Source organism: Camellia sinensis, chromosome 5 (assembly GCF_055761805.1).
Source record: "Camellia sinensis isolate YWXY chromosome 5, ASM5576180v1, whole genome shotgun sequence".
Taxonomy (NCBI): domain Eukaryota; kingdom Viridiplantae; phylum Streptophyta; class Magnoliopsida; order Ericales; family Theaceae; genus Camellia; species Camellia sinensis.
Window position 1 is genome coordinate 209,033,409 of NC_138965.1, and position 72,089 is coordinate 209,105,497.

Consider the following 72,089-nt stretch of genomic DNA (forward strand, 5'->3'; position numbering starts at 1 on the left):
ATTACCACACCTATACTTCACCAGCCATATTTAGGAGTTCTAACATATATTGGTATATTGTTATCTCTTTTATATGCAGGTACCTGGAGCAGCAGCAGTTTAGTGTTTTCGAGTGTTGTAAGGTTCTAACAAGTGGGTTGAGTGTTGTGAGCTCATATAATGTGTGTTGTAGCAATGTGCTGGATGTCACTATGGTTAGCTACATAATGTACAGGCTATGCTCATCTTTCTTTTATTTCTGGACAAGGTTTGCTAATGCTTGCACTACATGTTGGAATATCCTGCTGGAACAGACTAGTATTGGAAAGCTTAATATTTTGGTTGAATGGCTGCTGTTTCGACTTGGCTGCTGCAATTGGCTCACTGCGATTGGGAGGCCGTGTACAGTAGTTTCTTGTTTGGTTCTGGAGTCTTACAATCGCACAGTTTCGGTTGCTATTGTCATAGTGTCGAGGGCTGCTTGTAGCGCCGATGGAGTGAAGAAATTTTTATTTATGTGTATTTTGTTTATAAAATTGTGTAATCCTTCTTGTTTTTATACCTACCTTTGCGGGGTGTGCAAAGATTATGTCTTGTTTTACCAATTTTGCTGTGATGGATGTTCATGGTCCACATTTTCAATGGGGCCCATGAACATTTTCTCGCTGATTATTAGTCTCTCTGCTTGTTTAGTTGTTGGGCAGTTGTTTGTTGTCCGGTTCATGTTGGACATTTGTTTTTGATTTTTTGTTTACATGCCTGTTTCCTTTTCTTGTTTGGATATGCATGGTTGCTGTCCGTTTTTTTTTTTTTTTTTTTTCCTTTTGTATAGTTCTGGGTAGGGCCTGGGGCACGCCCTTTGTATTCTTGTGTTAGTTTTTTGTTTTTATTTTATGACTTACTTACCAAAAAAAAAAAAAAAATAGCAATATTAAACATATATTTAATATTTTAATTATTTTTAGCTAGATTAAATAAAAAATTATTTTATTTTATTTTATTTTTTACACAATTAAATAAATTTATTTTTTTAAATAAATAAATAAATAAATTATCAATAAAAATATATGTTATTTTTAATTAAAATTTTAAATAAATTTATTTAAAAAATAATAATAATTAAATAATAAAATTAAATAAAACATCTATTAAAATTTAAATAATGAAATTAAATAAAATATAAACAAAATTTTAAAATAAAACATCAATAAAATATTTATAAAAAATTATTTTCAAAAATTAAATAAATAATAATCAATAAAAAGTTAAATAAAATTATTTTATTTTTAAATTGAGACATTTAAATTTTATTAAATTTTACTAAATATAATACATAATTAAATAATAGAATGTCAAAACGGTCATTTCATCACTTAATCCCAACAGTAAATAATCCCATGAAAATTGTCTTACACCCCCCTCTGGATAGTGTAATCCCTCATATGGAGGATAAGGAGTTCGGCCGGACTCTATGTCCGGCGGACTAAAAAAAAACAAACGTCGAATTTGATGCTTCCAATAGATTATAATTCGTATAGTAAATAGTCCCCCTTTATCCCTCTAATCAAACACACCCTAAGTGTATTTGTAATTTAAAAAAAAAGAAAAATTACAAAAAAAAAATCTCTAGGGTTTGACAATTTTAACGAATTAAATAATGAAATTTTAATTTTGCCAAGTTTTTTTGATCAGATAATTTTGTCAATTTAAATCCCTAAATTTTTTATTTGTTTTCAGAATAAATTATTTGCTTTTTTTTGTTAAGTAAAATCAACAGAAAATAGTATTTTAGTCATTAAACTCAATAAAAATTGATATTTTAAATATTTTATATATACTTAAATTACAAATACATTATCTGAGGTTTGTTCAAAATACAATTTACTAATTGTGGTTTTAAAAATTACATCCCGTTCCTTAAAATTTATAATTTCATAAAAAAGGACAATTTTATTAATAAAATATCAAGTCAATTAATAGTTTTTAATACTGTTAAAAATTTATTTTAGTTAATAATTCAGATAATTTTATCATTGTATATGAGAATAATTAAGAATTTCATTTTCTTCCAGTTAATTATGTTAAATAAAAATTTGACAAGGAATATTTGTAGTTTTTTAAATTATATGGGACAATCTATTTTTTAAGCAAACCTTTAAGTGTATTTGTAATTTAAAAAAAAAGGAAAAATTACAAAAAAAATCTCTAGGGTTTGACAATTTTAACAAACTAAATGCTGAATTTTTAATTTTGTCAATTTTTTTGATCAGATAATTTTGTTAATTTAAATCCTTGGTTTTTCTTTTTTTTCAATATAAACTATTTGCTTATTTTTGTTAAGTGAAATCAATAGAAAAATTTTATTTTAGTCATTAAATTCAATGAAAATTGATATTTTAAATATTTTATATATACCTACATTGACTTTGATAACTAAAATATTTTTTTTTTGTCGATTTTACTTAATAAAAATAGATGAATATTTGAGATTAAAAGCAAATTAAAATATTAAAATTTTAATTAACTAAATTAAAAAAATAAAATATATTTTATTATAAGTCTCAATTATTTATTTATTTATTTATTTATTATTATTATTATTATTTTTTTTTGTATTTGTCCCAAAATATTAAAAAACCAAAAAGACCACCGAACTGTCACTATGTTTGGATTGAGTGATTTGGAGAGAAAAAAAAAGAAATGGAGAGATATGTATTTCTCTTACTTGTTTGGATAACCTAAGTGGAGAGAAATAGGAACAAATGGAGAGAAACTTATTTCTCTTATAAGTCTCATTTTTAATCTTCCCAAAAGTAGAGAGATTATGAGAAAAAAAAAATCACTATTTTTATAATACCTATTTTGTCCCTATAAAAATAAAAGAAATAAGATGATTAAAAATATAAAAAAGTTATTTTAGTAATATAACATAAAATAATTTCTTTTTTTTTCTCTTAATGAAATCTAACTAAAAAAAAATGAAAAAAATTAAAATCATTTATTTTCTTTTATTTCCACATTATCCAAACAAAAAAGAGAAAAATCACAACCATTTATTCTCTTTTCTTTTTTCTTTTTTCTTATAACTTAATAATCATTCCTTCCTTTTCTTTTCTGTTATGGTTCCAAACATAGTGGACAGTAAAACCTAAAACCCAACCCTTTGGAAGCCTCCAAACACAGTGTGAGTGCTCTCAGTTTTGATCAAGCCTCAAACCCTAGAAATTTATCGAAGGTATGAAATCAAATCATCACATTTCACTCTCCTTCTTGTACAAAAACATGGTTTTTGTTGATTGTTAGTATCAGTGTATAGTGGATTTCCCGAGGTTGCGTTATTTTCCATGGAAAATCTTGCTGGGATTTTTTTTTTTGTTTTTTTTAAATTTTGATTTTCTTGAGAAAAAAAAATTGAACCTTGTTGGGGTGTTTTTGTTGTATGATGATTAGGTAACGACAATGTCTCGAGTTTACGTTGGGAACTTGGACCCGCGAGTTACAGAAGGGGAAATCGAAGACGAATTCCGGATCTACGGTGTTCTCAGAAGGTAATTTCATCGAATGTTTGTGTTATGATATGATTGAATACGCTACGTGAACATTTTGTTTTTACTGGTTTGTGAGTTGTGTGACTTGGGTCTAACTATCTGATTAGGACAAGCTAAGACTCTGTTTGGATCTTGGATTTGAAAAAATATTTGTGGAAGGAAAAAGAAAGGGGAAGGAGAAAGAGAGAAAGTGAATGAAATATAAATTTAGGGTTTAGGGTTTATTTCAGATTTCACTTCCCTTTTCCTTTTCCTAAACAAATCCAAGTTTCACAAATTTGTTGACTTGTTTCTTTTTGTGGATATAAATATTGCTTATATTTAGCAAATTGGAAAGTGAGTGAAATATAAATTTAAGGTTTAGGGTTTAGTGATTAGTGATTAGGGTTTGGGGTTTAAGGGGGTTTGTTTCAGTTTTCATTTCCCTTTTCCTTTTTCCTTAAACAATCCAAGTTTCACAAATTTATTGATATGTAATGCCACTTTTTATGGATATGTTATATTTAGCATATTTTATTTTCCCAAAAATCAAAGAAAATTGTTACTTTTAACTTTTACAAAATGTTAAAACCAGTGTTGCTATTCTTTGTTGGTTATGATCAGCCAATGTTGTTAAGGGTATCACTAACCTTTGTACAATTACAAACCAATAGATTAATTTGGATTGAAACCTAAGGTTGTATCGGCCCTTACAAATTCTCTGTCGATCTAACTCTTCTTTTGTTCCCCCCTACACTGTCTAACATTTGAAAGTTGGGATACTTTGCTTCTAAATGTGATGAGCACCTAAGAAGTATGGACACAGGAGACAAATGCAAAAAACATAATTTTATATATTTATTATATGTCATATATAAGTTCTTATCTTTTTACTTTAGTTATGGATGAGTTGATGAGAAAAATTCAGGATAATGTGCCATGGTATGTGCTTTTTGTAGATGATAAAGTGTTAGTGGATGAGACTAGAAAATGAGTTAACACTAAGTTGGAGACTTGAAGAGAAGCGCTTGAATCTAAAAAATTTAGGATAAGCAGAATTAAGACAGAGTACATGGAGTGTAATTTTAGTAACAGTAACAATGGAAGCAGAGGATAAGTGAAGATTGAGAGCGAAGAACTACCTAAAAGTGAACATTTTTGTTATTTAGGATCGATTATCACAACAGCTGGGGAGATTGGAGCGGATGTGGTCCATAGAATTAAGGTGATGTGGCTTAAATGGCGGAGTGTGTTTGGGATACAGTGCAATAAACGAGTTCACTAGACTAAAAGGAGAGTTCTATAGAATGGTTATTAGACCAGCGATATTGTATGGGTCGAAATGTTGGGCAACTAAGAAACAATATGTAGATAAGATGAGTGTTACTGAGATAAGGATACTAAGGTGGATGTGTGGCAAGAGTAGAAAAGATAGAGTTAAGAATGAGTATATTCGAGAATGGGTAGAAGTAGTACTGATAGAAGATAAGTTGAGAGAGAATAGATTGAGATGGTTTGCTCATATACAATGGAGACCAACAGAGGCAGTAATGAATAGATGCGATTCAATGACGGCATATAGAAGTGTTAGGGAAAAGGGTAGTAGGAATGGCAACGGGCCGGGGATTACACTCCCCGTCCGTGATTCCCGAAGGTATAAAATTCCCTGTCCTTGCCCCTGCCCCTGCCCCCGATCCTTGACGGGGAACCCATCACCCCTTCCGCCCTTGCCCCCGTCCCCGCCCCCGCCCCCTGCCTAACGGGGATAGGGTTTTCCTGATCCCGAAAAATCCCCGATCCTTTTTTTTTGAATTTTGAATTTTGCATTTTTCATTTTATTTTTTTAATTTTTGAGGCAAATAAAAATAATATATATAAAAGCATAATCCAGCAATGTCCAAACATAAACTTCCAAACAACAACAACATGACAAATAAGATACAAAACAATACTCACACCACAAAAAAAAAAAAAAAAAAAATCCAAACAACACCTATTTTTTGCTTCCAAAAAAAAAATTACTTGTGAATTTTTGCAAAGTAGCATGCACAACCAACATTATATAGAGGGGTATAGTAGTAATTTCAGTTTGGGGCAGAAACGGGGTTGGGGACGGGGATAGGGACGGGGCGGGAGAACTTATCACTATCCTCGGCCCGTTGGAGATATTTTTTGCAAAAAAACCGTTCTAATCGGGGTCGGGGGGAGGGGGGGTGGGTCTCCGTCGGGTAGTGTTCAAATTGTCATCCCTAAAGAGCAGTCTTAGATTGACGTGGGCTAATGTAGTAAATAGAGATATGAACCTCCTTAATTTGATTAACGAAATTGCATTGGATAGAGTCGAGTGGAGAAGAAGGATTCATGTAGCCGATCTCATTTGATGGGGCTTAAGACTTGATTTGGTTTGGTAAGGAGGAGAATAGATATAAATTTACATTATTTATGTGTTTGTCATTGGATTCCATTCCAAATATTTTATTTATACTTGTAATGTATTTCATGTGTTTTAAGTGTTGGAAAGTGCCCATTGAGTGTCGTGTTGGTGTTAGACACGACACGTTACTCTTTTTAAAAGTGTCCGTGCTTCTTCCATGAACTGTTAAATATCATAGTGGTATATAGTTCTAGCATTTCAGTCTCCTGATTGAAGAAGTCCAAATGTCATATTACTTTATCAGGGTTTCACACTGTCTGATATTTAGTGGCACCTTTGATGGACACTTCATTGTAGTTGTTTTTGTTTGTGATTTAGTCAATTTTATTTGCAACCTAGTAATGAAAATATAAGGAATCTATTAAAGAGATCAATGCTATAATATTTACTTAGAAACTAACATAAAATGACACTTTTAATGGGAGGACACCTTGAGATGCACTTCAAGTACAGTGCTGGCCGTGGGCTAGGGGACTTGTCAGTTTAGCATAGTTGGTTCACCGATAGATGACTCGTCAGTTTTGCAACTCATGTTAGGACTCTCTCTCTCTCTCTCTCTCTCTCTCTCTCTCTCTCTCTCTCTACTGCGGGTGCCGGGGGTTATGTTCTTGGAGTTTTATGGCTCCCGTGGTTGGATTTGACTTTTGAAGTTTACTTCTGCAATTTTTTTCTTCTTGTTTTGTTCTGTTTTGAATTTATGGTTGCTGCTCTTTTCTCACATATAAATGAAATTTATGCAGTGTTTGGGTTGCAAGGAGACCACCTGGTTATGCCTTTGTTGAGTTTGATGATCGTAGGGACGCTCTCGATGCAATTCGTGCATTGGATGGTGAATATAATTTGTGGTTACTTTTATTTGAATGTTTTTATTCTTATATATCATCCTGTTGTAACGAATTGCAACATATTAACTGTTGCTAGCTATATTTTGAAGTTAGTCTTCCATTTAAGTACTACTTTGTGTTAGATGAGTCTTTTGAAGCTGTTTCACACTAGTTTTTTTGTTTTTTTTGATCAACAACAAAGAACTTTATTGATAAATCAAAAAGGAAAGTAAATGAGGATGAGGCATCCTCTTACAAAGAAAAGGGAAAAAACACAAAACAAAGGCCTAAACAAGAAAACACAAATGCAAAAATCTACATACCACACACTGCCAGCCAATCTCTAGCTAATAAAACAAGGGGGACCCCCTTAAAAAGAGGATTCCCCGAAGCCCAAAAAGAAGTTACTTGGCAAACACAATCCCACAAACAATCTAACCCTCGAGATTTATCTTCAAACACCCTTGTGTTTCTTTTCAAGCATAGAACCCAAAAGGTTGCACAGACTGCACCAGTGTTTTCAGAGCGCCCGCCTAAGCGCTAAGCGAGGCGAGGCTTCAGCGCTTCATGTGTGCTGAGGCGAGGCGAAATGGTGAGGCGATGGAGAAGCGCCTGAAGCGAGGCTTAGGCGATGAAGCGTGAAGCGTAAAGAAGCGACGCGTCATCGTATTTTTGCCTGATTTAAGTTCGAGTCATCTGGGCCCTTGATCGACTTCGTTAAAATGATCTGGGCCCTTGATCGACAAAGTTAATTACTAAATAAGAAGCCAAACCCTAGATCGACTTGGTTCGTCGATCGTCTGCCGAAGTCGAATCGAATCATCTGGTCTTCTTCTGGTCTTCTTCTGCCAAAGTCGAATCTTCTGGGTCTGCTTCTTCCTTCTTCGGACGTCGTTCCGAGGTGAGTTGCTTCTTCTACCTTCTTCTTTCTTTCTTTCTTCTTCTTCTTCTTCTTCTTCTTCTTCTTCTTCTTCCTTTCTCCTTTGTTCACTGTTCTTCTTTATTCAACTTCACCTGCTGTTCTTCTTTGTTCGACTTCGACTTGAAGAAGAACATTGTCGAACCAATTAATTTTTTTAATTAGGCCTCGTTTGGGAACATGCTAATTTAGTAACTTTTTGGCTATTTGGCTAAAATATGAGCTAAAAAAAACTAGTATGTTTGGGATGACATTTTGGCTTTTTACGAAAAGATGTGCAAAAAGTAGAGAGAATAGAGAATCTTTGACTTTTTGGTATGGACTGTTGGCTTTTTGGCTAATTTAGTAACTTTTTGACTTTTTGGCTAAAAAGGAGGGTTCCCAAACGAGGCCTTAATTCAATTTTTCCTGGTTAATTTTCTTCTTTGTTCGAATCAATTTTTTTTAAAATTAATTTTTAATTCGCAAAAATTAATTTTTAAAGTTAAATCAATTATTTTAAAATTAATTTTTTTTCAATTAATTCAATTATTTTTTTTCTTCTGTGTTAAAATTTCAATTAATTTAATTAATTTCCTGGTTATTCAAATTTGTTTAATTCAATTAATTTGTTTATTTTAATTCAATTAATTTCCTAGTTATTTTAATTTCCTGTTTATTCAATTAATTTATTTAATTCAATTAATTAATTCAATTAATTTGTTTATTTTAATTCAATTAATTTCCTGGTTGTTTTAATTTCATGATTATTCAATTAATTATTTTAATTCAATTAATTTGTTTATTTTAATTCAATTTATGGATATTTAGTATTTAGAATGATAACTGCATGATGGTTCTTGAAAATATTTGTATTTTTGTCTATACCATTTATTTAAAAAAAATATCATTTCTGGTTGCCTCGCTTCGATGAAGCCCTCGCCTCGTCGCCTCGCGCTTAGGCGTTAGGTGACCTTGTCACCTCGGTTCGCTTTTCGCCTTAAAAAACACTAGACCGCACAAGACCAAAGCAATTTGGCTCTCTTCGATCCTCCAAGAACGCGAAGGTCAACTTCGAGCATATGCACACTCCTTTGCGGAGCTACCCACATAACATTCCCCAACAGAAATAACTTATGTCATAGAAACAAAGCTATTGGACAATGCAAAAATAAATGATCCACATATTTTCCATTCTTACAACACATAATGCACCACTGAGGATTTAAATATCGATTAGGTCTCCGTTTCTGCAATGTATCATTTGTCAAAATGTCTCCATGAACCAAGGCCCACATAAACACCTTCACCTTAAGAGGAACACAAGCCTTCTAAATTCTTTTGGAAAAAGGAAATTGAGAAACATGAGGAGAATCGATGAGTTTATAAAAAAAAGACTTACACGGAAATATTCCAGATGAATGGAGAGCCTAAACCCTCTTGTCTTCCAAAAGAGGAGTCAGAAAAATTCTCAATTCTGGACAACAAGGATACCAACTGTGAAGCTTCCCTATCATTAAGATTTCTAGAAAAATCAAAGTTCCATGAAATTGGAGCCAAAAGTGAACAAGCCATAGAAGAGTTATGAGATCGAGCCACTCTATAGAGATGTGGGAAATCAGAAGCAAAAGAAGATTGGCCCATCCACACATCCTTCCAAAAGCGAACAAGTTTCCCCATTTCCCACCCTTACAGAAAGATAACAAGACCAACATGATTATATCTGTGAAATTGATTTCCAAGGAGTGTGACAAGTGCCCCTCAGGACCACCCGTGAATCCCTACCATTGTTTTGAGTCCCATACTTGCTTCTAATAACCAATTGCCATAGTGAATCACACTCAAGTGGAAACCTCCACAACCATTTGCCAAGAAGGGCCATGTTCCTAGCCAAAATGTTACCAATAACCAAACCCCCATTTTCCTTAGGTAACGAAACTAAATCCCAACTCACCAGGTGATCCTTCTTCCTCTTATACTTGGCCTCCCAAAGAAAGTCCCTCATCAACTTTTATAATGCCTTTGCCACCTTAACCGGTATCTTGAACAAAGATAAGAAATAAATAGGAATACTACTCAAAACCGACTTAACCAAAGTTTATCTATCTCCGCGTGATAATAAAGCCTTACTCTACCCTTCCAACCTTTTACCAATCTTCTCCACCACTGGATTCCAAAAAGCTTCACTTCTAGGATTACCCCCCAAAGGAAGACCTAAATACTTAAATGGAAGTGCCTCTATACCACATTCTAAAAGAGTCGCCCTATTCTAAAGCAGGTCTTGCTGTATATTAATGCCCACCATACTACTTTTCTCCAAATTAACCTTAAGGCCAGAGATGACCCCAAACAATCTCAAAATCGAATAAAGATTAACTATCTGACTTTCATCTCTTGTTGAGAAAAAAATTGTGTCATCCACATACTGTAAATACGTGACACAAACTCTATCCCCTTCTACCTCCAATCCCGTAAAAAAACCTACTTCTCTAGCTCTATCAACCATCCTGCCCAATACATCTGTCACCAAAATAAAAACAAGAGGGGATAGTGGGTCCCCTTGTCGTAATCCTCGCGAAGCCCTGAAACACTCTCCTGGTTTACCATTAACTAAAACAGACATATTACATATCGACAAACATCCCCTAATCCAAGATCTCCACCGCTCATCATAACCCTTCTTGTCTATTACCAAATCCAAAAATTGTCAATCCACGTGATTATATGCCTTCTCGAAATCCACCTTAAAGATAATACCCTTCTTTCCTAAACTTCTATATTCCTCCACGATTTCATTTGCCACTAAGGCTACATCTAGGAGTTGCCTACCTTTCAGAAAAGCCCCCTGCGCCATCGACACAGTCTCCCCAAGGAGATTCTTAGTCTTTTTGATAAAACCTTCCCCAAAATATTATAAAGTGATGTGACCAAATTGGTGGGTCTAAAATCTCCAATTCTTACCGCATTCACTTTCTTAGGAATCAAACAAATGAATGTGGCATTTGAGCTCAAATTAACAACCCCCGACTCATGAAATTTCGAAAAAACTCCCAACAAATCCTTTTTCACCACCTCCCAACAGTCCTGAAAGATAGCCATGGAAAAACCATTTGGACCTGGAGCTTTGTCTCTCTCTCACACTCGAAAATTGTCTCCCGAATTTCCGTTTCATCAAATGGCCTTTCAAGCCAAGTTGCAACTGCTTGATCAATAGGTCTCCATTCAAGTCCTTCAATCCCTGGTCTATTCATCTACTCCTTCGAATAAAGTTTAGAATAAAAATCATAAATTCCATTGACAATCTGATTCTCCTGTTCCACTACTATCCCTAGGCTTACTTCTAATCTCTTAATGAACTTCTTCTTTCTTTTCCCATCTGCGATCCTGTGAAAAATCTGGAGTTCACATCCCCTTCCTTCAACCATTTAACCTTCGCTTTTTGAGACCAAGAGATTTGCTTCCTAAGAACCAACTCTTCCAATTTCAATCTCAACGAAGAACGCTCCCTCCTAAAGGACTCAGCAAAAACCCCCCTGCATCTCCAATACATCTAACTTTTCGATTCTGCTCATCACCTCTTTCTTTGAAAGCTCTAAATTCCCCAAAACCTCCTTATTCCAACACTTCACATTCTCCTTGACCATCTTCAACTTTTTCATAAACTTAAAACCCTCCCATCCATAACAAATAGCATTGGTCCACCATTCCTCAAATTTTCTGTGAAAAGATGAATGTTCCAACCACATATTTTCGAATCTAAAAGGCATCGGGCCCTATTTTAAAGGGCAACTTTCTGTCATAATAGGACAATGATCTGACGTTAATCTCGGTAGTGATTCCTGCCTTAAATTGGGAAAAAAACCTTCCAACCCTAAGGAGTATAAAAATCTATCCAGCCTACAGCACACCAAATTTTCTTGCGAATTAGACCAAGTAAATCTAGTGTTGCTCAAAGGAGGATCCACCAACTCACAATCTGCGATAAACAAATCAAAGTCCCTCATGCCCCTAGTAGTTCTGATCCCATTGAGTTTTTCTGAGCTTTTCCTAACCACATTAAAATCTCCCTCTAAGCACCAATTAGGGGAACATAGCCCAGATAACCCATATAACTCCTCCCACAAATCCTTTCTCCTAGACGGTCTGTTAGGACCATAAACCCCTGTTAACCACCACTCTGTATTGTCAAAATTTCTAAACTTAACTGATAGTGAGAATTCCCCCTCTAAAGTTTCACAATGAGAAACAACTCTTTCATCCCACAGCACCAAAATGGCCCTCGCTCTACCTGCTGAAGGCAAACAAACCCAACTCCTATGTCTAACTTCCCAAGGACTCTTCATGAACCTCCTATCACATACTTCTACTTTAGATGCCTGAAAAATAACTATGTCTGGTTGATGACGCTTGAGAAAATCCTTAATAACACCCCCCTTTCTCCGAGCGCTCAACCCCCTCACATTCCAACTGGATCTTCATTGGGAAACATATTCATCCGTAAATACCTCCCGATGCCTCTCATAATTAACCGAACTTACTAAATTCCTAAGTTCCCTTGCCTCTTTTTTGCTGCTCTCACCTACCTTTCTACCAACCTTCTCCCTAATGAACCTACTATCTTTACTAAAAGATCTGGAATTCCCCTCTATTTTAACTAATGACAAGCCCATAACTTGAAGTAACTGCATAAAATGAGGCACCTCCTTGGCCCCAATTGGACAACTCTCATATTTACTTAATTCCTTCAACCAACTCTCTGTTTCTTCATCCCCATTACTAAAAACCTGACCCCTTTTGTCAACATGATTACCTAAGATCCCTCTATGATTGTCATTCACATGGTCTTGAATACCATTAGCTTGTAAGGACTTAGACACAACAATAGACCCATTCACCATGTCCGTTGAGGTAACAGAGGTAACCCCTTGTGCTTGAGCATCACCTGAGGAGATCTGAAGAATAGGACAAATCGACCTAGATGAATGAAACAAAGAATCCCCTTCCTTAGCCCCTTCCCCAGAATTAGAAAAACCTGGAATGGCTTGTACCCCCTTCAGTGCAAATGAAAATGCTAAGACTTGGTTAAATGAAGGACTGACATGATTTGGAGATTCGGAAACCTTCTCGAAATCCTCACCATCTGTAGTACCATCAGCATTGAAAAGATTATTGAGATTCCAATCCTGGTCCCAAGGCTTATCCGCTATACTTTCCCCTTCAAAGTGTGAATCAGAGCTCTCAGATGATCCGTATTCATCTAAAGCTTGCAATACCTCATGTAATTCGAACCGACCCTCTTCCAAGTCCTGAACCAGTTTTTCCGAAGCCAAACTAATCTCCACCAAGTTCTCGTCCGTCACATTTAATCTCAGAAAATTCTTACAGGATCTATCTACAATATCGGACAACCCTAGATGTGCCTCCTCTGTGCTGAGGTCATCACGAAAGATGGACTGCCTAGGCTGAGTGCACTCGACTATAGCCAAGTTTGGCTATCATAAATAATTACACACTTTTTATCTTTTTTCCATCACATCATCTCTCTACTTTTCTGCACATCTTTTCGTAAAAAGACAAAAAATGCACTTATTTAGGTCATCCCAAACAACCCCTATATCTGATGCGACGAAAGAGAGAGATTTGCTCTTTCCCTCAATCTCTGAAAATGTCTAGGCTTTTCGACACCGATAGACTTAGTATCTATAACCCGTGAGACCAAATGGATCGATTTGTCCTGCCCACCCAAACCTAACCCCGAAACCTCCATTGGGTTGGAAGCACAGGCCCTAAGATCTTCCAAAATACTTGGGGGCCTTTGTACTTAAAGAAACAAAACTCATTTGGGCTCTCATGAAGATCTGGGCCACAGTCCTTCAGACTGTGCCCATCATTTGGCACAAACTGATCCTGTACCCCAGTATTTATTTGGTTATTTGTATTAACCAAAACATGGGCTGAGCCCACAGTGTGGCCAGGCCCATCTTTAATCAAACAATGTAACGGCCTGCCCCTTTCGTCTCTTCCTCTACCACCATTGCCACCTTCCACCTCGTTCAGGTCACCAGTCTGACTTCTCACCTCCTTTCGGCCATGTGTCTTGGCTGTCGCTTGAGACCCCTCACCTCCCCCCTCGCCGATACTGAAGTCGCCCAAATCTGGTCGGCACCACCATTGCCGATGAATCTCACGTCTACCAGAAGACTTTGTTAACGCATTTAATCGAACAACAGCAGAACTTCCATCCAATTGAACATCAATAGTTGTCGGTAAGAACCCATTACGAAGACCTTTGACTTTCAATCTTGCCTCAAAAAGATTTCCGAAAGTCATAGTTCTTTTATCCACCTCCAACAGACCTCCACACTTCATCCCAATCCATTCAAAAACCTTGTTATTCTAGAGACTAAAAGGCAGATCACAGACTGAGACCCATCCTCCATTTGAAGCAATCACATTAGCCCTGCTATGTTTTTCAGCCGACCACCTTTCCAAACTTACTGCCATGCTCTTACCAAAGAAACACATTCCCTGACTATCATAATAATCCGCCTCGTCAATGCTTTTTGCAACAAACAGAGCTTTGTTTAAGTGAAAAGGCCTCAGAGAAATATTAGTTTTAAAAGACCAACATAGCTCCTTCTCAATCTATGCCCATTCATCGAAGAATTCATTTCTGGTACAAACCACCACCTTGCGCATCTCCAAAACAGAGTTACTGCCTCCCAAGAGATCTACTTTAGAGCTAAGAACAGCAGCATACGAAGCTCCTCTTTTTGCCCCTGTTTTTTGCTGAACTGACATATCCACACAAGTCCTAACTAAATCATGGTCACTTCGATGCTGTCTTTCCCCCTCTTCTAGAACCCTGGAACTTCCTCGAATAATGCTTTCAAACATCTTGGCCACTGCCAGCCACCCTTGACCATCAACCCCTGCCGGAATAACAATGTTACTTCTTCGAACCCCAGCCGCCCATTTAGATAACTCGACAAAAACACCTCTCTTGTTACTGTACTTCTGAAGACAAAATACAGCTGAACTGCTACTATACTTTCTAAAAAAGGATCGATCCTTGCGCCTTCTCCAAACCTGTCGCAAACCTTGCAATGCCCAAAAAACTCCCCCCAAATCGATCTTGAGAGAATAACTTTTGAAACGATTCCTCTCAATGACTTCCACTAGACTTCCTCTGGATTCACTATCAACCTTAATAATGATAAGTTTCTGCTCTATACGTAACTCTGAAACTCCCCCGTGATAATCCATCAGGGGACTCCACAAGTCTATTTGTCTTGCCCCTTCCTTAAACCTGATACTCAGTCATTCCCATCACACGTGGGCAAGAAAGGTGGAAAGCCAAATTCCTGTTTCACACTAGTGAAAGTGGATTATATTGCTTATTGCTGTTTTTGCCTCTCTCCCCTCCCTCTCTGATGCATTTTTAACCTAATTTACACATGTGACACGAATTATACTGGATGAATTTATCAGAAAGCAGTTTTTGTTGCTTGTTTGAACTTTGAAAAAGGATGGAAGAACAATCCTCAAGATTTTTTGTTCTTTGTTTAGTATTACATGATATAAATCTCTAGTGTTCTGATAAATCCAAAGATGCTGCTCGTCTATATTTGTCTCATGGTAGACTCCCAGTCTGGTTGTTTGAGATTTTCTTTGGGAAGCTGGTTGAGATGAGTTGAGCATGTTGTTGGTGGATTGATTGTCACTTACCACAAAACAATGAATATCTTTCTACCACAATGAATATCTTTCCCTTATATTTGATGTGGAAAATATTTTGACTCTTGCCCGTGGAATTGTTGCCAAAATTTTACATTAGGTGTTTTCATATTTTGAATCTAACATATCTTATCATTATATTGAAGTTTCTCTCTAATTTCATAGTTTGCTAATGCTTAAACTGGTCCACATCTTCCCATAATTTTAACTTATTATTTTCCTTTTTGGTTTCATTGGTTGAAGCCATATCTTCAGACTTCAACAAATGTCATGCTTCAAGGTATCTCATTGAACTCTCTTGGCAATTCATTCATGCTTTGTGTATATTGTGTTCTACACCTTTGGGAAACCATCATTTCCCCCCTCTTTTTGCCTATCTGTCTAGACTTGTTATAAAGATGGCCCAAGGATATTCCATTTATTGGTCCTGGGTAAACAAAAGTCATGTGTCTCAACATTGTCTTATATGGATTTATTGTCTGAAGCATTTCCATGTTTCCATGTGCGATGAAAGGTGGACAGAACTTCCCAGAGTCACTATGTTATTTATTTTCTCAATTTTTTTAGTAATGTCTTCTTTTTAGTTCTCATTTCCGCATGGGTAGTCTTGTTTCATTCTCAAGTATACATCTTATGCAAGAATTAGCGGTTAGCTATTTCAGATGCTTGGAATCTGTAAATGCCATACTCTTACCTGGCTTGTTTGTCAGTCCGTGTTTTTGTTATCCTCGCCCCCTCGTTTTTGACATTAAGATTTCGTTATGGCTGTAGTGTCAAATTGTCAATTGATTTTATATGGTCTGCATTGTGTTTATTGGGTTGTTCAGGTTGTGTTTAGAACCTTGCTAGATGATAATGTTTTGTATCATTTATAAATCTGAAGACTGATGGTTGCTTCTATTCTGCATTGTGAATATTTGAGGTTTTCATTTATGCGTGATTTGATTTAACAGGGAAGAATGGCTGGCGCGTGGAGCTTTCGCATAATTCTAAAGGAGGCAGTGGTGGCAGGCGTGGTGGTGGTGATGACTTGAAGTGTTACGAGTGTGGTGAACCTGGTCATTTTGCACGAGAATGTCGCTTGCGCATTGGTTCACGAGGCTTAGGGAGTGGGCGTCGTCGTAGCCCCAGTCCTCGACGTCGCGGAAGTCCAAGTTATGGGCATAGGTATGTTTCATGTTTGTCTTGTTCTGTTTTGTTTTAGGTCAAGAATTGCATGCGATATATTGTATTGTCAAAAACAAAATAGCCTTTTCTGATTGGAACTGCAAAATTACTGAGCACTTGTTTCCTTTTTGATTCTTTACGAGTTTGCTTGTTATATTCAACATCTTAATGAAGTTTCCATTTTGTGGCAGGAGTTATAGCCCTCGTGGGAGAAGATCTCCACGGCGTCGCAGCATAACACCCCGTCATTCCCCTTATGCCAATGGGTATGTAATTGTCTAAAAAGCACAAACACGTGTCACGACACAAACACAATACAGATATTGTGACAAATTTTTTTTTGGGGTAAAAAATGTAGGGCTTGACACATAGGGACGTACAAAATATTTGGATTTATATATTTATTGTATGCCATATATATGAATATTTCATAGATAATGAGAGGTAAAAAAACATAACAGTAATTTTTGAAGTTTAAAGGAAGAGGGATTAATGTATAAATCTACATTATTTATCTTGTATCATTGGAGCTTAAGTTATGTTGTTCAAACATGTGATGCGTTTCACTTGTCTAAGCAATGGACATGTGTCCCCCTAAATGTGTGTAAGTGTGTCTAGGCTAATTTTTTTGAAAAAAATAGAACTGGTATAGACGTCTGCCTGACACATGTCGGGAAGTGTATGGCAAGTGTTAGTGTCCGAAATAGGTATGGCACCTTCTTAGAAGTGTCAGTACTTCTTAGGTAATCATCCTATGAATGGAAATTTCTAAGACATACATTTTCTAGTATGTGTGGGTGCGCACATGTACATTGTATGTATGTCCCTCTCTCTTCTTCCTACACTTTTTGTTTTTTATTGTACAAACAATAATAATGGTTCTCCCACATGCAGCATGTCACCTGGTCGAGGCCGTAACTACAGCAGGTCACCTCCATATCGCCGTTCTTATCGTGATTAACCTTATGCTAATGGGTATGTGAAGGTAGCCACACAAGGAAAGAAGTAAACAACTCAAAACCTGAAAAAGTGAAAATAAATAGGGAAATCACGTGGTTGGTTTATTGGTCATAGGTCATAGGTCATATATTGCTTTGGAGTCACTTGTCAAAAAATACCATGTTTGTTTCATTTACTCTATTATCTGTCCCAATTTGTTTTCACTAGTTTTTCAATATCTTGAAGTACCTTCAAGCTTACATCATTAGGTATTTTGGCAGAGATTAAAGGCTGGGGGAAGAAGTGAAGCAACATGCAGGTGGACAACAAAAGATGAGTTCTGTACTAATACTGTAGTCCTGATAGGAGGATAGGTTAGCAAACAACAGTAGCGTTATTTGAGTTCATGTCGTGACAGTCGGATGTCTCTTTCATATTTTAACACAATATTATTTCTGTCTACTATATGACATGTCGGATGTCTCTTTCGTATTTTAACACAATATTATTACTGTCTACTATATGTTAGTGTCAGACTTCTGAACTTATATACTTGAAGTAGATGTTTCCAAGAGATTCTGAATTTTGTGTTTTGAGATCGATTTTAGGCTAAATCAGCAACATTTTGCTACTTGCTGCTTAGTGCAAATGGTTTTCCACCTCTGCCTACACACACATCATTTACTCATCACTTCTAGATCCTAGTGCATAATTGGTTTGAATGTGATCTTTACTTTTATGCCTGTTGGTTGAATAAGAAGATGCTGTTCATTGGTCATATCGATTAGTGTGTGTCAAGCTGCGAGAGTACTTTTATGCCTGTTGGTTGAATAAGATGATGCTGTTCATTGGTCATATTGATTAGTGTGTGGCAAGCTGTGAGAGTGAATCGTAATCTTACCATTTGTGGGGATTTCCCCAAAGAGAATGATGCAATAGCTGCTCAAGGAAATGAAAGTAATTGCTACCTGCTACACCACTGTGCCTCTGCTTTGAATCCATGCAAAGTAGCATCTCCAACAAGACTAGGGTTTTGTTGTCAAGGGGAAAGAAAGATGAAAGGGACTTGGAAGTTACCCTTTTTCTGTGTAATCAAATAGATAATTAACATTTTATTTATTTATTAATACCTATTAATGTTATTCTCATTTCCCTAATCCAAACAAATAAAATTAGTTAGATGTTTCTTTTCTATAATTTTCCTTTTCTACCTTCTTCCTTTTCTATTCACTTTCTTTTCGCTTTTTATCCCATGTCATTTCTTTCAATAGTGGGGTTCATGGATTCAGTAGTAGCAATATGCTAGTTTTGCATGTGTTAGGGCATCTCTAACGCTTCATTAAATTTAACAACAATGTTAGGTAGCTCAAAATTTCGTGGCTCAAATGGCTTAAATCACTCAAAACGATGTCGTTTTGAGTGTAAATGAGTGTAAAACGATATCGTTTTGACAGATTTGAGCTATTTGAATCACAAAATTTTGAGCTACCAAACATTTTTCTAAATTTAATGAAAAATTTAATTTGATATGACATACTCTAATGATTTTTGTCAATTTTGTTGGTCGGCTAGTAAAAAGTAAATTTTTATTAAATTCATCTTGAAATCCTATCATTCACCTAGTTTTCTTTCATTTGATTTTAGTTTGTTACAGGGTCAATTTTCGTTTTCAATTTCCAACCTGTAATGGCACTAAGTTGCAGCACTTAGTCTCAGCCAAGCATGCACGAATTACCCACTATAAGTTTTGTAAGCAAGCAAGCATACACAAGTAGATTACAAGAACCGTTCCAAACCTTTATTATTACCAAATAATACAAGGATACATGAGTATTCGTACAGATAACATGATCTGTCTAAATCACACTATGCCTTAACATTCATAGGCATTTTACAAATCAGTTATGAGCAGTTGACACCCCCAACTACTAGGGCAAATTCACACCAACAAAGTTGCTACAGATTGTAACTGCTAGAAATTGCCTGGAACTGTCTTGGACTAGTCCCTTAATTCTAGCAGCCTTTGTCTTGACTTTCTGCAAGAATAACTGCTATAAACTGCCCTGTCTGTCAGCTTTGTATCATGCAAAGGAACTGCTATGAACTGCCTATCCATTTTAGCTAAGGGTGAGCAGCAGATATACCGATCTGCCAAAACCGATCGAACCGAACCGATTCGCCGCATTTTGGACGGATGCGTGATGACGAGCGTACGGTTGTGAATTGATTTTCTCCAATTCGCCAATCTGGCGGACGGATGGCGGATTTGAGATTCGTTTGGCTGCAACCGAACTGCCAAACCGTGAGCACCCCTAGTAATTTATAAGACTTTGTGTTTTCAGTTTGTTTAAATATTCTGTTTGTGTTTTCAATTAAAAAAGAGTTTAAATATTCTGTTGAAAATTTTTTTTTAACTTGAATATCTTTTTTTGAATTGAAAAAATAAACGTATTATTCATCTATATTTTTTTGTTTTTAAATCTATCTCTAAAAATAATAAATAGAAAATATGATATATGCTTGTTGGTTTTTATTTTCAAAAACAGATATAGATGTAATAATACAGAGATATACAATCTCTACTATTGCTCTATTCATGGTTTTGGTGGTTTGAATTTTTTTTATATTTTAAGAACCACAGATTGTAATACTTTATGTGGATGAGGCATGTTGTAATTGTAGTATGTGCATAAGGCATGCAATGATTGTAATATTCTAAAGTTTCAAACTTTCTTACTTTGGATGAGACATGCAGTGATTGTAATATTTTTTTAAATCATTGACTATAATACTTTTTTTTTTTTTGAGGAAGTGCACAAGTTGAATTATGTTGAAAATTTATAAAATTTCAAAATCGCTAAACCGATTCGCATCCATCCGCCAATCCGCTCAATCCACATCTGCCGAATTGGCGGACGGATGCGGATTGATTTTCTCCAATCCGCCAATCTGACGGACGGATGACGGATTGGAGATTCCGTGGCCGCAACCGACCAGCGTCCACCCCTAATTTTAGCCTTTTGAACCTTCCTGAGTTTAACCCATGAAATTATAAGTCTTGGTCTGCCATGTCTTGCCCACTGATCTGTTTGACCCAACAAGTCTATGCTACCAGCAGCATTCGGGCTAAGTATAGCTGTTCATTTGCCCACATGAAACATTACTCGCCTTTGGGTCTGGTGGCATTGCCACTGCCACCTTGTTACCTTGACTTAGGCATGCCTCCCTCATGCCTGACTTGGACCTTGACATAGGTGTAAGGTGCCACCCTATGCCAAGCTGACTTAGACACACAGCTTGGCATAGGGTGGCATCTTACACCTATGTCAAGGTCCAAGTCAGGCATGAGGGAGGCATGCCTAAGTCAAGGTAACAAGGTGGCAGTGGCAATGCCACCAGACCCAAAGGCGAGTAATGTTTCATGTGGGCAAATGAATGGCTATACTTAGCCCGAATGCTGCTGGTAGCATAGACTTGTTGGGGCAAACAGATCAGTGGGCAAGACACGGCAGACCAAGACTTACAATTTCGTGGGTTAAACTCAGGAGGGTTCAAAAGGCTGAAATGGATAGGCAGTTCATAGCAGTTCCTTGGCATGATGCAAAGCTGACAGACAGGGCAGTTTGTAGCAGTTATGCTTGCAGAAAGTCAAGACAAAGGCTGCTAGAATTAAGGGGCTGGTCCAAGACAGTTCCAAGCAGTTTCCAACAGTAACAATCTGTAGCAACCTTGTTGGTTTGAATTTGCCCTAGCAGCTGGGCGTGTCAACTACTCATAATTGATTTGTAAAATGCCTATAAATGTTAAGGCATAGTGGGATTTAGACAGATCATGTTATCTGTACGAATACTCATGTATCCTTGTATTATTTGGTAATAATAAAGGTTGGGAACGGTTCCTGTAATCTACTTGTGTATGCTTGCTTGCTTACAAAACTTATAGTAGGTAATTCTTGCATGCTTGGCTGAGACTAAGTGCTGCAACTTAGTGTCATTACAGGTTGAAAATTGAAAATGAAAATTGACCCTATTACAATTGATGAAATGATTGGAGTATTATTTTTGTCAAATTTGAACTTAATGAAAGATTTGATACAACGGTAGGAATAGTTTTAAAAGGACTTGATTATGTAATTTGGTGAGGAATGGCCATGGCCCATGTGCACATGGTACTTTTGTTCAATGAGGTTGGACGGGAAAAAAAAAATTAAATTATTTGGTGACAAGAAGTTAAAAATTTTGGAGGATTAGGTAGTTTCCTCGGAAAATTACCAATAAAAAAAAAGAAAAAAAAAGAATTAGATTCTTACAATAAATTAAAATTAAAATTTTGTTATGTTAAAACTTAAATTAATTTGTTTTAAATTTAAATTATTTATCTATTTTCATTAAGAAAAATCAACGAAAAAAATAATACTTTAATCATTAAATACAATGAAAAAGAATATTTTAAACATTTTATATATAATAACATTAAATTTAATGATTAAAATATTATTTTTTTATCTGATTTACTTAATAAAAATAAACGAATGATTTATATTAAAAACAAATCAAAATATTGAAATTTAAATTGATAAAATTAAAACTTTTTTATTTCGTTACAATACTCCCCTTTCTTTCGTTGAATATGACAACAATATAAGTTCTGAGATTTTTGAAGAAAAAGAAAAAAATGAAAAAAAATTAGCTACTATTTTTAATAATTAGATGTAAAATGCAAATAGATGCCAACAGCAAAGTCTTTCTGAGGGCAAGAAAGCATTTTATCTATTATATGCTCTGATCAATAATCATACAACTCTCTCTCCAATTAGATACGATGCTCACACTCAGAGCATCAAAATTCAAACCTCAGCTTATTTTAGGTCCTTTGCTAGAAAGGAACTCTTTAGTAAGGACCAATGAAAGCCGGAACTCTACAACAGCTAAATCCTGCTTCCTCAAATTTGCTCCAAAAAGTTGGCTTATTCAGCTATCGAATCAATCACCTTCTTCGCAAAAGATGGCAAACAGAATGATGCGGCATGAATCTGTGAAGGAAAACAGAGAACAGATCGATTAAAAAAAAAAAAAAAACCTTACTTTTGTGTGTGTGTGTGTGTGTGTGTGTGTGTTTGTTTACAAAGGCGGTCCTAGAAAATGTTGAAAAGTAAAATTTCCTGTACAATTTGTCTAAACATAAATTTTTGGTTTCCCACAAAATATGCAGAATTTTTTTCACACTGTTGTGTGTGTGTGTGTGTGTGTGTTTTCACACTTGTTTAAAATGGACCAGGGCAATTAGGTAAAATACAAGAATTTTCCTGCAACTTTCATTCTTTTCAAACTACAAAGCTAAATTATACAATCATTCCCTCGCAAAATTTCATCGTAATTCAAAGCATGCAAGAAAATAAATTGTCCTTTCTTTTACCTTTCTTTCACTTTGTTTTTCTACCATTCCCACTTTCTATCATCACTTTCTTTCTAACCTAACATACCCTAGGGGAACTCTGTGTAATTGAGAAGAGAACAGAACCAGACCTCTGAGTTGTAGAATTTCAAGGGCCCTTTCGATTTGCAATGGCTATCATCGGCGTCTATTGGGTTGACTGGATGCTTGAAATCCACAGGCGGTCCCTCAGTAGAGCAGAGCATGAAACCAATCACCCCACTGAAATCAAAATAATCAATACCATTCACACATGCAGTTAAATTTTCCTCTATTAACGAGAGCAAGAATCAGTGAAAGGACAGCGGAGTTTAATCCTCAGAACCATTCATAATGGAACACCGGCTTAGTAGTAAAGAAGTTTAGAACACAGAAAAAGCAAGAATCAAATCAAGAAGCATACCTTGGGTATGTAGGAACTGTTGTCCATGCATAGTTGACGGAGCCTTTGAATATCTGGCGACAATTTGCAACAATATCTTCAATTATGTGCATGTGAAGCCATATGCTTTCAGCTTGAGTACACACAACCCCTCCAGGACGAAGAGCCTTTGCTACCGACTCAAAGAAGGGCTTCTCAAAAAGTTCCTGTGCAGGACCTGATAAGATAAAAAAGAAGCAATTGGTTGAAAGATAAAAATATATGCCTCTGATGAATGCAAGAAAGAAGCAATTGATCGCACGCAAATACATTATTACCTATTGGGTCGGAAGAGTCTACTATAACTGCATCATAAGTTCCTTCAGGAACAGCTTTCAGAAATGCAACTCCTGCACAGTTGACAAAAAAATCATGGAGGCATGAATTCGAGGAAGAAAGGATGGACGTGTTGAGAAGAAAAATGAAAAAGATGACCATACCATCACCAACATGGAGTTTTACACGGGGATCCTCATATCCAATAGCAACATGAGGAAAAAATTGTTTAGAAACCTAAAAGACAATCAAAACGAGGTTATGTTGCAATTGCTTCCAAACTCAACAAATTCATTAGGGGGGAAAATCCATGGTTGAGTCCAAAGTGGACATAAATAAACAGAAACTTTTGTTCAAGAGAAAACAGCCAATGCTAGTCTGAAAGTAAAAGAACATACCAGTCACTAAAGCCAAAAGGAAAATTAAAGTTAACCAAATCATTATCACTCACATCAATGACCATTTTATCAATTTCACAAATATCTATCTGCTCAACAGAAGAATGGCGAGACACTTCACGTAAGACACCACCATCTCCACCACCAATAACCAAAACCTGTGTATGAAACAAAGGGGTGAGCAGCAAAAAATGTAAGGCACAAAAAGGAAAGAATAAATACAGTGAACTGTTAATTTTATTTAGTGATTTAATAGTTTTCTGTGAAAAACCTTTAATACAACTTAGACAGCTGTCGCAGCATGATAAGGGGGTTGGGGTTGGAGGAGTGATGCAAAACCAGCATCCCATGCTCGATTCACACCATACACTTAACTAATAGACTAGAATTACACAGAATAACTACTCTTCGAATGGCAAAACTAAAACACCAAATGAAATCCCAGGTGTGTGGCTAACTAATCTCATGGACCTCATCAATCAATTTCACGGTTAAACTTCAAATATTAAGATAATATTTTGTCATGAACAAACTTCTCAAACATTCACCCCAGTCCATCTTTCTACATTTCTGCCCAATTAGGAACCTAAATTTAGACTTATGATCCACCAGACACAGCAGAGAATATATGGACTATTTAAATCCACACTAGTTCAGATATAAAAAACTACTCAGTCAAAAAACAACATATTATACATATCATTCCTTCGAGTGCAGTTCATTAATTAGTACTAAAAAGCTGAAAAAACCTTCTTTGGGTTGGGAATTGAGCAAAGTGGGAGGTGAGCAATCATTTCTTGATATGAGCATTCATCCCTCTCTGTGAGTTGAATCACACCATCCAAAACAAGAACCTTTCCATATGTCGCAGACTGTAACAGAGCAATGGGAAGCAATCGTTGAACACAAGTTCAGTATCACATAATATACCAGCCATAATTAGTACAGAAGTGAATGTAAAAATACATTTTAAGTTCCATTCCAAAATATCAAATACCTGAAAAACCATAACGTTCTGGTAGTCAGATTTACCCTGAAACAAGATCTTTTCCACCTTCAAAGAATGCGCTTCTCCTGTATTCATCGATAAATTAATTTCATGTATATGTCAAAAAGACAAATATTCATAATATAAATAAGTACTTTTGAAAAGTAAAACGAAGGGAAATTAAATACCAAGAAAAATCCTGGTAAAGATTTTTTACGATATAAGAATAAAAAAAGCTATAATATTTCTTATAGCTTCAAAAAAAAAAAACAGAAAGTACGAATTTGGGAATCTGACCAGATATCATGAATTTAACAATTTCCATGATAATAATCTCCGGAATAAATGGCTATGTAAGTTTGCACATTAGTCAAAACAACAGGCTACTAAGCATTTCGGCTAAAGTGACAATTTTTTTCTTTTTTCTTTTGAAAGGTATGGTAAAGTAAGAAGGCCCGAACATTGAGTCTCTTTATTAGGGGAATGCAGCCTAACCACTGGACATTTTGGCTGAAGTGAACTTATAAAATAAAATAATAACACAAAAATTACTATTATCAAGAAGTTTTGTGGACCTGTGGTAAAAATGTCTTGTCCTACAATAGAATTGGCAACAAAATCCCAATTCCTACGACACGTGACATCTGCATCAGACTTGATATGATAAGCATGGAATGTAATTTACAACACCTCTTCATGAACATGGACCCTTTGGAGTTTTTCAAGAATGGGAAGATGGGAACACATCTATAACTGAAATAATCCAGAGAACATGGACCCTCTGTCCGTTTTGGCATTATCTGTAAATTCAATTCTAAACTGAAGTACTCCTGCTAGCTTTGATGCTTAGAATCTTCATTTACATTTGAACTTTTAGGTGAATAAAAGTCCAATTCTTTTACCAATTTATTCACTAATTACTTCCAACAAATTCACTAACATCAACAAATCCATTTTTAATTAAAAGAAAAGAAAAGAGATTCTTTTTCACAATTGAGTGGAATTTCTTATTCTTCTTTCCTTTCACTCTGTGAATTATTAAAGTGTCAAATTCACTAGCATCAACAAACCTTTTTTTTCTTTTTTTAAAAGATTCTTTTTACTCAGTTGAATGGAATTTTTTAAATTTCCTTTCGCTTTGTGAATTTTAAAAGCGTTACTTTATTGACTTTTCCCACATTTCTCAGCCAGTGGACGATGCATTGAAAAAAAGTAAATTATAAAATTAAACTCCAAAAAAGAAAAGATGAGTAAAGAGTCAGTAGAAAACAAAAGCAACCTGAAAGCCCCAAAGCAAAACAGAAAATGGTAATTTGAACACAAACAAGCAAAATTAACCATAAAACTCAACATTAACAGATAACCGAAAATACAGCGTGAAAGACACAAATGGCAGATTCTAACGCAAACCCATCTGGGCAAATAGAAAAATAAATCAGGAAATCAAATAGTATGAAGACAAAGCCATGAATTGAAATGCATATGAATCCCCAAAAGCAGAGACCTAATATAATAGTAATTGGAGGGCAGGGATAGGGTGTGATAGGATAGGATAGGAGTGAAAACTGACCAGGCCACATGGGGCTAATCTCAGAGAACCAACCAGGTATAACCGAAGATATACACTCCGGCGGTGGCTCCACACCGTTCTCGTTCATCTCTTTCAGCTTCTTCACCGGAAAATCACTGGCCACGCCGCTCTCCTCCGCCGTCGACATTCTCTCTCTCTCCACAGTTTCTCTCTCTAAAACCCTAAAAAACTGGGAGGAGGAGGGATGGTGTGTGTGTGTGTGTGTTGAAGACAGACCACGCAATGTCACTGCTCGAGTCGAGAATGAGAAAGAGAAAGAGAAAGAGAAAGAGAAAGAGATATATATAAATATAGAGAGAGAAAATAAAAGAAAAATTAAAAAAAGAAAGAGAGAGAGAGAGAGACAGGGTATCACGCAGAAAGAATCTGCTTAGGAAAGACGCGTCGGTGTCTTTTTAGGAGAATTCCACAATAGACGCGTTTAACCATTTCAGTTAGGAGTATGTTAAATTTTTTTTATTTATAATTAAATTTTTTTCATATGTTTAGTTATATCTCATTTAATTATTTATTTATAATTATGATTCAAAAAATATATAATTATATCATTTTTTTCCCTTTAATTATAAGGTGCATGAGGATCATTTAGGCTTGGTTTGACATAACTTAAAAAAGTTAAAAAGTCAAAAAGTCACTATCCTATTTAAGTCACATCATCTTGTTTAAATCACAACACCTCTCTAACACATCACATCAAACCCAACTCAAACCCAAACCCAACCCATATAAGCTAATAAATCAAAAAATACACTTTTTTAGAACATTCCAAACCAACCCTTAGTCTTTTCTTATCTTTTAGTACCCTCTTTTTTCCTTTGTTATCATATACACATGACTAACATTATATGCACGTATCAATCCTAAAAACATATTTACGTTGTTTTAAGTTTACGGATTTAAATATGAATTTGAGAAGGAAAAGAAATAAAGCAATAAATAAATTATAATTACATTTCACATATATTCATCTTTCTTTTTTTAATTTATAAACTGAACACAACTTTAGGATTTATTTAGGAATTGACTTTTTAGTAATTTTTTTTAACTTTTTATGATAATACATATAAGAAGTAAAGAAAAAAAAATTAAAAATTTGCGATAGTTTTTTTAACTAAAAATCTTACTTCTCGAACAAAGTTAATTGGGTAAATTACACTTTTGATTCTGTATTTAACACCAAATTTTACTTAAGTTTTTCATTTTTGTTAATTATAACAGTCAATGCTTGTATTTTTACTCAAGTTGTAATATGATCATTTCATTTATCTTGCATTATAATTAACTAAAATTATCATGTGACACATGATGTATTTTGTAAGAACAAATATATGATTTACCTTTTTCTCGTACCTACTATCTATTTCTCCAATATCTATGTATATATATATATATATATTCTCTTAAAAATGATTTATATAATTGATATTTGTAAATAATTCTCTTTTAAAGGCTCATAAATAATGAGTAAATAAGATTTACTTTGTATAACATATCCCAATTTTGGTTCCAAATAAATAAAATTTAATTTATACACTCACAAGCGAACAAAAATTATTTTCTTTACTTCATACTATGATGACTTTATTTATTGTTTTACTCAATTAGAAAAAATTATATTGTTCTGTACCCACCATTTATAATATGAGTTTAATAAAATCATATTATAAACAAAGATAAATGTGATGTTATTAGGAAAAATTATAAATCATGGCACAATAAAAAATACTATTTATATTTTTATGATAATATAAATTTTTGTATATATATAAGTATTTTTTATATTTAATTGCACAAAAAAAATATTAATAATATAATTGTTCTTCTACTGTCTTATTAATACATGTAATAGGACTTGTAGTGAAGTAGTACAATACAAAATGATAGGGCTATCAATTAGGGTTTTGGTTTTTGATGGAGGTTGGAATTCCCAATTTTGTCAGAGCACTTTTCAGATTCAGAATATCTTTGCATGGCCGTAGTGGGTGGCTCGTGGTGGTGTTTGTGCTTTTGCTCTCTTTGAAATAAAAAATTTTATAAAAAAAAAGGAAAATAATTTAATGTAAATTTTTTAAAAAATATTTATAAATAAGTAATAAAATTTATAAATATTAATAATTAAAATCATAATTATTTTTTTTTATAAATTTGTAATAAGTTTTTAAAATTACTACTGAATAGTTGATGGACATAACCAAAATAGGTGGTCGAATGGGTCGTTCAAATAATTCTTAATTCAACTTAAGCCTAGGGGTCAGACAAAAAGAAGAGACAAGCCACCCATTTTTCTTCCGTGATTTGTGTGACATAACGACGCTGTCATGATCGACTACGGATAGTCATAGACTAATGGCTGATAGGACAACGTGAAAAGACAAAGACAGAAGAACAATCATTAGTGGGACGCAGTAAGCCAAGAGGCCAGCAAAGGTGTGAAAGATATTAATAAATACATATTTTTTCTATCTATTTTCTTGACTCCCTCTTCTTTCCAATCTAACTCAATCATCGGAGAGTCCTCAGGAAGGAAACCCACCCCCTGGGACTTTTTTACCGAACTTGGTACAGGTGCTGCTGGGAAGACGAAGTTCAGCCAATCCGTGGAGTATTCAAATCCTATCTGACTTATCTCTCATCCGACCAAACTGCATCATCAATAGTAATTCTCAATTAAAAAAATCTAGTGTTGGGCAAACCTTGGCTTCAAACATGATTAAAAATCTAATAATATTACAATGATTATAATTATATCATAATTGATATACCATGGGAATTATAAATTTTTTTCTTAATTTTTCCTTTTCTTTCATTTGATTGTAAAGAAAACATAAGAAAATATTTATAAAAGAAAAAAAACAAAAACTTTTATCTAAGTATTGCACTTTTTTCATTATCTAGAGAGGTCCTAAGGGGTGGTTTGGAAACATAGATTTTTTTTTTTTTTTTGGCTTTTTAAAAAATGCATTTAAAAATTATTTTTTTATTAACTTTTTTACTTTTTAAAAAGTACTATAATATGGTGTTACATCATTTGAGAAAAAAATTGTGAAATTTTTATAGTACCCTAATGGGAATATGGTTTGCCCTAGTCAATGAAATAAATTGAGGGTATTTTGATAATTTGACATATAATTTATTTATCTTTTGTCAAAAGAAAACATATCTCAAATAAGTTATTTTTTGTTTATTTTGAAAAAGTAACCTAATTCAATTTTTTTTTTTGATACATCAGAAATAAGATAAAATAAAATAAACGGAACTAAGCTCTCTCCCTCCTTATTCCCAACATATATTTGCAACTAACCGCTCCTAATTTAAATTCAAAACTTTATTCTCTACTTTTGTTATGATTTTTTTTTTCCCGGCATTTGGTTGATAAGAAAATGTGAGAAAACATTGAAAAAAGGAAAAAAATAAAAATAAAACCTCTTATCTATTTACTCATGCATTGGGTGTGTTTCATTGCTTTTCTTTTTATGATTTTTTTTTCCCCCGGCATTTGATTGATAAGAAAATGTGAGAAAACATTGAAAAAAGGAAAAAAAATAAAATTAAACCTCTTACCTATTTACTCATGCATTGGGTATGTTTCATTGCTTTTCTTTCTTGTACGGTTAAATAAAATGAAAATGAGACCCTTAAAGTAAAAAATATTATCCACATGGACCTTTTTAATATCACATACGTTGGGCTTTCTAAATTACTTTTGGGTAATCAACATGTGATTAGTATAGCTGACAATTTGGTATGTGAGGCATTGTCAAAGTTTCATATGCTCATCATGTGGCTGATTGTGAACACGTTATAGCTAGCAATTAGGTATGTAAGGTTTTATTAGTTATGGGCATCACGTGGTTTATGTCACAAATCAATTTAAAGATTTGTTTAGAATAATTTAAATAAATATATTTGTGAGGACATAATTTTTAAATGATAACACATGGCTGAGGTGCCACCGAAGTGTCGGCTGAGGTGCCACCGAAGTGCCAGCCGAAGTGCCACGTGTCCTGGTCATGATGCCGAGATGATCTCGATTAAGCCGAGGTTATCAACGAGAATATCGGAATCCGAGATAAGCGGATAAAGAACAAGAGTCCTAGAATGGGAGGAGACTTCAGTTTGGGTAAATATGAGACTCTTAGAGAACTTATCCTGATCCTATTGGGAGTCCAAGATTAGCAGTAATCCTGAGTCCATTGGAGTTAGCTTCTATTGGGGCTAGAATTGAATTGGCTATAAAAGAGAGGCACCCCCATGGGTCTAAGCTATGTCTTTTTATGCTCAAGCTAGTGAGTTTAGCACTATTGATTATCTTTGAGAGATATTGAGTACTGACTTCATCGTCGGAGTACCCCCGGGTGGTGAACCACCACCGGAGTCTTCTCTTTCTGTTGCAGGTTAGTCCGGTGCCATCTATTCTGCCGGTGCTCTCCAGCTGGATACTAAGATTGCAGTGTGGTCAGATTTTCACTCACACAATTTGGCGCCGTCTGTGGGAAAGAAAGGAGAATAGATGGCCATCATCATACAAGATCAACGTAGCAGAAACGACGAGTTTAGCAAAGATGGAGAATGTGTCAACATAAACAGAATGAAGACCCTTCCAAAAGGGACGCAAAGACAGGGGGCATGAGCGCTCCCAAGGAGATGACATTCGAGTATAGAAGAGTTCAGCCTAAGTGAGCAAATCCCGGATCCCAGATCCCAGAAGACATGATCTCGGCCTAGATGAATAGGTCCGAGAAGAGAAGAGCTCAACCTGAGTGAGCAGATCCAAGATTCCAGAAGACAAGAGCTCGGCACTTAAATCCGAGAAGAGAAGAGTTCACTGAGCAAAATCTCAGATCTTAGAAGATAAAAAAGAAACACACAATTAGGGGGCAGAGAGAAGACAAAGATGTTTAACACTTGTTGAAATTTGTGGACAATTTACAAGTTGAAGTTAAACCGAAATCATTGTTTAACACTTGTTGAAATTTGTGGACAATTTACAAGTTGAAATTAAACCGAGATTATTGTTTAACACTTGTTGAAATTTGTAGCAATTTACAAGTTGAAATTAAACCGAGATTATTGTTTAACACTTGTTGAAATTTGTGGCAATTTACAAGTTGAAGTTAAACCGAAATTATTGTTTAACACTTGTTGAAATTTGTAGCAATTTACAAGCTGAAGTTAAACCGAGGTCATTGTTTAACACTTGTAGAAATTTGTAGCAATTTACAAGTTGAAGTTAAATCGAGATTAATGTTTAACACTTGTTGAAATTTGTAGCAATTTACAAGTTGAAGTTAAACCGAGATCATTGTTTAACACTTGTTGAAATTTGTAGCAATTTACAAGTTGAAGTTAAACCGAGTAGCAATTTACAAGTTGAAGTTAAACCGAGATCATTGTTTAAACACTTGTTGAAATTTGTAGCAATTTACAAGTTGAAGTTAAACCGAGATTAATGTTTAACACTTGTTGAAATTTGTAGCAATTTACAAGTTGAAGTTAAACTGAGATCATTGTTTAACACTTGTTGAAATTTGTAGCAATTTACAAGTTGAAGTTAAACTGAGTAGCAATTTACAAGTTGAAGTTAAACCGAAATCATTGTTTAAATACTTGTTGAAATTTGTAGCAATTTACAAGCTGAAGTTAAACCGAGATCATTGTTTAAACACTTGTTGAAATTTGTAGCAATTTACAAGTTGAGTTAAACCGATATAATGTTCAAACACTTGTTGAAACTTGAGAAAAGTTTACAAGCAGAGTTAAACCGAGATGATGTTTAACGCCTGTTGAAACTTGAGAAAAGTTTACAAGCAGAGTTAAACCGAGATGATGTTTAACACTTGTTGAAATTTGAGAAAAATTTACCAATCAAGACAAGGTTGTACTAAAAGAAGTATCTACATACTTGCCGAGATTACCATGTTGCCAGGACTTGGAAGATAATGAAAGACAAAAGTCCTAAGAAGTAAAAGAAAAGTGGTGAATTTTTGAGCAACGCTTGTGAAAACATTTGTTACAATGTTTTCAAATATTAAACCGAGGCTGAGATAAACCGATTAGTGGGTACAACCAAGGTGTTACACCCCGAGGAGATTACACAGTTAAGGTGTAAATTGAAGACATGCAAATTATTTTTCCATACAAGAATAAAAAGATGAACACATCGGCTAGAAAGGATTTGTGACTGCGGCATGAAGCCAACTTCCATAATGTGATCCTAAGTGCAACTTATGTTCACATTAGTGGGCAAGGAGAAGGAATGATAATGTTACCACTTGTTGAAATTTTAAAACAGTTTACAAGTTGAAATAGTTGAAGATTACGAAGTCTTCCACTTGTTGAAATTTTTTAGCAATTTACAAGTTTGTTATAGCCGAGATTACACCGAAAGACGTTTTTGAAATATAATCATCCAAGATGACCAACTAGCTTGTTAAAAACTCAGAAGGTTGGGAAAGGAGAAGCATGTATAAAAGAAGGCAAGTACAAAATGAGGAAGTAACACTTGAATACCTCTATTAAAGAGCACACTTGTAGAAATAAAATACCGAGGTTATGTTGATCCGAGGTGTACACCTGATGATAATTCCGAAGTGATGCTTATCCGAGGTGTACTACCCCGAAGTGATTTGCAGAATATATTCGAAAAAAGTTGAAAAAATTCTAAGTATGGGGAAGTATACAGGCGGTCAGCAGAAGAAAACATTCAACATTCAGAAAAACACAAACGTGCATTAAAAAAGGCACTTTGACCTAGTAAAGTGATTTCTTGTTCAAATACAAAGTAGTGGCGCATCGGCGAACAACAGACATTGTTTAGAAGCAAAGAAGTTACATATGCAAAGACAACAAAAGTACAAAAATGAAGACCCTAAGAACTAGGGACTAAAGCAAGAACGTCGGAATAATCTACTTCAACAGTTGACAGTGGTTCAGCCTCGGCAATCAGTTGGGGGAGCTTCTTTACCATTATCTCGGCATCAATTGAAAAAAAGGGACGTGGTTCTAAGACTATACAGAAAACAGAAACGAAGGCAAGAATCTGAAAATACAACAAGAAAAACAAGAAGAGAAAATTCAGAATCAAGAAGACAACAAAGTTCAAGAATAAAGCCAAGTGCACAGGCACTAAGTAAGTATGTGAAGAACAAGAAAGTAATGACCCAGACACGATGCTAGCAACAGAAAGCGGATATGGCAAGAAAAGTGCCAGGCATTCAAACGATAAACAATTCAAAACTTGAAAACAGACGAAAATAGAAGGCAACAGATGGCAAATAAACAGATTCGAAGTAAAACAGAAGAGTTATGAAAGATTGAGCTTAAAAGCAAGTAAAGAATAGCTGAATTACCAAGTGAAATGAACGCCGATATGAAAATCGTTGGAGTCAAATAGATGACTAGAAATCAGGAGAACATCAGAGAGTGTGAATGGAGCAGTTGCAAAGCTCTTGGAGTTTACAAATTAATGGAACTGGAACCGCAGTTAGGAGGTGCGATCTCAAGCAGCTTGGAAAGCATGAAACTTGATACTTGACACAAGTGGACAGTAAAGTCCAGGGAACTTTGAGATCGGCGAGTTTGATCTCGGACAGGAGGGCACAGATGGACAAACAATGTAGGTTGCATCACCTCAGGATGCCGAGGTAATAGAACCTAGGGGGCAGTTGTGGGGACATAATTTTTGAATGACAACACGTGGCCGAGGTGTCACCAAAGTGCCAGTCGAGGTGCCACGTGTCCTGGTCATGATGCCGAGATGATCTCGGTTAGGCCGAGGTTGTCAACGAGAATACCGAAATCCGAGATAAGCGGATAAAGAACAAGAGTCCTAGAATGGGAGGAGACTTCAGTTTGGGTAAAGATGAGACTCTTAGAGAGCTTATTCTGATCCTATTGGGAGTCCAAGATTAGCAGTAATCCTGAGTCCATTGGAGTTAGGCTTCTATTGGGACTAGAATTGAGTTGGCTATAAAAGAGAGGCACCCCCATGGGTCTAAGGTATGTCTTTTTATGCTCAAGCTAGTGAGTTTAGCACTATTGATTATCTTTGAGAGATATTGAGTACTGACTTGATCGTCGGAGTACCCCTGGGTGGCGAACCACCACCAGAGTCTTCTCTTTCTGTTACAGGTTAGTCAGGTGCCATCTATTCTACCGGTGCTCTCCAGCTAGATACTAAGATTGCAGTGTGGTCAGATTTTCACCCACACAATATTATTTAATTTTTTACGAAAAAAATATTTAGAAAAATAAAAAGGTGATGTGATTTAAAAAAGACAAAAAGTAAACTTCTATAATACACCCCAAACAAGTTCTAAATATGGTAATCTCTTATTGTCTTTTCAATCCCAATAAACTGATAGATCTCATCATCTCACTTCTTAAATTGGGATTGTTTGGAATGATTTAAATAAATGTATTATTTAACTTATTTATGGGCATCACGTGATTTATGTCACAAATCAATTTAAGGATTTGTTTGGAATGATTTAAATAAGTGTATTATTTAACTTTTTACGAAAAAATGTATAGTGATAGTGTTGCTAATCACAAGCCCACGCTTCCAACGTCGTTCCCTGATCACTGAGCCCACCGGGGTACCTGCACAAAAGCCCAACGAGGAACGGGAGTTCCCCAGCAAACCCTCCGACAGTCAAGTTAGAAGAGAGAAGAGTCTATGGCGAATGATAGGAGAATAATGGTAAGGCACCTAACCTTTTTGTGTCTTGGAAGCCTTCTTATATTCTTCGTTCATCATTTCCTTGTCCACTCCGACCTATCACGTTGGCCGAAAGTCTACGCTCTAGTTTGCCTTGTTCATGGTGAGGCTGCCTGCTCCGACGTGAAGGGATTATCGCATTTAATGCTGCGGGGGCTTCATTAATGGCTAATGTGTGGTGCAATAATTTTGCAAAATCTTTGTCTGCTTACGTGGCTGGTTCTCCTCTTGACAAGTGTTTAGATGCCATTGGTTCTTGTTGTAACGTTGGATTCCAGTAATGTTGGGCTTTAGTATTTGAACCGTGTGTTGGGCTCTAAGTGGTGGGCCAAAAACCTCTATGGGCCCACCTACGTCAGTAGTTCCCCATTCCCAAGTGCAGCTTCAGTCCAACGAAGGGAATAAGAAAGAAGATAGGGATTGTGGGTGGCCGAGTGAGAGAAGGCCAACGGCGAAGGGCGATCGAGAAAGAAGGCCGACCGAGAAGAGGGCCGACCGGAAAGGAAAATCGAGGGGTAAGACCGACCGAGAGGAGGCTGACCGCAAAAAGGGATCGAGCGAGAAGACCGATTGTGAAAAGGGCCGACCGCAAAGGGTTTCCGAGCGAGAAGACCGACTGGCTGGGAGGAAGATTGACTGGGAGGAAGGTCGACCGCAAAGAGTTACGGGGAGAGAAGACCGATTGAGAGGGGGGCCAACCGCAAAGGGTCACCGAGCGAGAAGAGGGCCGATCGTAAAGGGAAACCGAGAGAGAAAGTGGTGGCGCGCGGGGCTCGAGGGGCGGCGGGGAACATGGTGATGTGAAGTGGAATAGATAGGGAAGGGGAAGAGGGTAGTGAATCATGGTCGTACACGTGGCATGATCCCGTAATAAGGGAGGTGATGCGTTGGCAGGAAACGAAGGGGTAGGATTAATATGGGGCGTGAAAAAGACGGGGGGGAAGCTTTTGAAAATTTTCAAACTGGTGAAATTTAATCTCGATCCTTGGAATATAGGCAAACCGTGGGCATTTGGAGTTATTCGTTTTACTTATCTTTTCATGAAAAACCAATACATCCTAGAGTTGAACTCATTTGCTTCGTGTGACACGCCTCTGCAATACTTTGTGAACTTCCTTGTGCCAGCTTCCGAAGCGATATGCAGAAACGTAGGAACGATGGCTTGAGATGAAGTGCCAGCCATGAGGCTAGAGGCATTGGGAGAGGATGACGCAATGGAGTTGGCTGAACAATACAGGGCAAAGAGAAGGGAGGAGAGAGAGGTTGGGCAAGCAGCACGGGCTCGCCCGGTGACGATGATCGTAGCCACTAGGCCAATTAGCCAAGTAGAACCAGACCGCTAGCACACCAAGGCCAACAAGTCTACATTCACAGCAGAGGAGTAGGAGGAGGTACGAAGGAAGTACCAAATTCCAGCGGAGATAGAGCAGAAGTTGTCCACGTCTAAAGAGAGGGCGTCGGATGCACGACTATCAGAATTTACGTTGTATGAAGAGGCATTGCAGGGGGGGCTGAGGCTGCCGCTTCCCCAAATAGTGGTGGACGTACTGAATCGACTGGAGGTGGCGCCAGGGCAGTTGATGCCTAACGCCTGGAAAATACTAACGGCCTGCGCGATTGCATAGCTACAGACGACCGGGGGGACGGCTATGACAGTGAAGGAATTTTTCTCTTGCTACAAGGCCTCCGGCCAACAAAAAACGTGGGTGACCTTACAGGCGGTGGTGGGCCGAGGTCTAGTGGCAAGCTTACCATCTTCGGTGAAGGGATGGAGGCCGAGATGGTTCTATGTATCGGTGAACGATGGAAGGGGCGCTCGCACAACGTGGAAAGTCCCCACAAAGTCAGTGGAGCCAAAGCTAGACACGGAGGCTGAAAACAGGGTGAAGCGGGTGAAAGAGTGGAGAGAGAAGGAGGGTGCAAAGTGGGATGACCTGATTCGACCTTTAACTCTGTTTGCCTTGAGTGTGGGGCCGCAGCCAACGGAAGAGGATCCTGCGCGAGAGGAATTGGAGGCAAGGATGAAAGCGGAGGAGGTGGAAGAGCGGAGAGCATTCGCCTAGGCAGACAGGTATAAGGAAACGCAGTTGGGGCCTGCGCCTAAACTGGTGATGAGAGAGCGGGTCTGACCACGGCCCAAACCATTGGGAAACAAAGACCTAACTGACTTTGCCTCACTGCTGCCCCCAGTAGACCCGCTGAAGGAGAGGGGCAAACAGGAGGTGGAGGCGGTGTTAAAGAGGACGAAGAAAAAGAGGGTGGTAACAGAGGGGAGTAAGGGTGCCCCTGTTTTAAAGAAGATGAAGGAGGGGAGGGTGGAGGAAGTTCCAGAAAGGGAGGATGCCCAAGTGGTGAAAAAAGACATGAGCCCAAGTGCCCAAGTGCTGAAAGAAGACATGGGTTCAAGTGCCAAACTGGTGACGACGGTGGGGCTTATGCCAGAAGTATCTCCCAGTCCTGGTGAAGGGAGAGCTGGGGTTAGCAAACAAGAAACGAGTGCCGCGTTGAAGACTGCCATGTATCACGCGCGTGCACTGGCAGGTCGGTCGGTAGAAGAAGGAAGGGAAGCCAAGGTCATTGCCGACCGTATCATTGGAGTAGTGGAGGATGCGGTCGTGAGATCGATGGCGCAATTAACAGAGGCCGACCTCCTAAGAGGGTTCTGCTCAGTGCAGATGGAGGTGATGACCCTGGTGGTTACCCTGATGAATAAGGCAGCGCGCACGAGGATAGAGGAAGAGCCGCTAAGGGCCCAGCTAGAAGAGGTGAAGGCGCAACTGCAAAGTTTAAGGGCGGAGACAGCAGCTAGAGGAAAGCCACATGGAGTGCGTGTGCCAAGGGGCTGGAGTATGCTCAGAGAGCAAGGAGATAGAGGTACTGGCGGTGGTGCAGAAGTACTTAGCAGATCGTACTGCCGCTGAGCTCGTCCAGACCAAATCAGAGCTGGAAGTGGTGCGCCACAAGGCAGTATCGCTGGAGTTTGAGTTGGCGAGCGAGCAGAAGAAGGTAGGCAAAATCCAAGAGGCCTGTACCACCGCTAACGAAATATTGGAGGAAGCCCTGGTTAACAACGAAGAGCTGCGGAACCAGGCGATTAAAGAGAAGGAAGAAGCAGATGAGGGAATTGCAGACTTGGAGAAGGCCTTGGCAGAAGAGAGGGCCAAATTGGCATCTGAGAGAGCAGTGTACCCCGATTTATGTATGGCTGCTGTGGAGCAATTTAAGGGGTCCGCCGAATTACAGATGGCCATTGACGCCGCGGTCGCGCGGAGCTTAGCGAAAGAGGGGAAGGGGGTGTTGGGCCATCGGGGGTGGCCGCTGAAGGTAGGAGTGAAGAAGAAGTTATCCAAAGCTTTCAACGGTCAGACTTCTACAAGCACAAGATGAGCCAGTATTGGGACAGCGGCTGGATGAGCTTCAAGTACAAGGCACAAGAACTGTTCCCAGACGTGGACTTCAGTCGCGTGAAGGTAGGGGAAGATGACGTTGCCCAGACTCCCTTGGATGAGAGGATTGAAGAGGAAGATCTTGCATCCAGCGAGGACAATTAATCGTTGTAATTTTTTTTTTATGCATGTAATTTTTGTAATGAATTGTATAAAAGTGCAAGTGTGTTAATAAAACAACGAGTTCATGTATTGTTGTTATTGCTTAGATTTGTAAAGTTTTAATAGAAAAAATGGCTGAGTAGAATTCGACAAAAATGGGTAAGAAAGATTCTGGAATGTGAAATTTGATAAATTTGGTAAAAATAGGCAAGCAAGCTATTTTGCATAAATAGTACGAATCAGTAAAAATGGATAATTATGGACAGCTTTTAACCAAGTCTAGAAACAACTGATTGTAATTGCATACTTAATCTGGATGAGTTCTTCATGCTTAGTCTGGTTGAGGCTTGAAGAGCTCAGTTGGGCTAAGGCTTTAGTTATCTCAGCCTGGCTGAGTTCGTCATGCTCAGTCTGGCTGAGGTTTGAAGGGCTCAGTCTGGCTGAGGCTTTAGTTATCTCAGTCTAGCTGAGTTCTTCATGCTCAGTCTGGCTGGAGCTTGAAGGGCTCAGTCGGGTTGAGGCTTTAGTTATCTCAGTCTGGCGGAGTTCGTCATGCTCAGTCTGGCTGAGGCTTGAAGGGCTCAATCGGGCTAAAGCTTTAGTTATCTCAGTCTGGCTAAGTTCGTCATGCTCAGTCTGGCTGAGGCTTGAAGGGCTCAGTCGGGCTGAGGCTTTAGTTATCTCAGTCTGGCTAAGTTCTTCATGCTTAGTTTGGCTTAGGCTTGAAGGGCTCAGTTGGGCTGAGGCTTTAGTTATCTCAGTCTGGTTGAGTTCGTCATGCTCACTCTAGCTGAGGCTTGAAGGGCTCAGTCGGGCTGAGGCTTTAGCTATCTCAGTCGGGCTGAGTTCTTCATACCCAGCCTGGCTGAGGCTTGGTCAAAAAGTTGTCATTGAAAGGCAACACAGATAATGAAGATGCCAAATTGTTGTCATTTAAGACACAACCTGTTGATCACAAGTTTACACCATGTGTGGAAATGGTGTAAATGAAGAAGTGTGCAGATCAAGAAAAGAGCACATACAACAATTGAAAAATACAAAAACAGGAGACGTCGTTTCACTGGAAGTAACACTTTAAATGCTCGACATTCCATGCATGTGGGAGGTCTCCGTCTTCCATATCTTGGAGACGGTAAGTGCCCGGGTAGGGTCTGGCGTTAACAACATAAGGTCCTTCCCATTTGGCTGCTAGCTTGCCCTCGGTCGGATTTTTAGTGGCAAGGGTTACTTCGCGCAAGACTAGGTCGCCCACAGCGAACTCTCGAGGTCGGACCTTGCGGTTATAATGTGTTCTCATTTTCTGTTGATATGACGCCCGTTTGACAATAGTTGTCTCTCGAAATTCTTCAATCAGGTCCAGTCAGCCCGACGTAACTCTTCGTTTAGTTCTGGATTCGGGTGTAAAACACGAGGGGTCGGTAGCCGATTTCCATTGGGATAACGGCCTTAGCACTGTATGTTAGGCGGAAAGGAGTCTCCCTAGTAGGGGTTCAAGCGGTTGTCCGATAAGCCGAGAGCACGTTCGGTAGTTTCTCAGCCCAGAACCCTTTAGTGGCTTCTAGCTTAGTTTTGATGATCTTCAGAAGGGAGCGATTGGTGACTTCGACTTGCCCATTAGCTTGGGGATGCCCTGGGGAAAAGAAACATGGCCTGATGTGGAGCTCTGCACAAAATTTCATGAACTTGGCATTGTCGAATTGCTTACCATTGTCCAAAACGATGGCTTAGGAGATTCCAAATCGGCACACGATCGACTGCCAGATGAATCTGGTAGTGTTTCGCTCAGTGATTGTAGCAAGGGGTTTGACTTCTACCTATTTGGTGAAGTAGTCAATAGCAACCACGGCGAACTTAGTTTGGCCCCTCCCAGTGGGTAGAGGACTGACCAAATCAATACCCCACTTGGCGAAGGGGTAAGGACTGCTGAGTGTGATGAGTTCTATTGGTGGAGCATGGAGGATGTTAGCAAAGCGCTGGCATTTATCACACTTGAGCACAAATTCGGCGGCGTCCTGATTGAGAGTAGGCCAGAAGTAACCAGTGCGGAGGATTTTGTGGGCCAGAGACCTTGCACCCGAATGATTACCATAAATGCCTTCATGGACTTCCCTCATCGCATAGATCGCTTGAGCAGGACTGAGACACCTGAGGTATGGACGTGAGAATCCCCGCTTGTACAGTAGACCGTCGATGAGAATGTAATTGGATGACTGGGCTCCGACTTTGGCGGCTCGCTGTTTATCATCTGGCAACTCCCCTCGTGTCAAAAACAGAAGGATGATTGTAGCCCATGGAATAGGTTCGTTTTGGAGGGAGTGAACTTCCTGCTGATTTGGCGAAGTAGCCGGATTGGTCAAGTATTCAATGCGAATACCATGGTCAAGGTCTGACTGGTCGGCCGAGGCTAATTGTGCTATTTTATCTGCCTTGGAGTTTTCTGACCTATGGATGTGTTTGATTTGGAAAGTATTAAAAAGGCGAACAAGAGGGAGTGCAATGTCCTTGTAGGCCCGCATCGTGTCTTCTTTTGCATCGAATTCCCCTGTAATCTGCCCAACGATCAGTTAGGAATCACTGAACACATGAAGATAGCTTACACCAATGTCTCTGGCCAGACGAAGACCCGCTATCAAGGCCTCGTATTCGGCTTCATTATTGCTCGCGTCGAATAGGAAGCGGAGGGCACACTTAAAATACCTGCCCTCGGGGGCGGTGAGGATGATACCGGCCCCACTTCTTTCTTTGCGGGATGACCCATCAACATGAAGGGTCCAAGAATAGGGGTCTTCTGCCTCGGAGTTGAATTGCGTTGGTGGAGAGGGCACGTTCGGTATAAGATTGGTGAATTCCAAGATAAAATCAGCGACGGCCTATCCTTTGATCGCCGTTCGAGGTCAGTAAGAGATTTCAAATTGATTGAGCTCGACGGACCACTGCATCAGTCTGCCTGATAACTCTGGCTATTGCATGACCTTTTTCAAAGGCTGCTCAGTAAGAACCACTATGGAGTGAGCTTGGAAGTAAGGCTGGAGGCACCTTGAGGCTATGGCCAAGGCGAGGGCCGTTTTCTCCAACAAAGGATAATTCTATTCTGCCCCTTGAGAGCGCGGCTGCTATAGTAGACTGGACGTTGTACTGAGCTATCTTCCCCGATGAGGGCGGCGCTGACTGCAGTGTTTAATACGGCTAAGTAGAGGAAGAGTGTTTCGCTTGGGAGTGCTTGAGAGAGGAAGGGGGTTGGCCATGCACTGCTTAAGTTGTTGAAAAGCTTCCTCAGATTTGGTGTTCCACTCAAAAGCCTGTCGGAGGACTTTAAAAAATAGGAGACATTTGTCTGTTGCTCGAGAAATGAAGGGGTTGAGGGCGGCGACTCTGTCTCTGAGCCGTTGAACCTCCTTGACCGTTCTGGGAGATCGCATTTTTATCAGGACCTTGATCTTTTCGGGATTGGCCTCGATGCCCCGTTGGCAAACCATAAAGCCTAAGAATTTTCTAGATCCTACGTCGAAGGTGCACTTCTCCGGATTCAACTTCATCTGATGTTTGCGTAAGGTTTCAAAGGTTTCTCGCAGGTCTCCCAAATGATCAGAGGAGAGTTTACTCTTGACTAGCATGTCGTTAACGTAGACTTCCATGTTCCGGCCTATCTGGTGTTGGAAGACGGCATTGACCAGACGTTGGTAAGTTGCTTTGGCATTTTTCAGTCCGAACGGCATAACACGATAATGATAAGTTCCTCTATCTGTGATGAAAGAGGTGTGTTCCTGATCGGCTGGGTGCATCAGAATTTCATTGTAGCCAAAGAAGGCATCTATGAAACTAAGCATCTGGTGTCCGACAGTGGCATCGACCAACAGATCTATCCGAGGAAGGGGATAATTATCTTTGGGTCAAGCTCGATTAAGATCGAAGTAGTCGACGCAGAGTCACCATTACCGTTGTTTTTGTGAACCAAGACTACATTCGACAACCATCTGGGGTAATCCACATTTTAGATGAACTGTGCCTTCAGTAGTCTGTCTACCTCAGAGGCAATGAGAGCATTGCGTTTCAGGTGAAACATACACTGTCTCTGGCAGAAAGGTCGGAAGTGGGGCTCGATACTGAAATGGTGAGTGATGAAAGAGGGATCGATGCCTGGCATGTCGGAATGGGTCCAAGCGAACACATCATTATGCTTGGTTAAAAGAGCTGTGAGGTCGATCTTGGCCTGCGAGGATAGTTGGCTGCCGATCTTGGTTGTTTTGGCTGAGTTCGTAGGATCGATGGAGACTTCGACAAGTTCTTCTACTGGTTCCCCTCTAACTAACTTTTCTTCGTCTCTGACATTGAGTCCTTCGATGATCATAGCTTCCTTCAGCTTGACTTCTTTTAGTGAGGCGACGTAGGATTCTCTGGCCATCGTTTGCTCGCCCCTCACGGTCCCTACCCCAAGATCGGTGGGGAATTTCATAGCTAAATGGTATGTGGAGGTGACAGCTTAGAAAGTGTTATGGGCTGTTCAGCCGAGGATTATGTTATAGGCAGAAGGACAGTCGACGACAAGGAAAGTGAGTAACTTGGTGGTCTGTCGTGGGTACTCTCCGATGGTGATGGGAAGATTGATGGAACCTATGGAGGTCACCCGATCCCTCATGAAGCCGACCAACAAGGTCTGGAGAAGGGACAATTTTTCTTCGCCGACTTTGAGCTGGCGATAGGCGTTCAGGAAGATAATGTTGGAAGAACTGCCGTTGTCGGCAAGCACCCGTCTGACTTTGTAATTAGAGAGGAGAACAGAGATGACAAGGGGGTCGTTGTGGGGGAAACGGATGCCTGTGCAGTCGGCCTCCGTAAAGGTGATGGGCTCAGTCCACTGCTTGGGGTGTTTGAAGGGGCGATCCAATGTGGCGACTTCCTTATCGGAGTCTTGTCTGATTTTTCTGAGTTCGGCTCGCTGGGCTGAATGTAATAGTCCTCCGCATGCAAGCCCGCCAGCGATGACTTTGATCTCTCCGATCGGGGGAGCAGGGTTGCATTAGGGTCGGGGTCGTAATGGGAGCCGATCATTGTCTCGGTTAGGCTGTGGGGGTTATCGGAGAGGCGTTTGTCAGCGGTGGTGTAACATGCCCGAGGGGTACCCGCGCGCGTTAAACAGTTCGGACCCTCAAAATCTCTTTGATCTATTCTCACGAGTGCAATGTTGTAACAACCCTCATCACTGATCACTGATTGACCATTGATTACTGATACTGTCACTGATTACTGCTAAACTGAGACTGACTGAATTCTGAAACTGATTGATCGACGGTATCCGTTTAAATGCATGTCTATCTGTTTGACTGTTGAACTATCTGTTCATGTTTTAATGTTTAAATTGCGAATTGAAGGCCTTATCGACGGCCGAACCGGAAATCGATTAGTGTTTCATGATCATCATAATTTATGTGATTTTGTAGTGTAATCATCTGAAAACTGATTAGGTATGATTAAAGTAGATTAAACGAGCCAATTTCATAGTTTGACTTATTTACTAACTTGCCACTCTAGTGGCCCACTACATGATCAACCTTTGAGCCTTAGTATACACTTAAGTACACATTTGCTCAGCTCATTCCTTGCCTTTGCCGGCTAGAGAGAGAGAGATAAGGGAGAGAGTTGGATTTCATCTCATTTTGCTTGGTCTTGCTTGGAAGTTAAGGGGATTGAAGTATAGATTTCATATTTAAGCTTCTACACTTGATGTACTAGACTTAGGTAAGGATTTCATCTTCTCATTCTTGTATTCAAGCTAGTTCTTGCTTGTTCCATGTTAATTGAAGAGTTGAGTCAAGAATTGGCCTCTTAATGTTGAATTGAAGCTTAAGGCTTGCATGCATGTATGTATTTTGAAGTTTAGAGGTTGTAGTTCATAATTCCTCACATGCATGTTCATATTATTGTCAAAGTGCATGATTTCATCTTGTTTTAAGAAGAATTGGCTCATTGAGCAAGTGTTTGAAGTGTTGAGGTTGATTGAATTCATGGTTATTGCATGTTCATCATGTTTTTGAAACTTGGTTTGAAATCGTGTTTAATTGAACTACCTTTGGGCTTCGATTTCTTAAATTGATCTTTGAAACATGTTATATTATGAGTTTTGAAGTGTTTTCCAGAAAATTAGCCCAAAAGGATCGAATTTGATGCATTGAAACTTGATTTGAGCATTGGAGTTCAAATCTGGATTTTCCAGATTTTGGTCTCCCGCTCGAGCGGGGAAAGTGGCGCTCGAGCGGGGAATTCGAGCTCCCAGCATCTTGCACTGTTTTACAGTCCGCTCGAGCGGAGTAATGTACGCTCGAGCGGAGACCTTTGTCAGCATGTCCGCTCGAGCGGGGAAATCCACGCTCGAGCGGGACCTCTGACTTTCTGAAAATGTTTTCTGAGTGCATCTTTGCATCCTCATCCCATTCTAGGCATTCTTAGGCCTAGTTTAAGACATCTTAATGAGGATATAGATGTAGAACACACCAAGGCAAATTAGGGGTTAAGTTATTATCTTTCCCAACTGTGTAACTTAGTGTGTGTTCGATCTGTTGACCGTGTAGGGTTGACTTCCGAGGAGACGCTCTAGCTTGCTATAGCCCAGAACTCTGTGAGTAACAACTGTGTAAAGATATGTTCAAAATGATTATCTTCTGAACAATTGAACTGTACTGCTTTCTGAACTGTTACTGTTAATTGAATGAATGTATGTCCTCTATTCTGAACTGTATTGTGGCATCCTTAGCAACTACTGTTACTGACTGTTACTGTTACAGAGATCTCTGTCGGTTCCCATGTTGGAACCACTACTGTTTACTGATATGATGGCCATCATTCACTGTTTGGTCTATTAAGACCTGGTCTGTCAAGACCTACTGTACTGTTTAGCTATTGGATGTACCACATATGACTGTTATAATCTGTGAAACTTGGAGCAAAGTGCTGCACGGAACTAAGTGCTGCAAAGTGAGCCACCTCTAGAATCTGTGCGAGACACCTCTTGAGTCCATAAGAACTGCACTGTTTTCTGAAATGTTACTGTTACTGTTACTGCTACTGTACTGCTACTGTACTGTTACTGTTACTGTTACTGTTACTGCTACTGTACTGCTACTGTACTGTTACTGTTACTGCTACTGTACTGCTACTGTACTGTTACTGTTACTGCTACCGTACGGCTACTGTACTGCTACTGTACTGTTATTGTTACCGTTACTGCTATTGTACTGACACTGCTACTAGTGCTGCTAACGGATGTGCCACGTACGATTACTATGATTTCTAAATGACTGTTACGGCATCAAATATAAGCCACAAACGGACTGACCGATATACTGAATCAATGAACTGTTTTAAATATTGAAAAGGCATTTATCCTAAACCTCTTTACGTATTATGTTATTCACTGGGCTTTAGCTCACTGCTCATATATATATATGTAGGTGTTCAGGCACCGGACCGTTGCTAGGAGCGTCAGGCAAGCTTTTGTTTTGTCAGCCAACCACTGTGCCTCACTGTGAGGTTCCAAGCCGTTCAAGCTTCGGCTTTGGGGTGTTTTAATATTTCCCGTCTGTCTCTGTAACTGTTTTGTTTACTGTATAGACTGTATAGACTGTTACTGTACGTTTTAATAGGGATTAGATCCCTGTTCTGAATGATTGTACACGTATGTGTAGACTGTCACAGCTCATTGGACCGTGTTTATTTACTGTATTGGCTTCCGCCAGGCCCTGTACTCTGTTTTACTGGATTACTGTTAGGCAGGCCTTCGGTAATCTCGGATTACTGGCCGGTTACGGTGCTAAACCCATAGGGCCGGGTTTGGGTCGTGACAGAGTGGTATCAGAGCGACACTTAACCACGAGTTATACTGCACACACGTGTCCAAGTGAGCTATAGGATGTCCTAGAAAAGTAATTAGGGCATTGTATGAACATGAGAAGTATGTGTGGCCATGATTTGAATAAATGTGTTAATGTGTTTAAGTATGCAACTGTCTATGCTTATGATTACCGTACTGTCTATGGTGAAATGAACGCAACCTATATGCATACTTAAAGAAGTTAAGTGGTATAACATGTTATGTTAATACCGAATATGAAATCTATGTAATTATGGACGTGTGGTAGTAAAGGGTCATGTGACCGTACCTGAGTTGAATTGAAAGCATACACACGTCTGATATGAAATAAAACGTGAAGTCAGTAAGAACCTCTCCTAGATTGATAATCACCCTGTTGTGTGTAAACAAGGGAAAGGGCGAGGATTGTGAACGAAACTGAATCTTCTGATCTGAGGATTAATAGGCTAGAATGAATGATTGAAGCCTAAATCGAAAATCTGAGATAATAAAGGCAGACATATGTGCCTGAACCAACTGAATATGAACTGAGGACACTGATAGAGAAACCCAACAAACTGAAACCACCGAAATTTCTGGGAAGTACCGAACCACTGAAACTGAGGCTTGGGTTCAGAAACTGAGAAAATAAGTGAAGTGTTCTTCGAAAAATACTTTCCCCCAACGCATCCAAGATAGGGAAGTATCCGAGTTTGAACAACTTGAGTAAGGTGATAAGACTGTGGTCGAATACGAGGTAAAATTTACCCAGCTAATTCGATAGGCACCCCACATGTTAGACACTGTCTACAAAAGAATAGAAAAAAAAAATTGAAGGTGGGCGTGACCTAGATGTGTTTGACTGAATTGACGTGCTAAAACCCAACAAAGCATGTAGATGTCCTGGATAGAGTATTAATGCCTGAGACAACGTAGCAGCATCGAAATATCCAAATCGACATCGTCAACCGAATCAGAAAGAATGAAACGGAAGTAACAGAAAGTGAAAAGGACCACTGTGAATAGAAAACCTCGGGCAATAGACTTGACTAATGATATACCTATCTGTACCGATTGTGGGAAATAACATTGGGGCGTTGCCACCGCCTGTCTGAAACTCGCTTTAGACGTGGACAGGAAGAACACTTGCCTAAATCTTGCCCACGAACTCAACCGAACGACATTGAGTCTAAATCTAGACCCTAGTCCCAGAGAATGCTCGGAACACTGAAATGACTGACGCGGGTATTACCTTAATTATGTGTAATTGCCTATACGAACATTTGTGTGGGAATCGTACATTCCTTAATCCGATAAAGACTGTGAACATATTGACTGAACCAACTGAATTACTGAAATTATGAACCCTATACTATGAGAATTGTTAGGACTTGGAGTTTACTGAGTTAGGTCCTTGTATCATAATGCAATAACTGAATGTGAACTATTAAGCATGACCTTTTGAACTGTGCTAGAACTGTTGAACGTGGGAACACCTTATGACTGACTGTAATTCGAGAAATCTGTACAGCTATGATTCGGACTGAACTGTTATATATTGACGGACATCATTGAATGAACGGACCCTTGAACTCGAATTATATACGTGAACTGTTGGTGTGTGGGACTTCTGAAATTAAGAACCCATATTAGTTTGTAAAGATGAACTACTGTGTATGAATTTGCGAACGAACGCTCACATGATAATTGATTTTAGACTCACGCCTGTACATATGTTCCCATGCTTGTAATACTATTAGGACTGTCAGGAATGGATTGTGGTTAATGAATCTTTCGAGATTTACTATTTGATGCGGACTATGTACAACACCGTAACGCCTTATGTTAACGATTACCTATGCTATGAAAACTGTTTGGACTCATGTACATGTTCGCATACCCTTGCTTAAGGATGTTACTAGACTGGGTGGACTTATGACTGGCTACCTTAACTATCGTATCTGGGGAAAACTATTTTGTATTGTACATTGAACTTGTGAATCCGTACTGGGAATATTAGTAGACTCTGAAAGTGCACATATATGACTGTACCTTTGCTCGGACTGATTGGTATATAATTTGTTGATAACTTAACCGTTGGGACTATGACCCCAAAATTGTGTGACTGAATAAAGACCCCGACTAATAAACTCTTGACTGTGAATCGTGGTTGTGGAAAATTGACCTGACTGTTTGAATAGACCTGCGAGCCTATGCTCTAGTACTGTATGACTGATTTGGAACCCTCGTAGGGCAACTCCTTATTATGTGTCCGAGAATCTCGCGTAATGTATTACTGTATGCCATATGCCTATATGAAAGATTTATTTGGAAGTTGCTATACTGACTGTGATGTTTACCTCTCGATGTGAATAACTGCATTGCCTGTAAACTTAATGGGAGGAACACGTTGTATATGATCTGTACTGCTTCGATATGAATTATAATGATACCAGACCCTGATGTAAGTTTGACAATAAATGGACTCAGACTAATTGCGAAATTACTGACTATGTACTGAAATGACTGGAGTATGAACTTCTGTACCTCATCTGGAAATGATAAGAATGAAACTGCTACCTGATCTGATCTGATAGAACCGTGGGTTGATGAAACCCTTTGTGTAACTAATAGAACTTTTGTTTGATGCTTGTGCTTCGAACTCTTACTTAGTATGATTGGACAGAACTTGCAACTGAAATGACCTAGTCGAACTTTCATCGACTTAAGAAAACTCTTATTGAGAGTTATTACCTGATTTGCTTCCAATATGGGAAGACTGGGTACATACCATGTGATTAATCACCCGGTATTACCGTATAACTATGAACTTGTTTGATTAGGGAATGATTGTTTTGGCGATTACCGTACTTCAGAACTGATGGGATTTGTTGACAGCAAACTAGTTTTGATTATAAACTCTCACTATCTGGAAGTATATGAAATCAGTATGACTGCTTTCGTATTGATACATAGTTTGATCGAATCTGTGAGAACTGAAACTGATGAATAGTATGTGAATGATTACTTCAGAACCCTGCCTACTGTAATGGGAGTAATGTACAAATTCGCCTTATGTTTCCAATAACTCCCAAATGAACTGGACTGATTGTGGTGGATTACCGAATTAAGGACAAATTGAACAAAGACCAGATGAATGACGCAGAAGTGAATGAATCGAGTCTCTGTAACTTAACGGGGGAAATTACTTATGAAATGAGGCCAGTGCAATTTATAACCCCGATAAGTACTTGATATAAGTAGTGTGATTACTACTACAGTAAAGTTGTGTGCAACTGTATTCACGTTCTGTGTCACGAAATAATTTTTGTTTTCTGAAATGCTATATGTGGTATATGTTAGCTGCCTGGTATTGGAGGTTCCTTATGGAACTTATATTTGTCTGCACTTTGTTACCCGTACCGGAGGCCTCGTCACGAGGGCTCAGCTTCTGTTCTGTATCTGAATCTGTTCTGACTCTGAAACCTGACTAGGTATAATTCGGACCCTAATCTCTGTATGCGATTTATGATTCTGTTTCTGTGCACTGCTAAGATTGAGATGGGGTCATGAAACTGTTATGAATATGATTATGCTCCTGTTAAAGAGTGAAAGCTACTGTTATGTTAGGCATTATCTCTGTTGCCGTATGTTAATTCGAGTTTGGAGGACCAAACTCTTTTTAAGGAGGGAAGAATGTAACAACCCTCATCACTGATCACTGATTGACCATTGATTACTGATACTGTCACTGATTACTGCTAAACTGAGACTGACTGAATTCTGAAACTGATTGATCGACGGTATCCGTTTAAATGCATGTCTATCTGTTTGACTGTTGAACTATCTGTTCATGTTTTAATGTTTAAATTGCGAATTGAAGGCCTTATCGACGGCCGAACCGGAAATCGATTAGTGTTTCATGATCATCATAATTTATGTGATTTTGTAGTGTAATCATCTGAAAACTGATTAGGTATGATTAAAGTAGATTAAACGAGCCAATTTCATAGTTTGACTTATTTACTAACTTGCCACTCTAGTGGCCCACTACATGATCAACCTTTGAGCCTTAGTATACACTTAAGTACACATTTGCTCAGCTCATTCCTTGCCTTTGCCGGCTAGAGAGAGAGAGATAAGGGAGAGAGTTGGATTTCATCTCATTTTGCTTGGTCTTGCTTGGAAGTTAAGGGGATTGAAGTATAGATTTCATATTTAAGCTTCTACACTTGATGTACTAGACTTAGGTAAGGATTTCATCTTCTCATTCTTGTATTCAAGCTAGTTCTTGCTTGTTCCATGTTAATTGAAGAGTTGAGTCAAGAATTGGCCTCTTAATGTTGAATTGAAGCTTAAGGCTTGCATGCATGTATGTATTTTGAAGTTTAGAGGTTGTAGTTCATAATTCCTCACATGCATGTTCATATTATTGTCAAAGTGCATGATTTCATCTTGTTTTAAGAAGAATTGGCTCATTGAGCAAGTGTTTGAAGTGTTGAGGTTGATTGAATTCATGGTTATTGCATGTTCATCATGTTTTTGAAACTTGGTTTGAAATCGTGTTTAATTGAACTACCTTTGGGCTTCGATTTCTTAAATTGATCTTTGAAACATGTTATATTATGAGTTTTGAAGTGTTTTCCAGAAAATTAGCCCAAAAGGATCGAATTTGATGCATTGAAACTTGATTTGAGCATTGGAGTTCAAATCTGGATTTTCCAGATTTTGGTCTCCCGCTCGAGCGGGGAAAGTGGCGCTCGAGCGGGGAATTCGAGCTCCCAGCATCTTGCACTGTTTTACAGTCCGCTCGAGCGGAGTAATGTACGCTCGAGCGGAGACCTTTGTCAGCATGTCCGCTCGAGCGGGGAAATCCACGCTCGAGCGGGACCTCTGACTTTCTGAAAATGTTTTCTGAGTGCATCTTTGCATCCTCATCCCATTCTAGGCATTCTTAGGCCTAGTTTAAGACATCTTAATGAGGATATAGATGTAGAACACACCAAGGCAAATTAGGGGTTAAGTTATTATCTTTCCCAACTGTGTAACTTAGTGTGTGTTCGATCTGTTGACCGTGTAGGGTTGACTTCCGAGGAGACGCTCTAGCTTGCTATAGCCCAGAACTCTGTGAGTAACAACTGTGTAAAGATATGTTCAAAATGATTATCTTCTGAACAATTGAACTGTACTGCTTTCTGAACTGTTACTGTTAATTGAATGAATGTATGTCCTCTATTCTGAACTGTATTGTGGCATCCTTAGCAACTACTGTTACTGACTGTTACTGTTACAGAGATCTCTGTCGGTTCCCATGTTGGAACCACTACTGTTTACTGATATGATGGCCATCATTCACTGTTTGGTCTATTAAGACCTGGTCTGTCAAGACCTACTGTACTGTTTAGCTATTGGATGTACCACATATGACTGTTATAATCTGTGAAACTTGGAGCAAAGTGCTGCACGGAACTAAGTGCTGCAAAGTGAGCCACCTCTAGAATCTGTGCGAGACACCTCTTGAGTCCATAAGAACTGCACTGTTTTCTGAAATGTTACTGTTACTGTTACTGCTACTGTACTGCTACTGTACTGTTACTGTTACTGTTACTGTTACTGCTACTGTACTGCTACTGTACTGTTACTGTTACTGCTACTGTACTGCTACTGTACTGTTACTGTTACTGCTACCGTACGGCTACTGTACTGCTACTGTACTGTTATTGTTACCGTTACTGCTATTGTACTGACACTGCTACTAGTGCTGCTAACGGATGTGCCACGTACGATTACTATGATTTCTAAATGACTGTTACGGCATCAAATATAAGCCACAAACGGACTGACCGATATACTGAATCAATGAACTGTTTTAAATATTGAAAAGGCATTTATCCTAAACCTCTTTACGTATTATGTTATTCACTGGGCTTTAGCTCACTGCTCATATATATATATGTAGGTGTTCAGGCACCGGACCGTTGCTAGGAGCGTCAGGCAAGCTTTTGTTTTGTCAGCCAACCACTGTGCCTCACTGTGAGGTTCCAAGCCGTTCAAGCTTCGGCTTTGGGGTGTTTTAATATTTCCCGTCTGTCTCTGTAACTGTTTTGTTTACTGTATAGACTGTATAGACTGTTACTGTACGTTTTAATAGGGATTAGATCCCTGTTCTGAATGATTGTACACGTATGTGTAGACTGTCACAGCTCATTGGACCGTGTTTATTTACTGTATTGGCTTCCGCCAGGCCCTGTACTCTGTTTTACTGGATTACTGTTAGGCAGGCCTTCGGTAATCTCGGATTACTGGCCGGTTACGGTGCTAAACCCATAGGGCCGGGTTTGGGTCGTAACAAATGTGAAACATAGATGAGAGTCTAGATTTGGCAACTTTTATTGAAAATCCATTTTATTGCAATTTTGTCAAAAATGGACTGCGTCATCAGATCTTAGAGTTGCCACCTAATATTTATTTTGGGAAAATTAGGAAACCCATGACTCGTGCCAAGGCCACTGTTCGTCGTAACCAAGGATGCTTGGCTCGGAACCTTAGGTATGAGAGGGGAAGGTCAATAATGAGCACCCCCGCCCACCCGATCAAAGATCAACCTTTACTAACCATGATATGAATTTTATTTTATTTATATGTTTATGTTTTGATTAGTTAATAAATCCTAAAATTTACTATGTGAAGCATACAAGTATGTACTATGCCATTCATTTTGGAACAATTTGATATCATGCATTTTGAAAGAGTTTTGACGATGTACAACCCAAATAAGTTGAGTTTACAAGCATGAAAAATCAACATCATTCCAAATTAAGCGACATAACCTCCATCCACTGGTATTCATAGAGTTATATCACATAAGCAACTAGCCTCATGGTAGAATGCTAGACATAGTAAGAAAAACACACACACACGGGATGCTAAAGCATAAAAACTCACATGTTTGACGTCCCACGATCAAGCTGCAAAACAAAGTTAGTAAAATATGTATGATCTTATATACAAAATCCTAATGCAATTCACTCATGAGATGCAACTAAAGATTCGGCTTCTAAAATATGATATGTGAATCATCTCAATAACACGAGGTAGCACAAATAATCACATAGGAATTAATTAAATCCACAAATGCAAACTTAGTCGAATCAAGATACATGAAACATGGATGCCAAGCATAACTATGATGAAAAATAAATATGATGTTTATGTACAAATAAAGAAAGCAAGTAAAAGAACGGGATAGAAAGAAGCGGGGCGGGAAATTATTACAACATTTTAAAGAATAATTACAAACCAAATTAGAGAGGGACGAGGAGAATATTACAACAAAATAAAAACCTCACAATACACTCAAAATAAAATAAATAAATAAAATAAAAGCTTCATGTTCTTTAGAACCACCGGCGGAAATTGGTCAATATTGGAAGATTACGCCATCTTGTTCGGAAGAAGCTAACCGACCGGCCAAATAGGCCGGCCGGCGAACTAGGCCAAGCAAAACCTGTCTTATTGCGAAACCAAGAAAAGGAACAAACAAAAAATATGTAGGTGGCTCAACTAACCACTACTGGTTAGATTAAAAAAAAGAAAATAAATATAAAATAAAATAAAAAAAGTGCAAACTCACAACATAAACCTAAAGTAATAAAACAAATATAAGATAGAACATGCAAGATTACAACAAAGCTAATATGAAACTAATACATGAAAAAAAAAAATGAGGTAAAACATGCAAGATTACAACAAAACTAATATGAAATTAAAGTATGCGAATAAAAATAAATAAATAAATAATTATGAGCTAAACAAACCACTAGGATTATAACAACACACTATGAAATATAAAGTAAGAAAATAAATATGAGATAAACAAACCACTTGGATTATAACAAAACACAATGAAATAAAAAGCAAGAAAATAAATATAAGATATAAAATATAAGAAAATGAAAGATTAAAAATTCACCTTCCAAAGAAAGATTGAACTTCTTGATTTCCAAACTTCCTCTTGATCACCCTCAAGTGTAGGAAGTGTGTTTTCAAATCTCAATTCGAAATTATGGAGTTTATGGAGTTTGTGGTATGGAAAGTGGCTAACTCTCTAGTTTTTCTCACTTTCAATCACTAAACATTCTTCCTTATGATCGAGGTAATTGATCTTTGGCTATATCAGAATTTTTGGAGTGGTTTTGGTGTATGGAAATGAGGAATTTCAGCAGCTATGGAAGGTATGGGGTGTATATGGAAGATAGGAATATTTTTGGCTCAAAAACTCAAATTTTCTCTCTTTTTCACTTTTTTCTCACTCATTTCTCTTCAATTTCGTGGTCCTCCCCCTCTCTTACAATATGATCATTCTATATAGGCAATGAGGGAGAGTAAAGGTCAAAAAGAAGGTGGGAGACAAGAATGTGATAGGAGGGCAAATTTTCAAGGTGGTTGCATGGGATACTCCTTTATGGATGCAAACAAAACATCTTTTTGACTATGGAGGATGATTAGGTATAATGGAGGATGAGTGGATGCACTTGAATGGCTCAAAAAATAGGTAAATGGGTTGTCCCAACCGAACCAAAACCAAGAAAAATGGGCTATTGCTGTTTTGGGTCGAATCAATAAAATCTGCATTTAAGCCCAACTTCAAATGGGCATATCTCCCCATATGGACTTGGTTTTAGGCAGTTCTTTGGTCCAAATTGAAGCCCTAGAAGTCTACTTTCCAATGGCAGTGGCCTCACATTTAAATTCCAAGTGTACAAAGAGATATGCCTAATTTAGTGAAGGCTGTCTCGGGCTGGGTCAACAAAATTTGCTCTTAAGCTTAACTTTAAATAGGCATATCTCCTTTATTTAGACTTGGTCTAAGGTGGTTCTTGGGTCTAAATTGAAGCCCCAGAAGTCTACTTTCCAAAGGTGGTGGCCTCACATTTAAATTCCAAGTGTACAAAGAGAAATGCCTAATTTAGTGAAGGCTGCTCATTTCTTTCTTAATGATTTGATACTCATCCTTTTCCTAAACCAGCTTGCTTTCATCCCCTCCTATTTCCTTCAACTCCAAACCTATAAAGAAGATATTTTTAAATATTTTTCAAAAAATTCACCTCCCTTCCATTTATTTCCACTTTGCCCTTACTCGGTTTACTGAAAAGTGCAATATTTTAATCGAAATGGGAGCCTCGGGACATCGTAGAAGCATTTAAAAAAAACCTATTTTGAAAAGAGGGTTTTAAGGTCTAAAATAGTTTGGCCAAAAAATGGGTGAAGGTTGGGATTAAAACTTAAATTCCATCTTTCTTACTGAGAATTTTGTGAGAAACACATTCTAATTGTCATCATCGAGTAATCAAAAGAAAGCGCCCAAGTCTTAGGGCCGGTCAAAATGGGGTGTCTACAGTTGCCCCTCTTTGACAGAGCTCAAAGTCATTTCATGATGTGAGTGAATTTGAAAGCCCAAAGACGACCCTTTTGACAAGGCCGTAAGACTTGGGCAAACAAACAAGATGCAATGCAAGTGGTTGAACCCGAAGGTTGTCTACCTATCCTTTTGCAAGGAATCAAACCAGCGTAGTTCAGGGGCAGAATGTAAGTGACATGCTCAAAATGCAGTTTGAAGGTTAGACTTACACGTTTTGCGAAGCCAGTTGTTTGAAAATTCATGATTATGCATTGCAATACAATGCCATGGAGTGATGACAAAGATATGAAGATGACAACAATGAAGAGGCAAGCTTCGTGCAAATGATATGAAACATAACAGGGGGTGCATTGCATTAAATGTGCCACAAGATCACATACAAATGTGTCACAACATAATTTTAACCGAGTGAAACAACAGCCTAACGCGTCTCACGTGAAAGGAGGAAAGATGGTGTAAACACCAGACGCACCTGATGTTTTTAACTGAGTAAACTTGCAATCCCAACGTGTTTCACGCGATAGAAGGAATGGCGGTATAACCAACAAGCGTACCTAATCGTATCTCATACGGAGAGGAGGAAGGTTTTAACCAAGGAGAACAACAATGGTGTAACCAACAGGCGTATCTCAACGTATTTTATACGAAGAGATGAAAGGTTTTAACCAACGAGAATGATAATGGTGTAACCAACAGGCGTACCTAACCGTATTTTATACAGAGAGGGGGAAGGTTTTAACCAAGTAGAAAATGAAAATGGTGTAACCAACAGGCGTATCTCAACGTATTTTATACGGAGAGAGGGAAGGTTTTAACTAGAGAAAATGACAATGGTGTAACCAACAGGCGTATCTCAACGTATTTTATACGGAGAGAGGGAAGGTTTTAACCAACGAGAATGACAATGGTGTAACCAACAGGCATACCTAACCGTATTTTATACGGAGAGGGGGAAGGTTTTAACCAAGTAGAAAATGACAATGGTGTAACCAACAGACGTATCTTCAACGTATTTTATACGGAGAGAGGGAAGGTTTTAACCAGAGAAAATGACAATGGTGTAACCAACAGGCGTATCTCAACGTATTTTATATGGAGAAAGGGAAGGTTTTAACCAAGGAGAACAACAATGGTGTAACCAACAGGCGTACCTAACCATATTTTATACGGAGAGGGGGAAGGTTTTAACCAGAGAAAATGACAATGGTGTAACCAACAGACGTATCTCAACGTATTTTATACGGAGAGAGGGAAGGTTTTAACCAAGTAAACGTCACATCCTAACACGTTTCACGTGAAAGGAGTAAAGGTGGATTTGAAATCCAAACGCGTCTCACGCAAGTGGAAGAAGGTATGGTAGAATGACAAGGGGTAACCTCTACATGTAGAAGCCACCGATGCCGCTTTTCTTCCTGATCATATTCACAACTTTCCCTATTCTCCAACGGGGTGACAGACTAGGTTGGTTCAGTGTCTAGAATTGAGGCGCATACATGCTACCTCAACCTATGGGGCTGTTATATAGATTTCAAGCCAGGGATACACCCCTGGGTATTTAAACCAGACGTTAGTTTCGAAAATTCCAAACCTTTTGCGTTTTAGGCATTGCCATTCGAACTTTAATTTCCACCGTCGCAGTTGGTCTCATAGGAACTCATTGCAAACACAGGTAGGATAATACACAAATATTTACATATAAATGCACACAGATATTTACAGACAAAATACAGACATATACACAGATGGGGAATATTTTGTTTATAGGCATCAGCGGGAAGATGCCGTTACTGAGAAGCCATATTCCGTTTGCTGACGTCGGCACACGTACTCAAAACACGCAAAAAAAAAAAAAAAAAAAAATGCAAAATGCACAGGCACGGGGTTACAGGGTTTCGAACCCCTGACCTCAGGCCTGGTCATCGAGTCCTCGACCACTGAACCACGCCACTCTTGTGACAAGATATGCAAACAAATATATATATACTATACAAGACATATATATACATAAAACCAAAACAAAACAAAAAATACATTTGTTGTGGGGTTCGAACCCCTGACCTTGGGCTCAGCCTTCCAGCCTTCAACCACTGAGCCAAACTACTAAGCCTAAGCCACTCTTGTGACCAAAACGTTCAAACAAATATATATAATACATAGATATACAATATATATACATATATGTATAAACATACAATTCTCCCGCCTCTCTCTCTGTTTTTGTCTCACTCTCTCTTTCGTCATCTTCTTCGAGCGTTGTGTCTGGCGCGCGATTTCAACAATCGCAGCGCCTGACCGACAGGCTATCCAATCTTGCCCCGATTGTCAATGATCATCTCAGCCTTCTTCCTTCTTTGTCTTCTCCTTCACTCTCTTCTTAAGTTGAGGCCTGCGAGAGAGAAGCAGAGCCAAAGCTTGCAAACTTTCTCTGCCACCACTCTACAACCTCTTTCTTTTGCATTACTCTCATCTGTCATGGCCTGTTCACATGGTTCTCTCTCTCTTTTTCCAGACCTAAACGACTTCACGATAGAGATGACCGATTCCGACTCCCCTGGACCTCAACCACGGGCTCCTCCTCCTTCCCCTGTTTTCAACTTTCCAACGATGTCAGTTGAACAAATCGTGGCGGCACAGTCTGATATCGAAGCAAACTCGTATACGCTGAGGTTATGTGTGGAGACCGTGACTGCGGTCTCCAACTTGTCCCGTCGACTACAGAACAGAACGTGTGAGGTGCATCGATTGAATGCACAACTTTCTTTGCTTCAACATATGTACAAAGATTCTCGAGGGGAAGTTAGCGGCTTGAAGAAAGAAATCAAGGAGTTGAAACGACAGGTGACCGTCGCAACTCGTCATGGGACTACCTTTGACGGCCACCGAGGGATAATCTCCTTCGGAAGCTCTGCCAAGGCCGAGGCAGAGTCTTCAAGAGCTTCGAAGAAGAAAAGATGAAGCGAGGCAGCTGATGGTAAAGTCAGGCAACGAAACTGTGTGCAAATGAAGCTGGTTGTAATCTTCGCCGCCGAGCTACTGCCGGAAAACTGAGAAAATGCTACTCTCTCTTTTTTGTTTTTTTGTTGTTTTTGTTTTTGTTTTTGTTTTTTTTTTTTTTGTTTTGTTTTGTTTTATGTCTCTGTGATCGGGGATGTCCTCCCCTGACTACAATAAAATCAGTTTAGTTTTTGCACATCGATGGCGTGACTGGCATATCACTTTGAACTTGAAAACATTTTTGTTTGATTGAATTTGAGAGTGATTGAATTTTGAACTCTGAATTAAACGTTGATTCTATACTGACCCATACTGACCTAAATCAAAGAATGACTTAACGAAAGAAAAACGAAACAAAACAATCCAAACATACTTATATACACTGACTGGTATGAAAGGAACATAAAAAAAACAAGACTTTGGAACATAACCATTGAGCCTAAGTGATTCTGCAGTTTATCCTGATGGGTTGAAATTGAAACTGATGGGCCGACCAAAACGTTGGCTGACGAACTCATGATCTAGCTAAAGAGTTGGCCAACGAACTTCATGACTCAAATGGTGGAGAAGATAGAATCTCCGATTCGACTATGCCTCTAGTTCATTGCCTTGACCCTTTTTTTGTCTCTTGATTGATTTTTTTTTTTTTTTTTTGTAAAAATGTTTTGATCAACATGAGAGTTAGATTAGCATACTTATTCCATTTTCTGTTTCAAATCATGTAAGCTAAACTGTGAGCACTGAAAATTTTCCCTTTTCAAATCCAAAGAATGGTCTAAGTTTTGCAAAAATGGAACAATTTTCGAGAAAAATTAGTCAGCTTCATTAAAAGTCCTCAAAATCTATTTTCGCAAATGACCACTACTCGATCAACACGAAATCAACCCTTGAGATGTACAACTGAATTCATCTTGTGACTGAACCCATCGTGAAAGAGAAATAGGACAACTGAATCAAATGGGAACAACGCAATCAAAGATAGCCAAGTCGAATAAAGATACCCCAATCAAACATGGACGAGAAGAGTGAGTTGAAAAATGATTAAAGCCGAACTTCAAGATGAAGTTGCCTACGTATCCCAAAGATAGGAATCAGGGCATACGTAGTTCCAGCTAAGGTTCACTTGGGTATTGACACTCTTCTTTTATGCTCTAACTTTTGCCAAGGCCGCCCTTTCGGGTTTTCAACCTTGCGAGCTTTTCATTTCATTTTTATATATATATATATTTTATTTTATTTTATTTATTTTTTATTTTTTCGTTTTTCTGCTCTAACTTTTGCCTGGGTCGCCCTTTCGGGTTTTCGGCCCAACGAGCCTCTCAAGGGTAGTACTTCTTCAGCTTGTCCATGTTGATTGATTGTAAGAACTCCAAACCATCCAAATCCATGAGAATGACTGCTCGTCATGACCAGATTGATTTAATGATGTAGGGACCCGTCCAATTGGGTCTAAACTTGCCCCTAAGATCGTGAATAGAAGCTCGGTTGTCTTTCAACACTAAGTCCCCTTCCCTCAAATTCCTGGATCTAATCTTTTTGTTGAATGCTTTGGCAATCCTGCGTTGATACCCCTGAATGTGGTATAACGCCTTCAACCTTCGCTCATCAAATAACAACAATTCCTCAAATCGGTTCTGTTGCCAATCAGCTTCTGTTATCTGACATTCAGCCATAATCCTCAATGAAGGCATTTCTAACTCAATCGGCAAAACAGCCTCCATTCCATATACCAAAGAGTAAGGGGTTGCCCCTGTAGATGTTCGGATTGATGTCCTGTATCCCCAAAGTGCAAAAGGCAACTTATCTGGCCAATCTCTATAAGTTTCTACCATCTTACACAGAATGTTTTTGATGTTCTTATTTACAGCTTCAACGGCTCCATTGGTTTGTGGTCTGTAAGTTGATGACTTGTGAAAAGTCACGTTATACTTCTCAAGTAGAACTGCCACTTCTCATTTGAAATGTGAGCCATTAGTCCTATTTGGTATGGCTTATTTTCAGCTTATTTCAGCTTTTAACTTAATTTAAGCTATTTTGATGTGTTTGGTTCAGCTTAATAATACAGCTTATAGCTTTTGTAAGTCAAAAATCAACTTATTCTTTGAGTGGAGGAGGAGAAGCTTAATTTATAAGTCAAAAATCAACTTATTTTTACAGTTATAAGCTATAAGCTGTTAGACTATAAGTTATAATCACTTTCCCACAGCTCTATCAAACGGGGCCATTGTCTGAAATTAATTCGTTTGGCACCCCGTATCTGCAGATAATGTTGTTCTTGATAAATTTGGCCACATGTGATGCTTTTAACATTGAATACGACTGTGCTTCAACCCATTTGGTAAAATAGTCATTGGCAACCAAGATGAACTGATGCCCATTTGAACCTTTCGGTGTGATTGCCCCGATGACATCTATGCCTCAGACTGAGAAAGGCCAAGGCGAAGTCATGTTATAGAGTTTTGATGGCGGGATGTTCACGCGATTGGCATGGATTTGACATTTGTGGCATCGCCTAACAAAGTTGATGCAATCACTTTCCATGGTTAACCAGTAGTATCCTTGTCTAAGGATTTTTCTGGCTAGCATTATACCATTCATATGGGCTCCACACTCTCCTCCATGGATGGCTCCCATGATACGTTTTGCCTCTTCTTCCTCTACACATAGCTTGTGCATTCCCAGATGCCCTCTCTTATATAACTTATCTCCACAAATGACAAACTGAGTGGCAAGACGCCGTATCCCCCTTTTGTCTTTGGTGTTTGCCCCTTGTGGATATGTACCACTTTCCAGAAAATTCCAAATATCAAAGTACCAAGGGTTTTCATCTTGAATTTCTTCCGTTGCGGCTATCATTTCATATGGGGGGGTGTACCTTTGTTCTATAAGGATCGGACGCATCTTGACCCCGACCGGTATATCTATCATTGATGCCAAGGTTGCCAACGCATCAGCAAATCGGTTGGTCTCTCTTACCAGGTGCGTAAAAGTCAGTTTTTCGAACCTCGGGATCAACATGTCTAAGGTTTGATGGTAGACTTTCATTTTTTCCTCTTTAACTTTCCAGTCTTCGTTGGCTTGAGAGACGACCAAGTTCGAGTCCCCGATCACATCCAACCTTATTGCCCCTAGTTCCAAGGCTGCTTCCAATCCAGCAATGCATGCCTCATACTCTGCTTGGTTATTAGATACCCTAAATTGGAGTTTGAAAGCTAAGGGGATATGGGAATCATCCGGCGCTATGAGCAACACGCCTATCCCATAGCCAAATTGATTGGACGCTCCATCAAAGTACAACTTCCAAGTGTCTTCTTCCATCTGCATGACCTCTTCATCTAGGAATGAGTACTCCACATCTTCTCCTCCTTCAATTGGGTGATCAGCCAAAAATTTTGCTACAGCTCTTCCTTTGACAGATTTACGAATGACATACTTAAGGTCAAATTCAGAAAGCAAGAGTAACCAACGAGCTAGCCTACCGGTAAGAGCTGGTTTCTCAAAGAGATATTTAATGGGGTCTAATCTTGAAACCAGAATTATCGAGTGAGCTAACAAGTAGTGTCTCAACTTCCTGGTGGCCCAAAACAAAGCCAAACAAGCCTTTTCCAAGGAAGTATAGCGGATCTGGTAGTCAAGCATCTTCTTACTCAAGTAGTAGATGGCTTTCTCCACTTTCTCATCTGACTCTTGCGCAAGCATACATCCCATGGTTGATTCAGTCACTGATAAATACAAAATTAGCGGTTTTCCTGGCTCAGGCGGTGATAACACATGTGGATTCCGCAGATACTGCTTGACATGCTCGAATGCAAACTGACATCGATTATTCCATTGGAACTTCTTCCCTTTCTTTAGGAGACCAAACAGTGGTTCGCAAGTCAAGGTTAGCTTTGAAATAAACCTCCTTACGAATTGCACCTTTCCTAGAAAACCCCGCACCTCTTTTTCAGTCATTGGTGGCGGTATTTCTAAAATGGCCTTAATTTTAGATGGATCAATTTCGATTCCCCGTTGTGTGATCAGAAATCCTAACATCTTACCCGCAGTAACCCCAAAGGTGCATTTTTGTGGATTTAGCCTTAGCTTGTATTCCCTAATTCTCTCAAAGAATTTCTTCAATGCAGTGTAATGGTTTTCCCGATCTTTGGACTTGACAATCATGTCATCTACATACACCTCAACTTCCTTGTGGATCATATCATGCAAAAGAGTGGTAGCAGCTCTCTGGTAAGTGGCCCCGGCATTCTTCAAACCGAATGGCATAACCCTGTAGCAGTATGTCCCCCATGGTATGGTAAATGCTATCTTTTCTCTGTCCTCTGGAGCCATAAGGATTTGGTTATACCCTGAAAAACCATCCATGAATGACAGTAAGGCATGTCCTGTAGTGAAGTCTACCAATTCGTTAATATGTGGCAATGGGAAATCATTTTTTGGGCTAGCCTTATTCAAATCCCGGAAGTCAACACAAACTCGGATTCTGCCGTCTTTCTTCGGAACTGGCACAATAATGGCTAACCAAGTAGGATATTCTGATACTAGCAAAAAGCCAGCATTGATTTGCTTGGTAACCTCTTCTTTAATTTTTAAGGCCCAATCAGGACGAATTCTGCAAAGTTTCTGTTTGACAGGTCGGGCCTCAGGGTCGAGAGGGATCCTATGCTGTACAATCTCAGGGTCAATTCCTGGCATGTCTTCGTAGGACCATGCAAAAACATCTTTGAATTCTATTAATAAAGCAACTAATTGTTCACGTTCTTCTGAAGACAATGTAGAACCAATTTGAATAAAGCGAGGATCTTTTTCAGTACCCACATTTACAGAAACAATTTCATCCACTAATGGCTTAGCACGCCTTTCTTCCTCCTAGTCGATTAAATTTTTCAAAGCCCGAGGAATTTCTTCCTCTTCGTTTTTATCAAAATTTTGAAAATTTTGGTCAATATTATGAACTATGGGCACAGAAAAGTAAGCGGAAATCACATCTTCATTCAAAGCCTCGGGCTCACAAGTTGCAACAGACTCAAAAGAGAAAGAAAAAGAGGACTCAGACATTTTAGACAAACTTAAATCTGCTTCCAACCCCACAGGCCCACCAAACTCAGACTCAATAGCCAATTCAGAACTCTCAATACAACTCTTTTCAAAATGCCAATTTATTTGTGAGCTATTCACCGCATCCATGATGAAGCTTGAACAGTCAGCAGGTACCTCTTCCTCGATCACAGCAATGGTCATATCCCCCAAATTCATCGGTTCAGCGCTAGTATGTGATTCTGTCAATAAGTCAGCCAGTGTTAGACCCAGAACTTCCTTTGTGCTGCTTTCCGAGCTGACTTCTCTATCTTGTCTGATGTCGATACTAGGATCTACCCACTCCTCATCACTGTCAGAAAGCTGATGATCGAAGAAGATCTCAAACCCAGGGTATCTCTTTTTCTCCACTTGATCAATCCAGGGATCAGGGAAACCACAGAAAGGGAAGTCTTCTCCTTGGCAGACAAAGCGTCCGTTCAAGGTCCCACGAATTGGCTTATGAACTAACTCAAACTGCCGCTCGGTTCTCTTGGCCTTGATCCTCTCCCTGATCTCTTTAGTTTTCCTTTTCCAATTATCAGCTGTGGGTGCATACCCCAGTCCGAATGCATGTGGGTTATGAGGTACTTCACTGGCTGTAGTAATACTTTTCCTGCCACTTTGTCCCAATCCCATCCCTGGAATGTGACCTAGTTTACTTATGAAATAGATTGATTGGGCACTGACGTATACACCTTCATCTTCTGCCATGAGCGTTTGAACTAGCTGGGCCTCTGCCAATGTAAAACCTGATAGGAATACATCTTCTTCCCCATGCTGTATTTCTAACAGTGGTGTTGTGACTTCTGGGGGAGGATGAATGGATGAATTTCCGAAGACAGTGGCAATTCCTCTGCCATATGGGTACTTTACCAATTGATGTAGTGTGGATGATACAACTTTCATCTGATGAAGCCAGGGCCTTCCCAATAGCAAGTTGAACGTTGCGGGAACATCCATGACATGAAATTCAGCTTCGTGCTCAGATAAACCCACTGTTATTTGTACTTTGACTATCCCCATCACTTCCCGACTAGTATTATCATAGGCTTGGATCAATTGAGTAGTGGGCGTGAAATCTGCTGGCTTTAGCCCAATTGCATAAGCAGTGCGTGTAGGGTAGACATTGATGGCTGATCCGGTGTCAATCAGAACAATCGGGATCCATTTCTTTCTACATTCCAGTGATATGTACAGAGGCCTATTATGTTCTGATCCTTCTGTTGGCAGCTCTTTGTCAGCAAAAGTTATTGCTGGGATGGTTTCTCTTGGGGTGATTAATGACACTAACTGCTCGGGAGTGGTGTCAATTGATAGCTTAGCCTTGTTCAACATTGACAACATTGCCTGTCGATATTCTCGGGAAGCCATGAGAAGTCCCCAGATGGAGATGTTTGCTTGGATCTTTTTTAGCTGTCTTAAAACCAGGTTTTCTTCTGTTTCTTTCTCCTTCTTTTTCTCTTTCTCTTTATCAATATCTGTATCTTTGCCCGAGGATTCGCCTTGGTCTAGTTGTGGAGGTTTAAAGTAACGTCCACTCCTAGTTAGGTGATCAATTTCTTCAGAATACCAAGTCTCATCAGGAAAAGTACTACCCCACTCATCATCGGTGTGAGTGAGCTGCAGATCGCTATCATCCCACCATTCACCTTCGTTAACCGAAAGACAGTTGTCAGGCTTTACATGAATCATTCCCACGTTATACTCTAACAGACTTTCTGATTCTTCTTCTCTCTTGGAACCCCTTTCGTTGCCACTACTTTCAAACTTTCTGGCTTCAGTTTTTGGTTTATCATTTTTTCCCTTAGTTTTCCCATAAGAACCTTCATCATCGCTTGCCCAACCGTGAGTTGCATTGAAACTTCTTGGATCCCACCAGCTGATCTACACATTTCCCAAATCCAATTCCTCAAAGAATTTGAGATTATCCAAGTCTTCTTCTAGATTGGCCAAGTCATCTAATCCCTGTTCATGCATATCTTTTCTAACGACATTGATGGTACATGAGTCGGGTAAGATAACTTCCGGTTTCAACTGGCCAACAGGTACTATGTATTTGTTGGGATCATATCCTTCTTCCGGTAGTTTTCTAGTTTCAATCACTAGTACTTCGGTTATGTCTTCTTTGGATCCTTCTTTTGATACGACATTTTCTTCCTCAGTTTGTACCACCACCACCACTATGGTCTGTTTTAGCTTTGGCTGGGTTAGAGGTACATCCATCATACATAAATCAATGCTCTCTGGAATGTATACCTCGGATTTAGGTAGATGGACAGATGTGATGTATATACTAGGGTTAAAGGTGGGAAGGAGTGTATGGATATGGTTGAGGTGAGGAGGTGGTCGATTTTTGTCATGGGATGGCAACGGGTTGGTAGTGACATTGGGTTTTTGTGGTTGTGGGGGAGCTATGATCTTATTATCAATGAGGTTTTGGATTTCATGGCGAAGGCGAAAACAGTAGTCGGTGTCATGCCCCGGTTGTTGATGAAAGGCACAATATTTGGTAGGGTCGTGTTTGGCTGGGAGAGGATCGGGAAGAGGCCGGGGGTCTAGAGGCTTGAGATACCCTCTTTCTATGAAGATTTTCATAGCTTTGGCTGGGGACATGTAGAGAGGGTTAAGGGTTCTAGTCGTGTTTCGGGTTGAGTTGGTTGTTTGTGGACTGGCATTGGCAAATGGGTCGGCCATTTTGGTAGTGGTGGTAGTGACTGAATTGACCTCAGAAGGTCTTACAACTGTACTACTATTAGTAGTAGCATTGGAACTGCGACCAAAAGGCTTCCGAACAGGTTCCTTATCATCCAAAATGATTCCTTGTTTGATGGCATCCTCTATCTGGACCCTTATTTCATGTAAGTCATTAAAAGTGAAGAGTGGGAGGACTATCATTTTTTGTAACATCTTTCCATGCAGATTTCTGACTATCATACGGATTTGGTCTTTTTCGAGTGGTCTGTTGGTCATCATTGCTACTTTTGCCCTCCATCTGGTGACAAAAGCTACAAAACTTTCATTAGGCTCTTGGCGAGTTGCCTTCAAATCTCGAGTAGTTACCTCAATCTGGGTGTTGTAAGAATATTGGGTGATAAAAGCCTCAGCTAACTCCTCTCAATTTTGTTTCACCGAGTCTTCTAGCTTGGCATACCAGATGGCAGCCACTCCTGACAAAGTTCGTCCGAACAAAGAGAGCTTTTGCGGACGAGTCAAACCCACAGGCTTTAAGACATCAGAGAATAGGCGAATGTGCACCATTGGGTCACCGGAGCCATCAAACCTATCAATGTGTGGCATTTTGAACCGTTCTGGCAACTTCACAACTGTCTCAGTGTACCCGTCTTCGATGTCTGGGATTAAATTGACTCCTTGTGACCTTTTGAAAAGTTTGTCCAACTTGGACAGCTTCAACATAGTTGGGTCAGACTCAGCTTCTTCGGAGGGAAAGATCCCTCCCGCTGATTGTGGAAGGGAAAATGATCCTCCTGAAGTTTGTGCAGGAACCCTCAGATCTTCTGGTGAGTTAAGTTCGGCAAACTCGTCAGTTGGTGGAGGTGGAGGTGGAATTGGATAGGCCATTGGAGGTGGTTGGGTAATGGACACCCCAGATGAGCATTGCAGTTCAGTAAGAGTATTGCCTTGAGCGGCAAGAGTAGTGCCTTGGGCGGCAACCGTAGTGGCAACAGTATCCATGCTCCGTTGAATGGCCAATAGTATGTCTGCTATATTTTCCGGAATCTGAGCCATCACTGATTATGGTGAGTTGAGTGGTGATGATCTAGTAAGTGAAGAAGGGGTATTCTAGACAGTTGATGAAGCTTTTTCTTTTCTTCGTGTAACTGGTGGCAAAGAAACTAACACTGGCTGACCCTGAACCAAACCTGCACTTTTGCAAAGTCTACCAACGTGAGTCCACAGAACTTGGGGGATATTAGACCTTTCGGAAGTTATAGTGCTCGACTACCTTGCTGAAACAGAATGGGACCCCTAATCAGAATTTCATCAGCATCCCAGCTCAACTGATTACTGCTAACTCATGTTGGAAAAAAAACTGAACTCAACTCCACAAGCTGAAACGACTGAACCACTCATCTGAATCTAAGAATCCCCATACATTGCGCATAACACATAGCATGAAAGAGAACAAACACCCCTATGGGGGTTAGGGTTACCCTGTCTTAACTTTGAAATGATCTAGGGTTTCACTATTCAAACAAGTGGCATCATACATCCTAGCAAATCGGAGAGCATCATGTCCTAATTTTGAAAGGTACTATAGTTCATTATATGCACAAGGTTGGCTCGACTCTAGGGGTTGAAGTCAATGTGACATTACCAAAGAGTCCTTTGGGTCATAACCAATAAAGATCCTAGGAAATCAGAAGAGTCAAATAGCTTCTCTTTGTAGTCTGAGAACCTTAGATAGCAAAGCTAGATAGCAGAGCTACCTTTTTGACAGATCTTAAAAGGTTACAACACAAGGCCTCTAAAGTATCGTAAAGATAGATGTAGTGTCACAAAAAGCATGTTTGTGCTCCCACTAGTATCTGGGCAACACAAGGACTTGAAGTGCACCAATGAAACCTTGACTCGATCTCGAGGGTCCGAACTTTTATTGAAAATCCATTTTATTGCAATTTTGTCAAAAATGGACTGCGTCATCAGATCTCAGAGTCACCACCTAATATTTATTTTGAGAAAATTAGGAAACCCATGACTCGTGCCAAGGCCACTATTCGTCGTAACCAAGGATGCTTGGCTCGGAACCTTAGGTATGAGAGGGGAAGGTCAATAATGAGCACCCCCGCCCACCCGATCAAAGATCAACCTTTACTAACCATGATATGAATTTTATTTTATTTATATGTTCATGTTCTGATTAGTTAATAAATCCTAAAATTTACTATGTGAAGCATACAAGTATAGACTATGCCATTCATTTTGGAACAATTTGATATCATGCATTTTGAAAGAGTTTTGATGATGTACAACCCAAATAAATTGAGTTTACAAGCATGAAAAATCAACATCATTCCAAATTAAGCGACACAACCTCCATCCACTGGCATTCATAGAGTTATATCACATAAGCAACTAGCCTCATGGTAGAATGCTAGACATAGTAAGAAAAACACACACACACGGATGCTAAAGCATAAAAACTCACATGTTTGACGTCCCACGATCAAGCTGCAAAACAAAGTTAGTAAAATATGCATGATCTTATATACAAAACCCTAATGCAATTCACTCATGAGATGCAACTAAAGATTCGGCTTCTAAAATATGATATGTGAATCATCTCAACAGCATGAGGTAGCGCACATAATCACATAGGAATTGATTAAATTCACAAATGCAAACTTAGCCGAATCAAGATGCATGAAACATAGATGCAAAGCATAACTATGATAAAAAATAAATATGATGTTTATGTACAAATAAAGAAAGCAAGTAAAAGAACGGGATAGAAAGAAGCGGGGCGGGAAATTATTACAACATTTTAAAGAATAATTACAAACCAAATTAGAGAGGGATGAAGAGAATATTACAACAAAATAAAAACCTCACAATACACTCAAAATAAAATAAATAAATAAAATAAAAGCTTCATGTTCTTTAGAACCGCCGGCGGAAATTGGTCAATATTGGGAGATTACGCCATCTTGTTCGGAAGAAGCTAACCGACCGGCCAAATAGGCCGGCCGGCGAACTAGGCCAAACAAAATCTGTCTTGTTGCGAAACCAAGAAAAGGAACAAACAAAAAATATGTAGGTGGCTCAACTAACCACTACCGGTTAGATTAAAAAAAGAAATAAATATAAAATAAAATAAAAAAAAGTGCAAACTCACAACATAAACCTAAAGTAATAAAAAAAATATAAGATAGAACATGCAAGATTACAACAGAACTAATATGAAACAAATACACGAAAAAAAAAATATGAGGTAAAACATGCAAGATTACAACAAAACTAATATGAAATTAAAGTATGCGAATAAAAATAAATAAATAAATAATTATGAGCTAAACAAACTACTAGGATTATAACAACACACTATGAAATATAAAGTAAGAAAATAAATATGAGATAAACAAACCACTTGGATTATAACAAACCACAATGAAATAAGAAGCAAGAAAATAAATATAAGATATTAAATATAAGAAAATGAAAGATTAAAAATTCACCTTCCAAAGAAAGATTGAACTTCTTGATTTCCAAACTTCCTCTTGATCACCCTCAAGTGTAGGAAGTGTGTTTTCAAATCCTCAATTCGAAATTATGGAGTTTATGGAGTTTGTGGTATGGAAAGTGGCTAACTTTCTAGTTTTTCTCACTTTCAATCACTAAACATTCTTCCTTATGATCGAGGCAATTGATCTTTGGCTATATCAGAATTTTTGGAGTGGTTTTGGTGTATGGAAATGAGGAATTTCAGCAGCTATGGAAGGTATAGGGTATATATGGAAGATAGGAATATTTTTGGCTCAAAAACTCAAATTTTCTCTCTTTTTTTCACTCTTTTCTCACTCCTTTCTCTTCAATTTCGTGGTCCTCCCCCTTTCTTACAATATGATCATTCTATATAGGCAATGAGGGAGAGTAAAGGTCAAAAAGAAGGTGGGAGACAAGAATGTGATAGGAGGGCAAATTTTCAAGGTAGTTGCATGGGATACTCCTTTATGGATGCAAACAAAACATCTTTTTGACTATGGAGGATGATTAGGTATAATGGAGGATGAGTGGATGCACTTGAATGGCTCAAAAAATAGGTAAATGGGTTGTCCTAACCGAACCAAAACCAAGAAAAATGGGCTATTGCTGTTTTGGGTTGAATCAACAAAATCTACTTTTAAGCCCAACTTCAAATGGGCATATCTCCCCCATATGGACTTGCTTTTAGGCAGTTATTTGGTCCAAATTGAAGCCCTAGAAGTCTACTTTCCAATGACGGTGGCCTCACATTTAAATTCCAAGTGTACAAAGAGATATGCCTAATTTAGTGAAGGCTGTCTCGGGCTGGGTTAACAAAATCTGCTCTTAAGCTTAACTTAAAATGGTCATATCTCCTTTATTTAGACTTGGTCTAAGGTGGTTCTTGGGTCTAAATTGAAGCCCCAGAAGTCTACTTTCCAATGGTGGTGGCCTCACATTTAAATTCCAAGTGTACAAAGAGAAATGGCTAATTTAGTGAAGGCTGCTCATTTCCTTTTTAATGATTTGATACTCATCATTTTCCTAAACCAGCTTTGTTTCATCCCCTCCTATTTCCTTCTACTCCAAACCTATAAAGAAGATATTTTTAAATATTTTTCAAAAATTTCACCTCTCTTTCATTTATTTCCACTTTGCCCTTACTCGGTTTACTGAAAAGTGCAATATTTTAATCGAAATGGGAGCCTTGGGACATCGTAGAAACATTTAAAAAAAAACATATTTTGAAAAGAGGGTTTTAAGGTCTAAAATAGTTTGGCCAAAAAATGGGTGAAGGTTGGAATTAAAACTTAAATTCCATCTTTCTTACTGAGAGTTTTGTGAGAAACACATTCTAATTGTCATCATCGGGTAATCAAAAGAAAGCGCCCAAGTCTTAGGGCCGGTCAAAATGGGGTGTCTACAGTTGCCTCTCTTTGACAGAGCTCAAAGTCATTTCATGACGTGAGTGAATGTCAAAGCCCAAAGACGACCCTTTTGGCAAGGCTGTAAGACTTGGGCAAACAAACAAGATGCAATGCAAGTGGTTGAACCCGAAGGTTGCCTACGTATCCTTTTGCAAGGAATCAAACCAGCGTAGTTCAGGGGCAGAATGGAAGTGACATGCTCAAAATGCAGTTTGAAGGTTGGACTTACACGCTTTGCGAAGCCAGTT

The 72,089-nt window shown here is 38.7% G+C and overlaps 2 protein-coding genes across 6 annotated transcripts; one reads left to right on the top strand and one right to left on the bottom strand.

Annotated features, from left to right (window-relative positions):
- Nucleotides 1-3,058: 3,058 nt before the first annotated feature.
- Nucleotides 3,059-18,088, top strand: LOC114320282 (serine/arginine-rich splicing factor RSZ21). Of its 5 annotated transcripts, none has more exons than XM_082871371.1 (8): nt 3,064-3,214; nt 3,430-3,527; nt 6,681-6,769; nt 15,643-15,679; nt 16,353-16,566; nt 16,758-16,832; nt 17,461-17,551; nt 17,787-18,088. In XM_082871371.1, the coding sequence occupies exons 3-7, from the start codon at nt 6,710-6,712 to the stop codon at nt 17,525-17,527; spliced, it is 453 nt and encodes a 150-aa protein (XP_082727497.1). In that variant the 5' UTR covers nt 3,064-3,214; nt 3,430-3,527; nt 6,681-6,709; the 3' UTR covers nt 17,528-17,551; nt 17,787-18,088. The 5 variants fall into 5 exon arrangements, with proteins under 5 accessions (XP_028123223.1, XP_028123222.1, XP_028123224.1 ...); XM_082871370.1 differs by having other exon boundaries at nt 17,461-17,541; XM_028267422.2 differs by lacking the exon at nt 15,643-15,679 and having other exon boundaries at nt 3,059-3,214.
- Nucleotides 18,089-22,254: 4,166 nt separating this feature from the next.
- LOC114320283 (spermidine synthase 1) lies at nt 22,255-27,047 on the bottom strand. The gene is made up of 9 exons (XM_028267425.2): nt 26,592-27,047; nt 25,031-25,107; nt 24,783-24,905; nt 24,087-24,191; nt 23,800-23,872; nt 23,638-23,709; nt 23,342-23,537; nt 23,031-23,160; nt 22,255-22,537 (listed from the first exon to the last, which is right to left on the bottom strand). The coding sequence occupies exons 1-9, from the start codon at nt 26,737-26,739 to the stop codon at nt 22,472-22,474; spliced, it is 990 nt and encodes a 329-aa protein (XP_028123226.1). The 5' UTR covers nt 26,740-27,047; the 3' UTR covers nt 22,255-22,471.
- Between the last annotated feature and the right edge of the window lie 45,042 nt (nt 27,048-72,089).

Excerpts from the sequence above, each read along its gene's own strand:
- LOC114320282 (XM_028267422.2), top strand. The coding sequence starts at position 3,439 with ATGTCTCGAGTTTACGTTGGGAACTTGGACCCGCGAGTTACAGAAGGG. Across the intron at positions 3,528-6,680 it reads ATCTACGGTGTTCTCAGAAG|TGTTTGGGTTGCAAGGAGAC; the intron begins GTAATTTCATCG and ends AAATTTATGCAG. Across the intron at positions 16,833-17,460 it reads CATTCCCCTTATGCCAATGG|CATGTCACCTGGTCGAGGCC; the intron begins GTATGTAATTGT and ends TCCCACATGCAG.
- LOC114320283 (XM_028267425.2), bottom strand. The coding sequence starts at position 26,739 with ATGTCGACGGCGGAGGAGAGCGGCGTGGCCAGTGATTTTCCGGTGAAG. Across the intron at positions 24,192-24,782 it reads CAATTCCCAACCCAAAGAAG|GTTTTGGTTATTGGTGGTGG; the intron begins GTTTTTTCAGCT and ends TTTCATACACAG. Across the intron at positions 23,710-23,799 it reads AAAACTCCATGTTGGTGATG|GAGTTGCATTTCTGAAAGCT; the intron begins GTATGGTCATCT and ends TCAACTGTGCAG.